The sequence below is a fragment of the Aquila chrysaetos genome, chromosome 2, assembly GCF_900496995.4.
Source record: "Aquila chrysaetos chrysaetos chromosome 2, bAquChr1.4, whole genome shotgun sequence".
In the NCBI taxonomy this organism is placed as follows: Eukaryota; Metazoa; Chordata; class Aves; order Accipitriformes; family Accipitridae; genus Aquila; species Aquila chrysaetos.
Window position 1 is genome coordinate 29,974,501 of NC_044005.1, and position 71,697 is coordinate 30,046,197.

Here is a 71,697-nt window from a genome sequence, read left to right on the forward strand (position 1 = left end):
TTCCTCAATGGCGCTGGCCACGCCCACTCCCCGGGAAGGCGGGGCTGGCGGGACCGTCGGCCACGCCCTCCGCGCGCACGTGTGGAAGCCTCCGCCGCTCGTTCCCCGAGGGCTGGCCACGCCCCGCCACAGCCCATTGGCTGCCTGGGCCGTCGCGGGCGGGAAGTGGGCGGGGCGAGCCGCGCCGCGCCGTGCCGGGCGGGCTCCACCCACGTGCGGCGGCGCCGCGCGAACGGGCGCTGGGGCGAGCACACATCCCGCACGTAGCCGGCGTATTAATCAGCGCGGGGCCATCTGCCGCCTCGGTCCATAAATCGGGCGGGGGCTGCCGGGCGCCGTTCCCTCACGGCCTCGGGGCGCGGGGGCTGGTCCCGCACGCCGCTCGGGCGGCAGCAGCAGCAGCGCGGGGCTCCGGCCGCACCGCCGCCCCCGCAGCGCCGGGCCGCGGAGCGCAGTCCAGCCCGCCGCGGCGAAAGTTTCGCCTGGCCCCGCGCCGCGGCGGAGCCCCTGCCGGGGTCGGCCTGGAGCCGGCGGCGGCCCGGCGGGCATCGCCTCTCGACGCGGGCGCCGGCAGGTCAGCGGCGCGCCCGTCCCCGCCGCGCCATGCCGCTGGGGCACATCATGAGGCTCGACCTGGAGAGAATCGCCCTGGAGTACGTCGTGCCCTGCTTGCACGACATCGGCTTCTGCTACCTGGACAACTTCCTGGGGGAGGTGGTGGGGGACTGCGTGCTAGAGCGGGTGAAGCGGATGCACCGCGACGGGGAGCTGGCCGACGGGCAGCTGGCCGGCCCCAGCCGCGGCGTCGCCAAGCGGCACCTCCGCGGCGACCAGATCAAGTGGATCGGGGGCACGGAGGAGGGCTGCGAGGCCATCAACTTCCTCCTCACGCTGATAGACCGGCTGGTGATGTACTGCGGGAGCCGGCTCGGCAAGTACTACGTGAAGGAGCGATCCAAGGTAAGGGGCCGCGGGGCACCGGCCCCGGCCCCCGGCCGGCCCGGCCCGCTTCGCAGCTGCCGGTGGCACCTGGCGGAAAGTTTCCCCCGGCTCCCCCCTCCCCCGCCGCGCCCCCTCCGTGTCGCGTCCGCGGGTGTCCGTGGCTCGGGCAGCCCCGCTCCGGCTGGCGGAGGCGCCGAGCGCTGCCCAGGGCACGCCCGCGGCGGGCAGCCGCTCTCCAGCCCTTGCCGGCGGCGGCCGGCCGCGGAGGTCTTGCTGGAAACGCGGCGGCGGCAGCGGGGCTGCCCGCTGCGGGTCCCTCGCCCCGCCGGTGCCGGCGGCGCTGCCCCACGCTGGGTCTTCGCCGGGCTCCTCGGTCGCCGGAGCCCGGCCGGGCCCTTGACTGTAGCCCCGTGTGCCACCGGGAATCTCCTGGCAGCCGTCCCGGGGGCTGCAGGCGGCACCCCGCTTCCCGGAGGTGGGGCGGGGGAGAGCGCGGACGGCCAACGCGGGGCGTACCCCGCCGACAAAGTCGAGCCTTGGCCGTGACTCTCCTTCGGAGGATTGTTTCAGGTGGAGGGAGCAGCTCCCTACCCCCGCCTTGTGCGCGTACGGGGCTCGGATCCCATTATTCGGTTGTTTGCGCCCATGTGATAGTGTTATCCAAAGTAGTTTCGATGGCCCAACTCGTGCCAGCGTCCTACAGCTGAAGAGGTTATCGTTACTGCATTGGGTATGTGGCACAAAATACGGGATGCTCAGTTTGAGCACAGCAACCTTTTTTTCTTTTAAGAGGAGAGTTGTTTTTTCTAGGCTTTCTTTCTCAGAAACGGGGAGGACACTTGTAGTTTTCTTTCCCAACGAAGTTTATTTGCACTTGCAATGTCATTACTTCAGTTCGGGATAACTTGGCTTTTCTTTCCTTGTCTGCTTTGCTGTGGCAAAGTGGACTGGCTTGAAACTAAGTTTGCTTCATTGTCCCGAATGCTGGAAACGTCCCCATTTCTTTACTTCTGAAATATACTTGAATTCTACAATACATAGAACATTTTTGAAACATCCACTTTTAGAGATATGCCAGAAATAGAAACGATGAAACTCTTAGAAAATTACAAAAGTGAAAAGTTAGGCATTTCTTTTGGTCCTAACTTGGCACTGAACTAAGGGGATGTGTGAGTGGTACTGAGATTTTTATTTTTTTTTATTTTTCTTCCCAGAAAACAAAGAAAACTGTATGGTGATGTTTACCAGTTGCTTGGGAATACCTTAAAACCTATGCAGGCACCCCCCTGCACCTTTCCACACAGTGGTAGGAATAATAAAAGGTTGAAACATTGCTCCTGTGCTTACCTCCACTGGACTACTGATCAATTCAGTTAAAGCTTGGGTAGATTTGGCTTAATGTGAGGAGACTGGATTTCACTTATTCCTGGTGGGAGCCAGGTGTTAGGAGGTATAAATAACCATTCTGCTTTGGTGTGCCTTTGAGGTCATCCTAGTTCTTTCTCTGGGTGCCTTCTGTTTGCCTGATTACTGCTGAAAGTGCATTGCTGCATTGCATTGGCTACCTGGCAGGGGAGGGGTGGAACAGGGACTTACTTTAAAGTTGGGCTGGAGTGAAAGGAGGTTGTCCAGCATTTTTACAAGGTATTTGGAGAAAGAGTCAACTGGATGTGTGAAGGCTGTTGGCACTTGCTGGGGAGAAGGGTCTTTTGGGGAGTGACCTTGGGTTGTAGAGATTTTTTTTAAAACTGAGTTGTGGTGTTCTTGCAGTCATTTTTGTACAAATAGTCATAACAGACAGGACGGAACTTGTTTTATAAGTAGATACCAAGCAACTTGCTATAAAGACAGACTTTTGGCCCTTGCGCTTTAGCATGGAAGATGTCAGACTGGAAACAGCACATGGAAGTGCTACACGACAGTCCAGGACTGAAAGGGACTCAGTATTGTTTGTAAAACTAAATGCAGAGGAATTTCCATGAGAAATTAATAGTAACCAATCCCCTTATTATAGTAAGTACCATGGATACGTATGGCCCTGGAATAGCAGCTGCCATCTGTAAGTGAGATGTGGGACGCCTTCAGCAGGAAGATTATTCTTGTGACTAACCAACTGACTACTACAGTGCATGCAGGTTCCCACGTCACCTATAGACCTTTCCTTTCCACCATTAAACGTGCCCATTTTGCTTATCTTCTGAAGTCTTGTGAATGCATACACAAAAATCCCAAATATAAATTCAGTTTATTTTTAACTGCTAGATTATACACATAAATAGATGCCCAGAAACTTGCATGGCTTAACATTTGGAGGGATGTGGGGTGTTTCTGAGCAACTGGACCAGAACTTCTTAGCTGGACGTGTGCTATTATAATTTATTGTTTTGGGATATAGGTATTAGATGGAGCTAAGGGTCCAGAGCAATTTATTTAAAGTGTAAGCCTTTGGCTACATGGTAACTCCTCTTGTCATGGAAATGAATCTATGTGGTATCAGCCTCATCATTATTTAGAGGTTTATGCTTTTAAACCAATAGTATGACTTTAATCTTCAGCCTAAGTGTTGGAAAAGGGGGAGAGGTTTGCTTAGTAAATGAACTTCCATCAGCTTACTGTCTGCTTAGTGTGATGTGCTTCATGTTGTTTTTGTAGCTACACAAACATAGGAAGACAAGAAGGACTTTTGTCCAATAAAGGAAGCTTTCCTCATACCTACATGAGAGAAATGAGTCAGTTAGGATTTTGCTGTTTCCAAATGAATTTCAACAGCATTACAAGAAAGTTAAGATTGCATCAAAGAGAATGGACAGAAGTAAAACTTTACAAGGGTGCTGGATACTTTTAAGAGCTGTTGGTTGACATTTGAGGGCTGATAATGGAATGTAACCTTTCATCTTTGCAGACCAGTGATCCAAATCTATCTTTGGAGTAAGTCACATTTTAAAATATTAGCTGACATGGTTAAATGATCAAAATAACCAGGTAACATTCTTCTAAAGGACTCTTCTGTTGACTGACCCAGTGCACCGCTTGTTGGCTTCTGCATTCTCCTCAACTAGAGTTGCCATTTTCTAGTAAAATAATACAATGGTTCCCCTTTTCTAGCAGATAAATGGCTAACAATATCACTGGGGCATCATTGACCCAAGTTCAGTCTTCTCCTCAGAGTGAGAATATTCACATCCTTATACAGAAGGACACTCTGGCCTGAGGGCAGAGGTCACTCTGATTTTGAGGACCTGTCTCCACTCTGCTGGAGCTTTGATGCTTGGTGGAGAAAAGCTGGTGGATGGTTGGGGCCAGGCAGCAAAGCTGCAGCTTGGTCTGTGAGGCCAGTCACCTGGAGTGCCCTCGGGTCAGGTGGTGCTCTGGGGATGGTGGGTGAAAAGGTGATGGGCTGTGGCTTCTGACTCCTCACGCCCTGAAGTCCCTTCCTGGGGTTAATTGGCATTTGTGGGGGCTTGAGGGGGTGCCCTGTAGAAAAATCCCTGTCTTATAAATAAATAATTAAAAGCAACAACATTAAAAAAAAAAAAAGGCAGAAAAATATTCGAGAAGAGAAGCCATTTGAGAAATTTCTGCTTCAAGACATGAGAAATTTTTTTTTTTTTTTTTTTTAAATTTGGAAGCTGCAGATGTGCCAGGTGCTGTGGAGTTTAGGATATCCATCCCTTTGGCAGCCTCAGATGCTGCAGAGCCTGGGGAGCCCTGAGCCCTGGAAGTCCCTCCTGCAGGGAGGCAGAGGAGGAGGGCTGGCAGGAACCGGGTCTGCTGGCTGGTCTGCGGAAATGTAAAAGCCGTGTTCGTGGCGGGATTGCAGGGTAGCTCATCTGCTGTTGGGAGGCTGTGGCTATTCCCCCTTTCACATTTTGTCTCTGCTGGGGAAGGGCAGCTCTCCCCATGGTCAGGCAGGATCCCAGAGTGATGCCATCAGCGCCTGCTGCCCTGGGCCACCTTGGCTGAGTCAGCGCTTGATGTGCTGCCAGCCAGCTGCATTGGTCCTCACGGGCAGGGGGTGGAAGGTACTTTGAATCGGCATGTGTGCGCTCTGTGCGGACTCTGCACGCTGGTCCTGACAGCGGTGTGTCCTGCTGTGAGTCACTAGTACCCTCTTGGGTGCCTTCATGGGTTGAAATCCATGTCAGGGCTGCCTTTGGGGACCCTGAGCTCACCTTGCGCCTGCAGTGAGCCCCACTGGTTAGAAAATAAGGCAAGAAGTCATAATCCTAAGAGCTGACCTGTGCTGAAGGAAGCCCATGACTGATGTTTTTAGCTCGGAACCCAACTGCTCCCATTCAGTGTCAAGTATATGGCCTGAAGTTAAAAAAATGTGTTTTCAATATGAGATTAGTTTATTTAGAAGTCCCTGTGGGATGTGAACCCTCTTGAAAACTTACTTCAAAATCTCTCTGTGGGCCTTTCACTTTTTTAATGGGATGTTTTCTGCATCCTCTGCTTGTAGCCACAACACCTCCCTGCTCAACCCATCCTGGTGGGCCCCCTCTGACTGTCACAGGAGAAGCAGGTCTTCTGTGGTGGCCCTTCATGGCTAACAAGTGTTTGCTGAAAACCAGAGCGGGTCCTTCTGCCTACCACATGATGGGGTGTTCTTAGCTAGGTTTTGAAACATGGTCTCTCCAGCAAGTTTCTCCCAAGATTTCTGTTCCTGAAGATTGAAGACATGCATGAAATGTCAGAGGCTTGGGTTGAGTGGTCTTCCCAAGTCTCTCATAACTCGGGTAATGAGGTGAGATATTTTTACACTTATGTATGAAGAAAGTTCTGTTCTATAGCATTCAAATTCTGTCTCTTGCAATTAAAACAGAGTGGAATGCTGCATTTTCTGATTTGAGGTGTGCATGTAAGGAGCAGGATAGCAGAAAACTGGCTATAGAGCTGAAGAGCAATACTGCCTATAGAAATATACTGTTTTTTTCTATGTTACAAAGGATTTTTGATACTTGTGTAGCAGCATGCCTTGCAATTAGTTTACAATGGGAGGTCTGATGAATACCACCATCCAGAAGAAATATGCATAATTTCTCTCTCTTCTAATCAAATGCACATGTTCTGGCATAATGGGTGAGTTCAAATCTGTTCTTCTGGCCGGCTGCCGGCAGAGTCCAGAGCCACTGGAACTGTAAATACAACAGACAAGTCGTTTTATGATATCAGACTGAGGAATTCAGCATTGGCACAGATCCTAGAGTGGTTGCTTTGGCTCGGTGTCAAAGCTGATGTTTATATCTGTGTTTGTCAAGCAAGATTAGTTAGCCTGGTTAATTATACACAGGAATGTATAATTTTTACTTGACAATCAGAGCATTAAATGAGTATAAACCTGGGCATATTAGCTCTTGTTTTTGTTCTTCATCAAATTATTCTCAATGACTTTTTGAAACTTTCAAGACACTTCTTCTCTAAAAGAGGCACTCAGAATCTTTCAGATTGCTTCTTCACTCAGCAGGGACAGGGTATTGGAGAAACGGGTCAATATTTTACGGAGAGCGATGCATGTATCTGTAAGTGGGTTCAGAAGCATGGGTGGTCTCTACGGAATGGTGTTTGAGCTCATACTTGGGTGTTGAAGTTACAAGCAGCTTGAATTTGGTACCTGTTATGTATCATGACTCTTAAGAACCTGACTGTAGTGCACTGGTAGACTTATTCCATGGTAGGCAGTGGAAAAAAGGTGCCATCTTCAGTGTGCATTACACCAGAGCCTTTGGCAGTCAGGTGGCTGCTATTGGTCCTCCTTATCCTCTCGTGCAGAAGTCTGTAACCACCCAGCAACCTTTCTTACACTGTGTTAGGAGCCTGTCCATGTGCTTTACAGTCATAGTCGCAGAGGGAGGCAGAAGGTGGCTAATCTTGTAAGAGAAGGGACGTAAGTCTGAGCTCTCAGGCAATGTAGAGAGCAGAGTGGTCTGTTTATCCTGAGTTTGTGCATGTGTTTACGGCATCAGGGCAGATTACTTGTCTTTTTTTATATTGTCTGTAGTTTTGCAGCCAAGCAGTGCTTAATGAGTCTTATTAGACTCTGGAGTTACACAATGATGGCAAAGGAGTGAAGTTTTCCACAATCTGTCCCATACTGGTAGTGCATTTTTCTCAGTACCTGCTTATCCATTGCCATGACTGCTCTGGTACCAGCTCTTCCCGGCACCACTGTGTCAGCTCTTAAAGCCAGTGGCTTGCAGTGGTAGCCCTGCTGGTGTGCCTGCCTATATCCCTATTACTTGCAAGCCCTAAGTAAATATGTGCCTCTCAGTTTGTTTTTGTGTGAGGGCTCACTGCTCATTAAATGTCAGGGTAAACCTTCCACACCTGTGTGGGGAGGGACACTGTAATACAGGTGGCATTAATGCCTCTGGGTAAGGGGAGTGTTTGTCCTTTGGACTGGGGGGGAGGGTGTGTGTATACAGCATTGCGAGGCACAGTATCCTTGGGAGAGCCGCCGGGGAAAATGGCAAGATTCAGAGTTCAGTGCCCCCTCCCGCTGAGCTTGCATTTTGGGAGGGAGAGGAGCTGGTCCTTGCTATTAATATTTGTACACAGCCTTTTCCCAAGGTAATTATTAATGAATAATTCAGTTCATTACAGCTCACTGCTAATAACAGTATATGTTTAAATGGACATGCATTGATGCTCATAACACTGATGCAGAGCAGCATGTACACGATAAAAGTGAACTTGTTTCTTTGCATTAAGGATTCCAGCTGTCTGTGTTAATCCCAGTGTCTTTATTTGATTTCAAAGTAAACTATTCTTTCTTTGACTTCCAAACTTAACTGGATGGTGGCTCAATGTAATATAGCCTTACCTTGCATGTTGCTTCCTGAGCAATTTGCTTGATCTAGTACTCGGAAGCATCTTCTCTTCTTTCTCCTATGTTGCACAGATATTTTTTTTGGATTTTTTTTTTTTTTTTTCCTGGGGTGGTGGTGGTGGGGATGTTCAACAGTATCTGTACTCCCTCAGCAATTCCTTTCCGTATGTGGAAGGGGTGGTATAGAGGGAGAAGATAAAACCACAATGACCCAGACATGAATGCATTTTTAATCGGGTGAAATCTTGATGTTTGCAGAACAGACTTGACACACTTGGAAGAGATCAATACTTTTATCAAATGTTTCACGAGGACTCATACAAAGTCAAAATACTTTTTTTTTTTTTTTGGGGGGGGGTATTAACTTTTTAAAAAGTTTTCTTCTGCTCCTGTTTCAGTTGGATTCCCTTTTCCCATTGTGTAATAGGTCAGGGGCAAGTGGTCCTTTGGCACCAGCAGGCCACACAGCGCTCATCCATCTTGCAGTGGATGGCTTGTGAGAATGAGGAGGTCAGGAAGGGAAGCCTGTGAATAAGTGTTGCTGGTTTTAGATTTATGGAGGAGGATGTGTGCTTACCAACTCAAGGGAATTTGAAGCCCTGGGCTGGATTTATCATGACTGTAATCCTTCTGTCACAAAGCTGAAGGCTGAAACAACGTTGTTAGAAAGCTGCCAGCAACACAAGACTCCCTAAGCTTCTGTGAAAAGGTTTTATTGGATTAGTAAAGGAGCTCTCGGGTAGAGGTGTTTTGGGAACTACTTCTGGTACCTGTGCCTAGGGCAGCTGATGGCCTCTGTGGTGAGCTCCAGGGTGAATAACTGATGCATTGGCACAGAACGTGGTGGGGAGGCTTGACAAAAGATTTTGATTGATGCATAACATTACATAGCAATTTGTTTTAGACCTTTTATTGCTTTGAAAAGACATGACAGGGAGTTGGTCAGAAAACCAAGAAGGTCTCTAGCTGTTCAGGCAGTGAGGTGGAGGAAGAAAACAGATGATGGAAGCTCATGCCAAGTAGACTATCTATCTCCAACTGTTTAAACTATTCACAGGCATGTCATCCCGTCAGCACACACCACTCCTGACCGTTCCTGCAAGTGATTTGGAGAGCTGTAAGCCCCATTTCCCCTCCATCACTCACTCACACATATGCATCTACTATCTCTCAGTGACAGAAAGGAGCTTTTCCCTACAGTCATTTTTCTCTTGTCATTATGTTTTGATAAGATTAGTAGACAAAGAAACTTCGTGCCACCATGCAAAGCACTTAATAGAAAGGAGTTGATTAAACAAGCTACTTGTTGCTCTGATTTTTCACAAATAAAGTAGTGCAAGAGATTTTGCTGACCATACTGATTCCATGGAGGCTTACTAAATGTTCATGCCACCAGCCACCCAATTTAAAATGAATAGTATAAATTGCAGGAGTACAGCATAGCACACCATCTGCACAGACTGGAAACTGTTTGTCCAAAGCTTTGTCAGCTGGAAATGGCAGGATAGCCATGCCTTTTGCCAAACATCAGGCAATTGCATCCTACTTTGTAGCAAAAAGATAACCATTTTGAGTCTCCTGTATATCTAGATCATATGAATCCTTTGGTCACAATAGACTCTCTTCTGTGCTTTCTTTTTGGACCTGAAAATCCAAGCAAGAAATATGTTTGCATTTTTCTTGTCTGTAAGTCATAATAATAATTAATCATTGCTTATGTCATCTTGCACTGTAATTTTTTTGTACAAATTGATAAGGCAAATGTTTTTAAAGTTTTGGCCCCAGTTCAGCAATTCACTTAAGTACTTTTTTTTTTAAAGGATCTTTCAGATCGATTGGACTGAAACACATCCTTTGGTGCTTGGCTTAGACTATGCTAGAATATGGTTAGAAAACTTTAGGAAAAGTTGCAGTGGTTCTTGTGCTGTCCCTGGTCCTTGTCTACACTTTGTCTTAGATTGGAAATATGGCCCACCCTTTATGTGGTGTCTTGGGAGGGAGCAAGGAGCCTTACTTGATGGAAGTTATAGATAGCACTTAATCTGACCTTTGCAATTGACTGTCTTGAGGGAAACCTGTCTTATACCATTAACAGTAGCAGTTATTCCAGTAATGCATACAGGGAGATAGGTGCTAGTCGGTGCAAGCTGGGGAGTGCCACCCTGAATGGGAAAAGCCTGGGGTGGGAGCCACCATTGGACAGCAGGCTCTGAGGCAGTGGATGCCGGCATGGAGGCTCCTGACTGCCCTGAGGCTCCAGGGAGTGACAAAAATCTCTTGCACACAGCCCCTCACTGGACCATGTGGGTGGGGGAAAAAAAAAGCAGAACCAGGGGAATTTGGGAGAGCAGATATTTAAAAAAAAAAAAAAAAAAAAAAAAAGAGGGAGGGGGGAAGTGTCAATTAGTCCTCAACTTTCCTGTTCCTAGGTTGTTAACAGTCTTAGGGTGTTGTGCTTGCTGCTGAAGACTATGTATAACTGCACCTTCCCCTTCTGATTTCCCATAGGGAATCTGGTAGAAGTGGTTTGAGAAGTAGAAAAAGGAGAAGCTTCACTGTAAATGCTGTAGCATGTCCTGCTGTTAAGGCATATAAACCATGGCATATGACTAGATGTGCACAAACAGAACAGAGTCCCCCGGGATGTATCGATAACTCTGTTCTTTACAGTATTCACCAATGTTTCCGCTTCCCTAAATTAACTTGTCTTCTGTCTTTCGTTGTCTGTGGAGCATGTGCGTGGTGTCTCTGAAGCAGGCCAACAGGAAGGGTCACTGCCTGGTTAACTGTTTTACAGACTTCCTTTTTACAGAGGAGCAGTGAGAGGATTTGCGAATGCCGGTCCCCATTGGCAAATTTATTATAATTCAACATTTGATGTTGGTCAAAAGCTGAAGTGTCAAAGTTGTGCATTTTACCGTTATATTTCTCAGTGCATAACTTGATGTCTAACCAGTGGCCTGAAGGCTCAGTGCCAGTCTGACACTCACAGTGATAATTTCTTGGCAAGGATGAAAATGTAGTTGACTTGTTTTCTGTTTGTTTGATACACTTAGATAAGATGTCTGCAATTGAAACAAATACAATTTTTTTTCTTTCTTGGTTTACTTTTGTCTTTTACTGGCACTTGGTTCAAAGCCTGTTTTACCGCTTGCCATCCGTAGAAGCTATTGCTGCTAATTATGAGCTGTATTAGTACAGTGTCTTGGCTGCAGTTAGGAAAGGCACCGGTTGTGCCAATGGTGACCTACTTCACCCCCACACCTAAATATGCATATATGCCCCTATAGCTCTGACTTGCCACCGCAGGTCTGCCCTGCCTTCCCCCTCTGTGTTTCCCACCACAGAGAAGCCCTTGTGCTCCACACCTCTAGCAAAGCCAGCTGCAGCCCCTCACCAAGGGGTTTCTTACCCCCACTCCTACCACAGCCTGTCACGCCTGTGCAGCCGCCATCTCAACTCCATCCCAGGGAACAGAAGAGACGGGGATGAGGGCTGCTTCCCCTGGCTGCCCAACCAGCTGGCATCCTGGGAGAGCAGCACCCGTCCAATCTCCAGCTTGGCTCACCCCCAGCCGCCCCTGCGGTGGCTCCGAGGACATGCTGCTCTGGCTGCCAGAGAGGAAAGGTTTTGGAGAGGAAGAGGAAAAAGGAGGGAACAGAGCCAGAAAGACCACTCCAGGCTTTCTGCATCCTCAGGAAACATCCTGAACCCACACCAGAGACACCACCTCCCTGCTCAACTGTTGCTGTGCTTCCTGCAAAAACTACCTTAAATGCCGAAGAACATTATTACTTTAAGGCCCAGTCCTGAACTGGGTCTCGAGAAACCTCCCAAGGGCCCTTGCTTCAGTGAGTTGCGGTGGGAATAGCTTGGTAAGGCTCCAGAGGGGACTGCAGCGAAGCGGGGCAGCAGATGCCAGCGGGGCGGAGGGGAGGCTGGGGAGGGAACCCGTCCGGCATGGCTGTGTCCCCGTGCAGGGCCACTGTCCCAGCCGGCGGGGTCGAAGCCCGTGGCAGCGGCCGCAACGCAGCCAGCCTGTAGGGTCGGTCTCTTCTGTCAGGTGGTGGCAGCAGAAATCCGTGGGAGAGGCTTGACCCGTGGGAAAAGTGGGAATTCAGCAGTTCAAATCCGCATTCAAATCTGGAGTCTGATGTTGCCCCGCAGCTGGGTTTAGGACCAGGCTTCCTTGCCTATGAGTTGAGAGCTTTTGTGAATAGCTTTAGGATGTGCAAATGTAAGGCTGCGTGAATGTAAGGCTGGAGCTCAATTCGTTGTGTGTGTGCATGTCTGCGTTCATGCATGCTTTCTTTGTTCAGAGTTGCCTAGTTTCTGTCTACACAAATCTTACTGGTGCAAGTACCAGCTGTGTAGGTGGTGGGGAGGGCAGGCACTACAACCCTTAGAAGGATTTTGGTTTTTTCAACCAATACATTTTATTGCCTAACCTTAGAACAGGTGTATATTTATATTATTACAAAATTGCCTTGAATCTCAATAGCTTGTTTCCCTTCCTCTGTGGAAAGATGCTGTGTCACTGTATACACATTCATCCCCTTTAATTGCACCCACACTAGAGAGATTGCGCTGTTGTAATGTACATGTGTAGTCAGAGCAGTACAACTTTATGTGCAGGCAAAGCCTTAGAGGTAAAGACTACACATGTTGTTTTAGCATAGAAGAAATTATTTCTCATGGTAATTTATTATAGGTAATTTTAATGAGTTTTATCCATAAATATTCATTTCCACAAAATCCTCTGCAGGAATAACCTTGCCTGTTAGCTAGGCAAGGTCCTCTGAAAAGGTGGTGGAGGAGCAAAAGACAGATGGGGGGTGAGTGAGATGGCTTCCTTCTGAAGTTAACATAGGAGATAACTGGTCTCATCAATTAGCCTTAATCTGGTGCCACTGCTGTGATAACAAACACTTGAGAACCGTTCATCTCTCTGTTTATGTAGCACAGGAATGTCTTAGCAGCCTCAGAAGCCCAGACGGCTCTGACGGTTTTGGGAGGACCCTTGAGGCATATTCGGGGTACCTGCCAAGTGTGACGGTGCTAGTCTGAACCCTGCCTTCCTCTCTGGCAGCAGAGAGGGACTTTCACTGAGCCAAAGGGGACAAAGAAAAACATCTCCCAGGTGGGGTGCTGCCTCAGGAGCGTGCGAGGCCGCCAGAGGTGTCCCGGCCGGTGGCCCCGCAGCGGGACCATGTCTGCAGCTGCGGCCTCCCCGTCCCGTCCGGCTGGGACCCCTGCTTCGAGGCGGTGGCGGGTCACCTCCTCTGCCTGCGGGCACCCAGGGCCGCTCCTGGGAGCCTCCGAAGCAAAACGCTCATGGGAAGCCTTAGGGGTGCTGTGTACCGTGGGTGAGCTGACAAAAGTCTTGTGGGCAGCATTGCTCGCTCGCCCCGGGCCCACAGGCTAAAAATAAATGAATAAAAGTAAAAAAGGGATGTTGGCCAGCTCGGGCAGCTCTGACACCAGCAAAACACAGATTGCCTGTGTTGTGCCTGTCTTCCCTGACCATTATTAACGCACCCACGAGAGCATCGAAAAACGTAGAGTTCTTTAAATGTTGCAGGAAAAAAAAAAAAGCCGTGTAATCCTCTGGGTGATTAGTAGCAGAACCGAAAAGGTCTTAAGTGCTGACAAAGAATGAAAGGCTGGAATATTTAAGGAACTATGAACTTATCTTTCTACCACACAAATGAGGATATTCCGCGGAGGATGTCTGTGCTGGTTACCGTGCCTTTACTCCCCGCTGAGAACCTGAACATACAGGGAGGGTCCTTACAGATCTCCTTAATGAGCCTGCACTTACTTATGAATTTGCTTTCCTGCGGGGGTGGCGCTTGTCACCGTGTCCCCCGGGACTCATTACAGGGGATGCTTTCTCTATCTGCATTGATTGCTTGGGATGCTTTCTCGCTAGTGCAGCTCGTCCAGGTTTGGCTCTTGGGGGAGAGGAGGGGACTGAAAGAGTTTTCTGGGTGATGAAAGAGGGCTTCAAGAACAGGCAAAAATAATCCTAAAATTTAATTAAACAGAGTATTTTTTTTGAAGTGTGGGAAATAAGCCTGTGTGTGCAGCAGGAGGGGGAGGGAGACCAGTAAGAACCAGAACAGAGAAGCGCCTTGAGCGTCTGCGTGCTGCAAGCGTGGGTTTCCCCCTCTTCCCTCCACAGCGTCTGTGAAGTGTACTCTGGAGTAAAGTTTGCGTTTGATCCCCGATCGCCTCACGCTCCGCACGTAGCCCTGTCGTTAAGCCATCATCTCACTGGCCTGAAGCCAGGGCTCAGCAGCGCAGGGGCGGGAGGTCTTTCTAAACTGAAACAGCCTTTATTGATACATTGATGCACTGCGCATGTTTACAGCTGCTAATTGGAGACTTCATCTGAATATCCTCGACTCAACTAATTTACTGGCAATAGCCTTTTAAATTTCAGGTCCTGCCGTGACGGTATGCCTGCTCTTCACAGCACGCTGATCTCTTCTGAAACTGTATTGTCTCTGTGTGCATGCAAGGCACAACGTCTGAGTCACGTTGCAGCCTAAAATGTAGCTTTAGGTCAGAGGAGGATGTAAAATAAAAATCTTACCTGATTTTACCATTGCAGAAGATGAGAGAAGCACTGGGGAACAGGAGGAAAGTGTTAATTGACATATGCGCAGAAATATGTGGATTAATTGAACGTACAAGGAAGGAGGTTAATCCTTTTAGTTATTAGAAGAGACAAAGATGCTCACTGCAAGGGCAGTTGTGATCCTATAGCAATTTTGGATTTGCTTCCTTAAATTTCAGTATTCTATTTTCTCCTGGCCATGCCCAGAGGCTGAGCACAGAATTTGGGTGGTGGTCTGAAAGCAAGAGGTGTTATTTTACTTGGCTTTTAAAAAAAAAAAAAAAAAAAAGCAATGTAGACCATATATAGAGGAAGATGAATGCCCGGGACTCTTTTGCTCAGGAAACCACAAGTCAGATTTCTCTCCTCAGAAGCCTGGAGAACTTCTCCCTTGGTCGGGTCCTTTCACAGTTTCCTGAATTGCCTCTTCACTTTAGGATCTCGGGAAGTATCCAGCGACGGGGACAGCTCAACAAAACTCACCACTGTCTCCAAAGCTTGGTTTGCAAATGCTCCCTATTCTCTTGGCAGTTGCAGACAGCCACTGCTGACATGAGGCATAGCTGTTCCATGCCTTCCCACTTCACAGCGGCACTGCCCTGGCAGCCAGCTTGAACTTGAAGGGCATCCAAATTTATCTCTAAGTGGGTGTTCTACTAAGAAAAGAAATAAAAAATAGTTGCAAGCTGAAGCTGTCCTTCACGTTAATAGGACTCTTCAGGCCATGAAGAACTAAATTTTGTTGCCAATCATTAGAAAAGCTTCCCAAGCCCCATCACAGATTCATTTAATAGGGAGCTCATTTTTAAAGCAGCATCAATCTGTGATCTAGCTTCCTTACAGACAGATTCCATAAGATTTGAAAGCTTATTAAGGGCTCCTTAAGCTACCACTGGATAACATGCCAGTCATCAACAGCTGTGAGGCATGGAGATAATCCATGACTGGAGCTTTCATGGGTAGTTCTTTGTTTCTACCCTTAGTTCTAGAAGAAATTTAATAAGCAGGAACAGTTTTCCATCTTATGGTAATTAGAATAACATCAGGTAATAATAGCCTTTTGTTGGTAAGCAAAGATAAACCAGTATATCTGCATCTTTTTCCTACAGATGAGAGCAGTAGTCTTTCCCACAATTCTCACTCAGGCTGTTCCTCAAAAAATTCTCCAAAATGTGCCCCCAAGCACCTGGAAATAATACCGAAGCTACAATGGTGCATATGAAAGACCAAAGAGAATAAAAAGGGAGAGATGAGGTTTCCAGTTCTTGGAAGATCTGAATCTGATGACCAAGGTCACATACATGCAGGGAGAAGCAAGTACCAGACCACCTGGCTAAAATGCTGTGCATGGAAACAGGATTTTTGTACAGTTATAGGTACTTGCCCAGCAGGAAAGTATTATGTAAAAAAAAAAAAAAAAAAATGGTGCTGATGGGCATCATGAAAACCGCATTGTGCTCCTGAGATGAGAAATTTTGAGAATGAATGCATTTTCACTTGTGTGGCTGCATCTCTGGCCATAGAAATGTCTTCTCCTTTCCTCTAAAATTGTCAGGGTTGCTGATAGAATACAAGAGCAAGGAGCAAAAGTAGCTGTGATCATGTCAATCCGTCCAAGATATAGTGCTCCAGAGATGAGTCACCTACTGGTACAGGGTCCTCCTATCAGTCTTTCATATCTGGTTTGCCATGGCTCGTTTGGCCCTTCAGTAGACACTTGTCACCTGCTTCCAAGGTACCTTTGTTGCGTAGGACTACTTCTGCAAGCTAATGAAGCATTCAGCAAACTGTGCTTGTAGCTGAGTTTGTGGAGTTTGATCTGATTTGTTTGATGAAAGAAGGTAAATGCCCCAGGGTTTTTCGTGTTATTTCTGTTGGCTTTTTTACCTTTTTGATGTCTTCTATATGGCTTCAGTTCAGGCCTTCATAGGAAGATGAAAGTTGGAAGTGAAAAGGTGCAGGTGTCTTGCCCTGCCAAATTCTAGCACTTTCCCCAGTGTTTCTTAATTTCTAAAAATAGGCTCCTTCCTCACATATCTTTTCCCCTCTCTTGCTTCCACCTCTGAGCAAGAAGCTGATCAAAGAGGAGGTGGCTAGGTTTAGCTTTGTAAATCCAACAGCTGTTTGACTGAAGACTGATTATCAAGTTATGGGTGAGGAAATGAGGTGCTGGTTTCTCATGCAATACTGCCACTGAAGCCCATTTCATGTTTTGCATGACTGAAGCCAGCAGGGTTTTGTCCCCCCTTGGAATTGGTGATTCCCTTTCCAACAGGCACAAAGCTGATGTCTCTGATTTTTTGTTATTTTAACATGATTTTCTTCCCTCTGTTCCCTCCCATCTCTACAGAGTATTAAATTAGACCAATTTTCCTAGTTCATGCTTCAGTATAGCAGTTGAGCGTTTTAACTTTCATAATTCAAACAAACAAATATTTAATAAGTTCATGAATATTTTATACTTAACCATTATAAGCTACACGGTAGAAAACACTTGGGTGCAATTGGGTGCAACAAGAAAGTACTTAAGAAACACCCCGTTGTGCCTGTGTGTCAGACAAGCCTCAACTGAGAATCTCTTGTCTTTGATCATGAAATGTCAGACTACTCATGTTCTCTTAATGTAGAGCATGCTGTGTGCCTTTCCCTTTCTGGCTGTACAGACTGTGTGTGTCTACAAACTAAAATCAGGTTGAGTACAATATGCACTCAGACCTAAGTCAATCAGGCGAATCCTGGTAGTCCTCATTTCCTAAAGTCTGGTCAAGTGATTTTTTTGTTTGAGCTCGAGTTCGGGACTGAGAACCACATATTGGACTGAAAGTTGGGAAACTTGGAAGTGTGCAGCCAAAGAAAAATTATTCTGAAAGTGCCAGTGTCTATAGTACCGTTAATTCTTATTAATACCTTGCTTTTCTAGACAACCATCATAGTGATATTGTAGATCAGTATTGCTCTGTGTCTATATAGTACCTTTCATCTAACAGGCTTACCAGTAATTTCTGAATTTAACTATTTGATGTACAAGCTGTATGCAGAGATGAGCTACACTAGGGATCAAAAGCAGCAGCTGTTCAATAATATACAGGACAAATCTGGTACAGAAAATGGAAAAGCATATTGTGGAGTCTTTACCGTAATCTGCAAGAGTGGTTGGTGTTGGCAGGAGAGAGTTACACAGGTCAGAATTTTCTCTGGTGGTTGCAAAGGTCATGTTAGTTCTGAGAGAAAAATATGGGATCAGTATAGGGTTACAATACCACCTATACAGTCTGCACCAGGAGTACACTGGGGCCCTGGCTTAGTGCTAGCAGGCACGGAGAGCATCTCCTTTGACCTGCTGTCATCACTCCTTCCTATTAAGCAGTGTTCATTTCTACTTACAAGTGTCTTCAAGCTGAGGTATTATCTGAAGCATTTTGTTCCAAGTATCAGTCCACTCCAGCACTGCTTATTTTATGAAATGTAGCAGAATGATGCCTCGCAGCATGGTCCTGGCTATCAGCTAAGAGAATTTGTTTTTCTCCTTGCTAGAAGCACTGGGGGACAGGGAAAAATCCTCTCTATGGAACTGTTGTTTTTTATCTGCCTCCAAACTTTGCTGGTGTATTGCAGTTTGACTTGCAGATTTATCTGGCTGACTTAAGTGTAATACTTAAACTGAATGATGAATAACTTATTTCTGCAAGCTTCTGTGCAACGGAGAGTTTACTGATGATTCCTGGCTCCTTAGTAAAGCTGGTAATTACTGCTTGTTTAACTGGTGGTTGATTTGCACCCTCTCGGGAAACCTAACATCTCTGAAAATGACAGTGCAGAAACTGCATTTTTGACGATTTCCTTTTCATTTCCAAGTTTTGTAGGCTTTAATTTATGGCTGTTGACTAGACCACCAGAGCATTGGTCTTCAAACTATGGCGTGTGTGTGTGTGTGTGTGCAACTGCAAAGGCATGCATCTGTATATCAGAGTTTTTAACTCTTCAGCTGTTGTTTAAGACAAACTCATCTATTTTAACTTAAAATAAGGAGGGAGGTGTCTTGCTGAAATTTGCTCTGAGTGCTTACGCTGGGAAGTTAAGCCAACTAACAGCCATTGTAATGGATTCTATTGCCAAAACAAAAAAAAATTTTAGGTACGTTCCTGCTTATTACTGCCTGCTATAGTTAGTTTAGGTTTGGAGTTGGTTAATGAAGGGAGATGCTTCCAAAAACAGTGTGCTTTTCTGGACACAATAGCCAAGATTATAGAAAACATTTTTTACTGACGCCTCACTTGCTTACCTGATAAATGGTTTGATTATTATGATCCAGCCTCTGGCTTTTGTAGCTAGCCTGTGCACTAAACTGGCAAATACCAGTGTTCACCAATTACTCAAATTAAGTCTGGGTCACGCATCTCATCTCCTCTTTCTTGTTTGCTTTGAATGAATCCAAAAGTAGTGCTAACAGCTGGAATCCCTGCTGTGGCCAGCTTGATCTGCTCTGGAGCTGCTCCAGCCGGTGCTCTGATAAAGCTTGATATCATTTCAACAGGCTCTAGGAGGACCAGAATGATTTCCCTTCATTGTTTGAGGTTTCATTCAAATAATCACCATGCCAGGAAAAAGGATATTTCACTTCTGCGTTTCTCCCTTCGCTGCTGCTACTAGAAAACCTTTTTTCTCTTTTCTTAAAATTAAGCTAGAGTGTGGCCAGTGCGTTTGGATTCTGTGGGAATTGTTCTACTTCTTCATCCCCAGGGACTCTGTGCCTTGTGGTTGCAAAAGGTGCACACTGTAAATAAATAAATAATGCATCAGTGTCTTGGAGTCAAAGCACATGTTCTGCTAAGAGAACATATTACGTGGGGGAGGCCAGGGAAAACTCTGGCCTTCTGCCCAGATTTCGGTAGTAAGTAAAGCACCTAAATATCTTTAAGGATCTGGCCTGCAGTTTATTATTCTTCAACAGCTTTTTGATTGTGCCATTAAAAAATAGTACTAATATTGGATTGATTTTTAGGCAGTTCAGTAATCGTGGAGTAATGTCTGCTCTCCAAAGAGAGATTTTGTGTTGTACATTGACTTAAAAACGAGGTATTATCAGTCAACAAAGTTTTATTCCCACCGTGCATCATCCCTCTGGTATGATTAGCAGAGCTGTGCTGAGCCAGGCCTCGTGCTGGCGGTGTAGACGTGCATCCTCTCGGCAGCAGCTGTGCTCCCCCGGCTCTCCTGGCACAGCCCTCCTCTGTCCTCGTCTGCTGGAATCGCTGCCCCCTCTCCTCTGCGCGCTCAGCTCCCAGGGACATGTTCCCCAGCGTACGAGGATCAGGTTTAGCAAAGGGTTACTATTTTAATGGTTCGACCTAATCCAGCTCGCTGTGTGCATGGGATGGGTGAAGGTGCACCCGCGTGAGCTGCTGTGCTAGCAGCTGGGATGGGGGGATGCACGAGGGGGGTTATCCTCGCCAGCGAGGGTACAGCTCCCTCTGACCATTTCTACATTGCAGGTACAGCTGACTTGTGATTTCCACCAGGCTTATGCCCCTAACAAACTTGTTTCCAGTGCTAAGCTATAGGCTGGTCCTTACTGCTGTTATCAGGCAGATAGCGAAATGTTAAGTTTGGCTGCGGAGCCGTTTGTAACAGCGGAATGACAGCAGAGCAGACAGGACCTACGGCAAGGCATCTAGCCAACTGCCAGGTGTGATGGAAGAGGGTTTACTACTTGGAATTAAAGGTACTCACTCTTGTGCAGCATAATCTCCTGACTGCAGGCCACCAGCCCCCAAGCAGCTGGGGCCTGCGGTGTCAGGGTGAGGAGCGGGCTCTGGTGACTTACTGCTGCCTGCTGGTACTGCTCGCTGGCGCTTGTGGGGAGGAAGGAAAGTCAATTCATATAGGACTTGAAATGCAGAGCCGTGTTTTTGCAGCTCTGTGTGTACGCCTGTCCGAACTGGGCAACTCCTGTGAGTAGGTTTCGTTCTTGGTAGCAGAGGGTCGAAGGGATCCACTGTGCTGGCTGGCAGTAACTTCTGTGCCAGTGTTTGTTGGCACAGTAAAATAACCTTTGTGATTAAAGCAGCACGTGCTATGCTCTAGCTGGTCATGTGTCCCATGAGAACATCATGGCTTTAGCATGTGCTTGGAAGCAGAAAACAAGACCTCTGGGGTTCCTAGATAAAAATTTTAATTGCTCTTACTAAAGCCTATACTGTCAGTCTTTAGTGCTATCAACTGTGCTTGGCAGATTATTTGGGGCAGGTCGTGCAAGTGGTGCACAATCACATCTTCATTCTGTGGGACAGGCGTGTATAATACTCTTGTATCCAAAGTTAGGATGTTACGACCTGGATGAATGGAAGAGTAGATGGGTAAAAAACAAATGGGTAAAATGGGTGGATGGTTGAGCTTGGAGGGTGGTGGTTAATCAGTCAGTCGTACTATACCCAGAGGCTGGTAACAAATGGAGCACCACAGGGATCTCTCACGGGACCTGAGCTGTTAACCACTGTTATCAGTAACCCGAAGCAGACGGCAGAGTGCACTCTCGTCAAGTGTGGACATGACTCCAAACTGAGGGGGACTGGTTGATGTACTTGAGGGCAGGGCTGCCACTGAAAGGGAGCCAGATGGGCTGGAGGAACAGGCCAATGGGAACATTACAGAATTCAACAAAGACAAATGCAAAGTCCTGCCCCTGGGAAGGAAAAGTCCCTTCCAGCAGTACAGGCTGGGGGCTGCCAGGCTGGGGAGCAGCTCTGCTCCCCAGGGGAGCGGGTGGTCTTGGTGGGCAGTGAGCTGAACGTGAGCCTGCAGCGTGCCCCTGCACAACGGCATCCAGGGCAATACTCACAGGAGCACAGCCAGTAGACTGGGGAGAGTGATTATTGCCATCTCCTCAGCCCTGGGGAAACCACATCCGGATACTGTGTCCAGTTTTCCAGCCAAACTTATTGCATCATCTCCCATCACTCTTGCTGCTAATACTGGCAAGCAATGAAAGGAGATGTCAGAAGAGCGGGAGCAAGACTTCTATTGCCACATCTTTGGTAAACTCCACAGAAGGTGTCCCAAGTAGTCCAAATAGTGAAGAAGTGACTCTGAGACAAAGATCTGGTAGCCTACCAGCAGTCTCACCTGCTCTTCCCTGCATCCTGCTTAGACCGCTAATGGTGTCAACTCAAGTTGAATACATTTTGGCTGTAAAAAGCCTTTTAAGACCTGTTGACTGCCATGTGGTTTGGAGTAATTCCTGTTAGGCTTATCTCATCACTCAAGGTGAAATTTAAACGAACTGTGAATTAAGTGATTGTATCAGCAAGTCCGGAGATGATCAAAGAGAGAAGTATGCTTCTGAAAGCTGTTGGGTTAGTTCTGTGGCTTAGTCCATGAAAGCAAACATGCACTGCCCTATGCAAACACAGCACAAAGGAGTTTAGATTTTTGCAGACTTTGTTCTGTGAACTTTTACCCACACCTCCTGGGGACCCTCACTTTGTGTTGGACCATAGGGGTGTGTATGACAGGGACTGGAAGATATGAATGGAGGAGGATGGTGGTCGTAAGGCATGGCATCCTGGGATTACTTTCTACTTTCGTTATGACTAGCAAATCAGTTTTGCAATGACTGTTCATCTTTAGAAACCCAAGCAAACTTTAGCTGAAAGTGCCTCAAGGTCGTGTACCTTGTATACAGAACAATAAGCTTGTACCATACATACCAGTGTTGTAGTTTAATTCATTTTTTTTCTCCTACTTTAGTGTATATATTGTGAAATATGAAGGGTATTTATTTCCAGTTTGCAATTTCACACTGGCTGACTCATCCAGTGAAAGAAGCTTGTGCAAAGATACCTTCTGGTAGTGTCTGCTGTAGGTTTTGGATTGATCATCTGAAAAGTACTGAGGCAAACTGGTAGTGGGAGGATGCTTAGCAAAGAAAAACTGAAGGTGGGCATCTTTTAGAATTTTTTTTTTTTTTTTTTTTACAATCTTTATCTTTCATTCAGGCTATGGTTGCTTGCTATCCTGGAAATGGAACTGGGTATGTTCGTCATGTGGACAATCCAAATGGTGACGGGCGCTGCATCACCTGTATTTATTACCTGAATAAGAACTGGGACTCCAAGGTGAGTAAACCATGAGGTTGAGGCAGAACATGAAGGAAAAAATAGTTCAGAAACAGAGCATTGGAGCTGTTGGTTGCTTCTGTGAACTCTGGTGAACTTTTGAACAGCTGGTCTGTTCTTCATCTCTACATTTATTTTCTTGGTGTTTATGGCAACCCTTTGGAAATAAGAATCTGAACTGTTTCCTTATTCTCTCTCCCGTCCCACACACATACTGTTTTGTTGCTCTAGAATAAAGCTTCTAAGTACTGGGCTGCTGGCTCTTGCACTTTGTTTAGAAGAAAGAGCAATGAAGCACTAGAAAGAAAAACATAATCCACTAAAGAATAAGTGCATTCTGGGAGCAGAATAAGATGACAGCCCAAATTTGGGACTTTAGTGTTCTTGATACTGTTACTTCAGCCTAACCTGCAGAAGATCTTCAGGCAGTTGCCTTTGTGGTTTTCTTACTTAATGAGTGATGGGGCTTAGTAAGAGGCATAAGCACATAGCTTGGTTTGTCCTCTCCATCTTTGACTCCACCAGTGGGTCTATTGACAGGGTGGTGCTCTTGTTTCTGCCTGTAATACTATAAGGCAGTAAAGTCAGCCTTGAATTTACCATACCTTTAAGTTAGAAACAAAATAAGAATATGTCAAATTGCAGGATGTCTCTCTACACTTCTGTTGCATAATGTGGCACAAACCATTCACATGGATTATCTATTGAAAATTGCCCAATGTTTTTTTTATCTCTCTAACCTGTCTTGGCCACTTTAGGTGGACACTCTTTAAGCACATGTAAATACTATGAACCCCCAAAAGTGAGTTCAGATTTAGAGACAATGCCACTGAAAAATGCACTGTTGGAGAAAAACGCATTCCTTTACAGAGGGTATGATAGTGAAACATCTCAATGGAATAAAATGAAGGAGGACATGTGGGAGGAAATGCAAATATCCAATTTATTTTGTGCACTGCACTCTTATTCTGATAGTGAGGAAGCACCCAAGTGGACACTAAGCAAGCTAACTGAAATCCAGTACACTGGTAGAGAGGATTATGTGGGTAATGTGATAGTAATTTTATGCAAATGTATGCTGGAGGAGATGCAATATAACTATGCTGGCCTTTGAAAGCAACCTGACCTAATAGTTTTACTGAGGTTTGCATGCTACATGGAGGTACTAAGTCAGGTCAGTGCTGGGCTGACAGCATCTTCCCTGAACCCTGTGGTGCCGTATAAAAGCCTCCAAAGAGCCCTCCAACAGCAGCAGGGAGGAGGTGGAGTTCATCTGCATCTTTTGAAGTTTCTACAGCACATGCAGATCACCAGACTTTTTCTCTGAAACTTGTGGCACATGGAAAGAGAGAAATGATGTGGGAGAGAAAGCAGGCTATGTCATAAATAGGGAAAAGACTGTCTGAGAGATATAATGCATTTATGAGAAGTTTTATTACAAATCCAACAATAGAACAGGCTTCACTCTTCCCAGGATGTAGAAGATGATCAGATGTGGGCTCTGAAATACCATAAGCAGTATCTAGCAATTGCTGGGAGGAGAGTCTGATCTCAGGCTCGTCAGGTGGAGCAGCCTTACCTGCCTTGTGGTATTCACTGGTTCTAGAGATGTGACTGGGAGCTCAGAAGTTTCCCAGTGTTTGTTAGAGGGCCAGTGTTGTCTTTATCTTGGTTCATTTACTTTAGCCAGATGTTTATGCTGAAACATTACAAACTGTTTGGGAAAATCAAGGTGGCCAAGAGATTCAGCGTACAGTTTTCCGGTGTTGTCATATATCTGTCTTGGTTATCATTAGATGTTTATTCCCCATTTGTTGTGTGCTGAGGCAGGAGAAATAAAGTCATTGTTTGCATGAATGTGTGGGTGTTTGTATGTGTAAAAAGCAACCTTTCCTTTTCTTTCAGCTGCATGGTGGAATTCTTCGGATATTCCCGGAAGGAAAGTCCTATGTAGCAGATGTTGAGCCGATTTTTGACCGATTACTTTTTTTTTGGTCAGATCGAAGGAACCCACATGAAGTCCAGCCTTCTTATGCAACCAGGTAAGTAGCATATTTGGTATTGATATTTGGCCAGGAAAAAACAAAGCATCTCTTCTACCAATATTTGTATCTAAAGTTATGGCCATCATGTGTTTGTTTAATACACGTGCAGAAAAAATAGCTAGATTTTGAGTGGGTTTTCTGGTTTCGAGTCACTTGGAATTCTCTCATCAAATGAGGAAAACCAAGCTTGAATGATAAGATTCCTTGTGTGATGGAAAAAAAGCCCTTTTACCATTGACAGGAGAAATCTTCCAAGCCAAGCATAGCTATTTAACTGGGAGATGCTGGGTTATACTTTTGCCCTCATAACACTATAGGTTTTCTTGGGGCTACCATCTGTCAACAGGCTACGAAAAGCTGATGTAACTCAGGGCAACCCCCAAGCTGTCTACAGACATCCCAGAACAGAAAAACATGCAAAGGTCTGGAAGCTACTTTTGCTCTCTGTTACCAGGGGCTGTGCACTCTTTTGTGCCTCCAAGCAGAAATTCTCACCTATATTTCTATCTTACTTGATAAAATACTAAATTTAAATTTAAAATTTAAAATGCTGTCTATATTTGTCTATAAACATGTGCCATTTGCATCCTATTTTTTTATCTACTAATCCAGTTTTGGTTTTTGCTTTCTCTGTGAGCATAAAACACCAGGGCTCTATTTTAATAGCAAAGGTTGAAACAAACACAATATTTTTTTTTTTTTTTTTTTCTTTTATAGATATGCCATGACTGTGTGGTATTTTGATGCCGAAGAAAGAGCAGAAGCCAAAAAAAAGTTCAGGAACTTAACCGGTATGACTCTTTTATAAGTGTTCACCAAAAAGAATTTAATGCATTTTGATATTTCCTAAGTTGGAGACAGACTGGGAATAACTCTGTAGCTAGATGGGTATGACACTCATTTTTAGAAAGCTTTTTCATCTTTAATCACTAGTCAGTTATTTTATGTGAAGTGGAGAAGCTGTGACAGAAGATTCAGACCTGGCCTCAGTATCCCTGATGAATGTGATGGGGGAACATGGGAGAGGCGGTTTCTGATTTCTCTCCCAAATGGCTGCTGAGATTTTGTCCCACGCCAGGTGGCTGCTCCAGTCACTGGGAGTCTCTAAGCAATTCTTTTGTTATTTGGGAAGTATATTTTGTCTCCTCCAAACTTCGTTTAGCATGAACTCACAAGACTTACACAAGCAGTTTCATAATCGTCTTCTCTAAATGTTCTGGCCGAATAGGGCCTGTCTTCTATATTAATGAAGGGCAGTTGGGGCCTGCAGTAATGCAAAAGGGATTTGTCTTTAATTTACAAGTAATTTCTGAGTTGGAATATTCATAATGACCTTGGAATTTATAGATCATGAGTTGGAAAAAAAACTAAGTTTAGAAATATATGTAAGTGCATCTTTTGGCAGGCAGTTACTAGAGTAGCTGTGATCATGGTACACTTCAAGAGATACCTACATTCAACTGGGTCTCACAGATAGCTTAAAGTCAGCCCAGAGACACTTCTGCAGAAGCCTGGAAAGAGGTGACCCTAGCTTTCCTAACGGCAGCCACACTGCCTGCTACTGTACTTATATGCTACTGGCACCTGAGTAATGGACTGACTTGTCCAGATGTGCTCCAACACCCTACCTGGGGCCATGCTCAAAGCTTTGGTGTTTGGAGCAGTTTAAGATCTGGTCTTCAGGGACTGCCTCAGGCAGTTCCTCGAAATACAGTGTGGACAGCACTCATCTTTTTTAAAATGTGTGCTATGCAGCCGGGAACCAGCAAAGTTGTAATTAGTCAAATGCGTTTCAGAACAGACTGTTGTCATCTCTGTCGCTGGTATGCAAAGCAAATACTGGCTTCACCCTTAAGAGGGATCCTGAGCAAGGGGCCAAGAGTTGGGGAGAAGAGTGTCACAGATCTGGAGTCTGAAAGTTTATCAGGCTACTTAAATACTGTATGAGTAGTCTCCAGTTTCAACAGGGCAAACATACAAAACCTTGGTCAGACTATCTCGTTAACATGCTGTGGATTCATACAGCATTTCAGTCCATGTAGTGAATTCCTATTATAAGTCTGAAATGGAAAGTGCCGTCCATTGAAAACAAACCAACTTTATTCTGTTTCTGAGTTTTTAGATGAATGCTGTCGGAACCCTCTGGCTTAACTGCCTTTCCTTTTTTCATCTATTCTATGTAGATGCAAGGAAGAGAGAAGCACCTCTTAATGAAGACTAATCAACTGTTCCTGAACTCTTTTGTGAGGAAATAAGATCCCAAAGATGACTGCCATTTCCAGCAAACAAGGGCAAATTCTTGTTATGTACAAGAATGCACTGGTTGTGTCTAGCATGTGCATCTTATATTGATGGTACTTAAGGCAGCCTCCTGTGATGCCTGCATCTGGCAGAAGGAACACTTGTTCTCTCTTTGCCTTTTGCTGGAAAAAGTAACCAGGGTTAAAAAAAAAAAAAAAGAGTATCACTAAGCCTAGTAGTAGTGGCTTAGCCACCTGGCTTTTGAACACTCTTGTAACCCAGACAATGATCATTGGAACTAGTGGTAAAAACCTGAGTCTTACTTGCACTTTATGGGGGGAAAAAAATAGTCTAGCTCAATGGGAAGGAGCTTCACAAGTTTAAGAGCTGTGGCAGACTGCTAATGGGTAAGGAGAGATACTGGAAATGTGAAATTAAACCGGATTTTTGTAGAGCGTCTTGTGGTCTGTCCCACACAGGCCTGTCAATGTACTGCTTTGCACATCACTTTGCTGCATAGAACATTGGCAGAACATTGGCTCAGCTCTTTGATAGCATGACTTTCCAAACAGATTTTTGTCTACACAGTCATCACATTTCCTGGATTTTGTTTGCTTTTCAAGAGTCAGGTTCTAGCTGTGCAGTTGTGCTGCCCTTTCTGTCCCAGGACAGAGGGGGAAGTAGTTATGCATCTGTCCACAACTTTGTAAAACCATTTCCTTTCTGTTCTGAGCGGGATGGGTTGTACATTTTCTATTTTCACAGTTTGGTAAAGCAACTGTTTTCTCCCAAAAGTTTGGTAAACTTGGAAGGCTGATGGCACAGAATGCATTGGCACTAAAGGACAATGATATGTAGAGTTAAGTGTTATTTTCGTGACTTCTCCATCTACTATGTTTTGTATGACACAGATATGAATCTGGAAGGAAAAGGTATGTCTGGCAGTCTGACAAATGTATGATAAATAATGGGTAACCTAGACTTGATTCCTATGCTGCTTATCCTTAGTTAACACACTTGTTTAACTTTGCATGTGTATGTAATCTGAATGAAACAGTGATTCTGTTTCAATTGATCTGTTATGCCAGGTAACTACTTCTGCTGTGTCCAAGCCATGACTCAAATGGCAAAGCACATATTTTTTTTTTCTCCTTTTTTTTTTTTTTTAAACTTGTTAGACTCAATGAATAAGTGGTGAGCTATCTCCAATCTGCCTAAGCTTCTACAACCAGCACTTACTATGCAGTTCAGAATAGCTCTTAATGAAGTTGGGAGCTGGTGGTGGATGTATTTATCAATCACACTAATTGTTCTCAACCTAATACACTCACTTGCATTCATTTTTGTCTCATGTTGTCAGTGTGTATGTCAGACCCTACTAAATGTTCCAAATATATGCCCTCTTCAGTGTCCCATATTTTCCCATACCACCTGGCTGCAGTGGTGAAGGTGGTCTGTCTGAACTGCTGGCTCCTGCACCAGTTCACCACGCTGTGCCAGGCTGTCATGCTAGTGATGGGTCTGCGGGCCAGCTCTGTCGCACTTGAGCTAGGGAATGAAAAGGTAGTGTGCAATGGCAAATATTAAATGTCAGTGACAGAAGGGTAACAGCTGCATAGGACAGAAAAGAAATAAATTTCATGACGTAAAAAATGGTAATAGAAGTGGAGTATTTTTTTAAGGAGTTCTGTCTCTTAAAAAAAGGGGAAGGAAAGAAAAAAAAAAAAAGCTGAGCATCCTTCAGCCTGTCCTTGAATTCTGAATGTAAATACAGTAGTGCTAAGAAACTCCTTGTTCTCTCTGGCTTCTCCCAGAGATCCAGCTATGGTCTTACGGGCTGGACTTTGTTCAGCCTGACCACTGTGCACCTTAAGAGAGGAATATGAGGGAACATGTGTGACAAATATTCTTATAACTCGAGACTAGAGAAAGACAAATAATCTGATAAATGTCCTTTAATGTTAGGAAAAACATTATTCCACTGCAGTTGCTTCTAAGTAGCACAACATAGACTTGAAGGAAACTTAACAAAAACTTGAAATTCTCATCCTGCAGTGTTCATGTGGGAGGAGAAAGAGTTAGGGCTTTTTCCTGAGAGTGAGAGGTAACCCTTTGAAAGATGGGAGGTGACGAAAAAAGGGGGGGCCACAGGATTATTATTTAAAAAGGTGGGGGGGCACCCAACCTGTTTTATTGCTATGCAAAGTTGATAATGGCATGTAAATTTGAAACTCCCACTTGATAGTAGAAGGGGCAAAGACAGCTAAAACAGAGCAGAGCAACTCTTGCTTTGCCTTTAGAAACTGTAACCTTAAAAAAATGCACTATAAAGAGATGTTAGTACACATCTCATGGGAGCCTGGAACAGTGAAAAGATGATGGGATGGGAGGGGAAAAGGCTTTGTATAAAGGTTGGAAAAGAAAGGTACTTCAGTTACCGCTATTGCTACCACCTGGCTTCAGCTGTGGTCAGCAACACATGTGTGGTGGGTGGAGCATAGAGCAGTATAGATGCATTTATTGTAAATAAAATACATATTTTCATTTTTGGCCAATATCTTCCTGATCTAGATAGAGAGAGCAATTATTCTGTGGCAGAGAGCATTGTGTTAATAAAGAAAAAGCAGCTGAGGGCACAGGATTTTGAGACCAATTCCTCAGTCCTCTGTTCCAGACCTTTACCCTGTTTTCAGGTCAGTGGGATGATCTCCTTGCAGACGCTGTAGTTTAAATGGGGGGGTGGGTGAAATTGTCTGAAGAACTGTGGGGGGAAGCAGGTTGCTGCAGTAGGGAGGGCATTTCAAGAGAGTCTTTCCTTGTGTTTTGTCTTTACGGCAAACCATTTGAAACACCTACAGCTAACAGCACTTATCACCCAGTTGTGAAAAAGAGTGTTTTCTCCAAGGCATTTAATTTTTAGTCCTCCAAAAGTTTTGTTGCATGTTTTTTTTTTTTTCCAACCTTTAGGTAATGTGCCTTCATCATTCATATCTCTGAAGATGTTACATGCCACATGTGCATGTCATGCAAGTTTTTGATGGCTCTTTAAGAAATATGGTTGCCTTTCCAAATGCAATTGTGTTGGAAAAATATGCAGAGCGACCAAGCCACAATTTCCAACAGGTGGTTTTTGTTGTGCAGGGAGGAAAAAGGCCAGGAGACAGTACTGAAAATCAAGAGACTATTTTTATTCTTAAACCTGTAACCACTGGCCTTTTGAGCAAAGTAGCCTCTAATAAATCTTATTTTCTTAAGATTACTTCTGGTTCCATGAGGAATGGCCTTTGCAAAGTAGTCTCTAAAAATATCCACTCTTTTTTTCCTTCTCTTTTTAAACAGTTTTAGTCCTTTCCTATTGCGTTTTTTAAAATGTTGGAATATAATATATGTATTTGTTGTTGTTGTTGCAAAATAGCTGGCTCTAACACCACTTGCATCTAGAAGAAAATGTATCTATTTGCAGGCAAATAACTAGTTCTACTTCGACTGTGATGTACTCCCAGCAGCTATCTGAGAGTGAGTTATGGCTACATCTTCTCTTGTCAGGTTGTATGCTGGTCAACAATGCTGGCACTTTGCATCAGATTGATATAGAAACCTCTAGTAATATTTTACCATACATCACATTTTGTATTCCTGTTACTATTAAAATAAAAAGTGGCAGGAGTCAATAAACACTGGGTCACGTTAAATGTTGTCCTGTGCAAATCTTTTCCATCTTGTGTCTTATCATGGCCAGGGTTGGGGCGGGTGGGTGAAGTGCCACGCAGCAGGATGAAGGGTGCTAGCACTGCACAGAGGTGACACCGAAATCCACGGCCGCCGCTGTCCTCCGCTGTCAGGGAGAGCTTTGTTGCCATCAGCTTGGCACGTTTCCTTCGTCACTTCCTGCTATTTTGAAGTTATTTACCTTGCTAGTGACCCTCTTCTTGAAATGCCTATTTGTTTTCACACTCCTGTTAAACCAGATAACATTCTCACGAGTCAATTGTTATCTGATAAGTTTTATTTTTAACAGTGTTCACATCCTCCCCCTGCTACTTTTCCAGCCTGAGTCCCACAGTTTTCTCCTGCAGCTGCGGGGGAGGCTTCTCCTCACTCCCACTAACATTGAAGTTGACTGAAAGCCAGGACATTTTCACTCATCTGTTAAAGTGCTGTGAACTTTTTTGATTCTTTTGCAATATTGTGAATAGTGGGAATTATCCCCCCCATGTAAAAGATGCTTTCTATTGTGGAGGGCTTGGATTTGCCTTTTTTTGGTTAAAGAGGGGAGAGAATTCTAGATAATCTGCCACTTTCTTAAGCATTTCTTTTACAATGAGAAGGGCTTAGAGTGTGTGGAGAAGACCTAAGGAAAGCAGAGGGGTTTCTCCTGTGATCATGCTCCTCTCAAAGTAAGGGTTTGTAGGGACAGCTCAAGAAGCTGCTGGCCATCGGCCATTCAGCTGCCAAGGACTTGTCTTTTTTCTGAACTCTGACTAAACTTTCTCAAAGCAAATATGCTTGCAGTAATTGTTATCTTACAGCTATTTAGGGGTCTCTTTCCTTCCCCACCTACCCAAAGGGATACGGCTAAATATACTTGCACTGACACATTCCCATGACTCTTGAAAAATGCATCTGATATCAGAGATTGCACTGAAAATTACAATGTAGTGTGATAGTGGAAGAGAGGTTAGTAAAAATTGATTCCCCTTTCCTACATAATTTGGTCTCTGTGGAGTACTTCCACTTCAGAGAGTTGGTAAGACTCCTATCCTCTTTCACAAAGCCTAGATAGAATTTTTTATTTTTTTTTACTCTGTCTTGCGCAAAGAGGGGATAATTTCATCTGCATGTCTGTGTATTATAAACAATGCTGGAGATGCTAAATAAACTATACTAGGCCAACTGCAGTCAACAACAGTTCTCTGGCAAACCCAGTCAGTGCAGGGTGCAGGTCTGCTCCTTTGCTGGACATCCACAGTGGTAAGTCTTCCTGCTAGAGGTGAGAGAGGTGGCAGTTTGTGGTCCCTGATCTTAGCCAACACCCTGGAGACTGATTTAGCAGGAGGGGAGTCAGAGTGTGGCTGCCTAGTCCCAAGGTTTTTGGGGAAGTGTTAATCTGGCTGGCTCTTAAAAGTCCACTGTATGGGTGGCTGGCGAGAAGCATGGAAAGAAAGACCCTGTAGTCCAAGCTAATAATGCTCTGAAGATCATTTGTGACCACATGCAGCTGTTCTTAGTTCCTTTAATTTTGACATGTTCTCAGCTCATACCTGCTAAAACACCTCAGAGTAGCAAAATCAGAACAGAGGTTTAAACTGGAGCACTTGGGGGGGAAGAGATCTCCAAACTGTAGAGCCAATGCATTTAAACAGAAGTGTTTCTGTGGCTAAAGATGTCCTTTTTTTCCCCCAACTGTGTCAGTCTGATTAATAAAAAATACTATCTATCTCCCCTTACAAGCCTTGCTGCTCTGATACAGCTGTTACTATTTAGTAACTTCCAGAACTGTGACTTAGAGCATTTTCCTGGTCCCTCATGCCCCATGAGCTATGAAGCATTGCTGCTGCATGATCTTTCAAATACCATAATGCTATATGCAGCACAGAAGATTTCTCAACTGAGAAATCATCATCCAATTTAGCAAAGAAGCAGCAGAAGGCACGGCACTACTCTGAAGAGGTCCCCGTTGCCCTATAGAGCTGGTGGTGCTGCTGTGGCAAGCTGGTTTTGTTATGCTTACTTATTAACAGGACATATGACAGCAATAGGTGAGATCAGGCCTGGGCTAGCACAAGAACTGACCACAGGGCACTGGTGTGGGCTCCGGAGTGTGATGGACAAGTTTGGCCAGCACCCTGGGAACAGTGGCTGCTGGCACTGAGCTGCTCTCTGCCAGCGTGTGCCGAGACCAGGCACGTCATCCTGCCGATGTGGAAGAGCCCGGGAAGCAGCTGGGTAATCTGATGCAGAAAGCTGAGTGTGGGAGCCCAAGCGTTTATGCATTTAGGGGTTACAACATGGAGCCATGACGACCCCCCGCAGGCTTTGTGTTTGTTCCTGGGGGAGGGGATTGAATTCCCAGCTCCTGCCAGGATGCTGGGCAGAGGGAGCAGAGCCATCTCCATCCAGGCTTCTCTTTCAGATCAGAGCATTATGCAGGTAGGTATGGCAGCAGTGTGAGGGATAAGCCAGCAGCACAGCAGTAAAAACCCTGCCGTGGGAAGTAATGAATCTCAGTTTTGGAGCAGCACCTGTTGAAGAACTGCAGATTGAACTGGAATTGTGCAAAAAGGGTGTGTTTTGCCCCACCTTCGGCATTAGCGGTCGCCTGGCTGAGGTGTTTGCATGCCTAGGCTGCTGGCCAATGTAGCATTCAGAAGTGCCCTGTCTCTTAGGTGTGGGTGTTAGGGAGGGAACCGCTCTGGGACCTAAGGGTGCAACCTGTGGGTGCTGCAGCACCCAGTACTGTAACGCTTGCATCTTGTGAGTACTTAAAGATTCAAATCTCTCCAGTGCATGGAAGCAGCGAAAAAAGAATTAAAAAAAAAAAAAATTATGAAGGTGGTGTATATGGGAACTGGTAGAAGCCATTTCCCCTTCCATGGCAGCCCTTGCAGCTGGAGCTGGGAAGAGCGGGATCTTGTTCCCTCTTGGCACAGGGCAGTCATTCCTGCATCTCCTGCCCCTCCCCCAGGAGAGTGCCCAAGTGCCTTGCTCAGCTGGGACCCCAGGCACATCCTGGACCCAGCTACGTGGGGTGGTGATAGCATTGCCAGTGCTGGTGAGCTTTACAGAAGACTGGGTGAGACAAAGACTCCTGGGGGTATCCTTTGGTGTAGACAGACTTGCCACCCCTCACAGGGTGAACCACACGACCACCCAGTCCCCACTGGTCACCCCTGTCTGTAGCTTATGTCCCACCTTCCTACAACAAATGGCTGGTTTTGTCCCAGTTTTATTTTTCCTTCCTTTCTGCAGAATGAGGCTGTCCTTGCAGCTCCACCGCCGCCGCCGTGGCTGCTGCCCTGCCTGGGTCAGCCATAGCGACAACCTCTGCTTTCACGGCAGAGAAAAGCTGCTTCTGAAGCCAAGCCCCAGTTATCCCCGAGGAGAGTGCCCAGCGCCGAGCACACACGCCACCATGGGAGCCTGTGCAGAGGCTGGCCGGCCCCGCTCTTCAGGCTGGATCGTCCCTTCCCCGGCAGAGGACGTCGAACTATTAAAGTTGATGAAAGATGACATTACCGTCACCATTCCCTCTCACTCGCTCCGATAGCAGTACAAGAAACCAGCTACATCTCCGCAGTGCTGTAGCAGAGACTCGGCAGCCGCTGCCTGTGGGAAGATAAAAGCATCCGAGGTTCCGCCGGTCTTGGCAGGTGTGTGTGTGTGTGTGAATGTGTGTTTGTTTCCCTGTGCAGCCAGAGGGAAGCCTGACTTCCAGGGGGAATTAATTTGAGAAAAGTGAAAGTCGCTTCTCTGCTACCAACTAATGTTGGTAATATAAACCAGTTCTTCTTCCTAAAAGGACTGCAAAATGAAACCACATAGTGCATCTTTTGAAAGTGGAATAATTTAGACAGCAGTAATTTTACCATCAAGCTTTTGTTACTGCTCAGCTAACCTCCCAGGCTCTTTCACTAGCTACTGTTACTGGAGAAAAGATATGTTGTGTTTTCCAGTGTGCAGAAGGGACTCATTCCCTTTGCCAGAACTGACATAGGAAGGGATCTGTAGTTAAAATATTTACTGTTCCTTAAAGGTGTGTCTTTGAAGTTGTCTTTTTTTTTTTTTCCCTTAAGTAAACTGAAGGAGAGGCAGTTAGAAAAACATAGAAGTATAGCATCTGCTCATGATATAACTAAAACTTACTAGCGCCTTTCTCACGAGGGAGCAGGCTTAGGCTCATCTGCAGCGCTGCAGTAAACCGCTGCAGTCCCCAGCTCTCCTGCCAGTCCTCTGCCAGCTGTTTTGCCACGTGGCGTTACTGCATGTCAGTCAGGAGCATGCAAAGTGGGAAATAAAATTGGTGGTATCGCGGTGTTGCCATCTCTGGATTTGTTTAGCTCACCACTGGCTGCTAAGCTGTTGGGGATGAGCCCCCATGCACTATCCTGATGAGGTGAATGGCCCGGGATGAGCTTCAGCAGCCTCAGGCAGTGTGCTGCATGACCGCAAGCATGCGTCCCAGCTGCTCTGAGACCTCGGGGTCTGGAGGGGCCTTCTGAGCCTATGGCCAAGGTGTTGGCCAGACCTAATGGCAGAGGTAAGAAAGGACCATTAGTGTGGAAACCTAAAAACTAAATGTAAAAACTTCTGAAATCCAGGAAAACTGCATAACACTTCATATTTAATCTGAAAGGAGAAAGAAAACGAAAAAAAGAAAAAGAAAAAATAAGAAAAAAGAGACTGACACTTCACATTTGGCCAAAAACTCAGGCTTGATCAACCTGCCAATACTGCTATTTCTAACCACACGCAAAGCACCCAAGAGGGCTTGGTATTTCCCTGTAGAAGTACCGTAAAGTCTCCTGATCACCAGTGGGAAACACCTGCCTTTCTCCTCAGTGACTGCTGATACCCCAGTAAAGCGAAGAAAGTGCTTTATTTTTTTTCCCCGAAGACAGAGAAAATAATTCACATTTTATGTTGGCAATATCTTCGTGTTTCAATATATGTTATATTCATGTGAAATAAAAGAGAAACTAATCAAGGCTTGGTTTTCTTCTTGAACTTGAATTGAAAACACTTCCAGAAAAGTAAGAAAAGAAGATTAATGGCATTTTTCTGGCAGGGAGAGAAACTGGATCCTTAAAGCAAGGAGAGAATTAGAGCTCCCATGTTGCATTTAAGCACTCTGTCTTGGTGATTAGTCCATACAGAGAGCAGGAAGTTATTATACAAAGTGATTATATGCAGTGTACAAAGGGGATAAAGTGACAATGTCATTGCTGTTTCAAACCCAGTGCAGTGGCTGCTGCTGCATTTGGTAGGACCCTTGAGTGCGTAGCTGGGACTGCACTGAGGGTGCCTGCACGTTGCAGGTGGGTGGTCTGTCTCCCGCAAAGGGAGCACCACTTAGGCAGTGCAGCCCAAATGAGCTCAGGGACTCAATCAGATGTCAGCTGCGGGGCCCTGCCGAGACATAGGCAGTGGAGGCGCTGGGAGAAGCGCAGATCAAATAAATGCCTGAAGTAAGTACTGAGAAAATAAGGGTTCTCATGGTGTTAGGTTAGGGGGCAATCGGCAGTGGGATTTCGGGATTGCCTTGTGGATCTACGTATTTTAAAAGTACCACCATTCTCTGGCACATACAGTGGAGCATAGGGGATACAGCCAAGTTCACCAATTGCCCAGCAGGCTAGTCAGAAATGTACCAGTAGGTGGAACTGGGCTGCAAAACATTCACCTTCACCCACATAAGGAAAGTTTTAAATTTCACTCATAAAAGATATCCCAGCAGGGAAAAAGAGGTCATAGACAGGGAAACTTGGATGGAAGTTGCCCACACAGGACCAAGGAGTTGGTCAGCTTCTTAAAAGGAACTGGGCATCCCCTACAGCACCCAGAGGTTGGTTGTGTCAGGGACACTGTGCCTATCCAGGTGGGCCAGGCAAGGTGGCTGTGCCTGGGAAAGGTCTGGTCAGGACATAACCTCAGAGTGATGTTGTGGCACGCAGTGACAGCAGGTTGCTTTTTATTTACTAGACACTGTACTTTGTGCCAGCCTTAGCACTTGTCCACCTTTATAGTGGTTCAGTGGATGCCCTGTGTTCATCACTGTGATGTACAGTAGCCCATCATCCCGTGCTCCAAGCAAGGGAGAAAATGCCGGTTGTTAAGAGGAACCAGGGGCTTCTCTTATAAGAAGAAAAAAAAGAAAGGAAAAAAAAAAAAAAAAAGACGTCTGAACAGACATTTAATAGGTGAAGGAAGAGGCTTAACAGACTTAAGCTTGGCTGTCTTCAGAGAGTTTTCAAAAGCTCACTGCAAACACTTCTGTTTCAAGGCTTATGCTCCTTTATCTATGAGAAGCTAAACACTGGCTAATTCTTTAATTAGTTCCCAACAAGATGTTTTTCTCTGTAGCCAAGGCTTGCAACAGGATAATTATGTCTTTAGTTTAAAAACAAGTGTCAATACAGAAAGTTGTTTTGATTTCTCTTTCTTCAAATATTTTATTTCCTCTTCTACTTAGCTCCCACTCTGTTGGTCCTCACCTGCAATATCTTTCCTTGATTTGGGAAAGGCTGATTATTTTTAGCTCCCTGTGCTGCAGTCCCAATGCATGGACATGACAGGGCTAGGGCCAAGCCAGTGCTGTGATCTGTGGTGCAATCATATGAATGCAGTTCTTGGGGTTTGAAACCCTCCCAGGGCTGGGGGGATGGAGGACTCTGAGGCACCATCAGTTGAGCAGCTCAGCTTATTAAACTGCAATAACTAATGGGCATAAATGTGGCCCTGAGTGCCCAAGTGCTACCCTGCATGCCAGAGACCTACATTTGGAGCTTTTCAACCTCCTGCCTACCACCACACCCACCTACATTTATTTTAGCCAAGTTCCCAGAGCACCAGCAGATCTCCTTCTAGTTGGTCAAGAGCTGCCTCAGTCTTGACAGCGCTGAGCAGACATGAATCTTCTGGGCCTGGGTCCCATGTGGACCATAGCAGGAGGGAGAAGAGCTGCCCCCCTGCCCTTCTCTGGTGGCCAGCTGTCAGTGCACGGAGGCAGGATGCCGAAGGTCTGATACCAGGCTTACCCAAGGAGATTCAAACTGTCTTCATTCCCCCACCAGGAGAAGATCCCGAGCATTAGGCTACACAGCGTGTCCTTGCAGTGAGGGAGTGTGACCTGACCTTTCTGGTTGACCCACTGAAGCTGTTCCATTTCTGCGGGAATAAATACATTTTCATGGATTGAAGAGGAAATTTATCTGAACTGGCATATTGTGGCTCAGCTGTCATCAAGAAAGATGTGGAGAAAAATGTTCTATCAGTCCACTGGAAAAAAATGAGTGTGATCAGAGATCTAGAAAACATGACCTGTGAGGACAAGCTAAAAGACCTGGGATAGTTTCTTCCAGGGATAAGGAGAGCGGGGACAGGAGTGAAGGAGGAAGTAAAAGCACAGTAAGTCTTAAAATGTAGGAAAGGTTACTGCAAAGAAGGAAGTAGTTTGTTCTCTATACCTGTGACAGATAACACACAAATACTGGGATAAAATTGCAGCAAGGAAGTTGCCAGTTAGCTCTAAAGAGCAGCTTTCTTATGGCTGGGACGCTGAACTACTGGAGTGACTGAAGAAGCTGTGGAGATGCTGTTACCAGAGATGTGGCTGGAGAAACGTCTGCCAAGAGCAATGTAGGTAGAAGTGACTTTTTTTTCTTGGAGCAGTGAGTAGGGAATGACCAGACTAGATGACATGTCCTGTGTCATGGTAATGTTAGCGTCATTTTGGAGCTGAAGTGGTCGAGGTGCTCCATGGAAGGGAAGAGGTTTGGGGTTGTCCTATTCCAGTGAATGGTTATAGGGACCACTAACACTCATTGGTGTGGGACTAGGCCGGGGCTGCCCTTCCCGAGGAGTGAAATTCAGCCCGACACTGCCGTGAGCGCTTGTCCTCCCCTGCCCTCTTCTTTCTGGCCTGATACACTTGCAGGTACCCATGCTGCATGCACCATGCAGCAGGTCGGGCACGGTGAGCACCTGCAGCCTGGCACTGCTCTGTGCTGAGCAACACCTCATCTTTCTGCGCAGCAAAGAGCCGAACCCGCGTTTTCCACAGCAATGTGGTATCAGTAGCTCCTTTTGTACCTGCTCCCTGTTGGATGGTTCATGCACGTTACACTTTTCCTATTGTTTGATGCCCAAACTTTTTGATCTAGAGCCTAAGGCTGTGGATTCTCCTCTTTTTCCTGTCTCAAATTCAGGAATTGCAATTCTGAGCCTGACGCCCCTTTGGATTTAGCCTCAAGGTAGAGCTGAGAACAGATTTATAGCAGGGAGCACATCCTGCTTTCCCCGCCCTACCCAGAGCAGCTGTGCAGCTGGTTGGGCTCTCTGTTTTCTGAGAAATATTGAGCTATAGGTCATCTTCAATCATTCATGACAAATGGATATAATAGTGGGGGGAAAAAAAAAGGAATTATGAAGAAATGTACAGTGGGGTATCAGAAGTTAGCCTTTGGGAGCATATGGGGTTTTGAAGGCAGGAATGTCTGCTCCTTCTCCCAGTTCATGTCCTGATTAAAGAGAACGTGCGTATGTCCGTCTGAAAGTCAGCATTTACTACCTCCGTTGAACATTTTCTCCCTTTTGCAAAGCTCTGTTAATTTCCGAGTACGTTGTAAGTAAATTCTCAGTTGAGTCATTAATTCTTTCAACACATTTGAAAGAACTTGATTTAACTAATGTGATCATAAATTCAAGCACTTGGAATATCAGTACTTGAGCCTAGATACTTTTATTATTAATATTAAATACCACGGGTAGTTCTTGCAAACTTTTCTTTCACTTTTAAAACTGGCAGTCTGTCAAAATTTTATATAAGGTTGGGACCTATAGTATTCTTGCTGCTATAAATATGTTAATATCATAAGCCAAACATTTCCCCCCTTATTGTTAGTGTATTTCCTTTGCTTAGTCTCTGCGAATGTGCCGAGGGAGCACATGAAAATTGTTGGAGTCTCAGCTTCCTTTCATTCCCCTTGTCAGCACAGAAGATGTAGATGAGGCCATTTTGGAGGAGGTGGGCCTTCTCCAGCCTCTGCAGATGGCACATCCTCTCCAAGCTGGCTCAGCACTTTGGAGGAGAGGGACCCCGCTGCCATCCCCTCTGAATAGAGCGCCCATGCCAGCACTCTGACCAGCATCACCCTGTGTAGTAGGCACAAAGGGCAAAGGAATATCCAGGAGACTTCTCCCCTGAAGCCTTAAGACTCAAACAATGTCTCCATTTGCTGTGTCAGCTGCTGACCTCAAGGACTTTGTGCTATTAAATTTGTGCTCTGCGTCCTGAGAGGTGAGGAATAGATAAATGCAGGTGCCTTTTGCATTGTCCCTGTTCTGCCTGAGGCTACGGTGGTCTGGACTGGAAAGCACTCCCGCAGGTTATTGCAGCGCGTGAATCTCACCTACGTTGTCTGTGGACTGCTTCGAAACCCAGAATCTACCAGTGGCAGTGAACAGAGACCCAGGAGCATCGTCATTTTCAGTACCAACCCTGGGCTGCGGTGTGACCGGGCTGCGTTTCCCAGAGCTATCCTGCCTGCCCCTTGATAGCCTTGGGGTGACATGTGGCAGAACAGGACACCACAAACTGCATGTATGGGCCCAATGCCAATGGGTTTGCACATCCTGCAATTTGGGAGATTATTGACATTATTGACATTACTTGTCAGGTTTAGTGGGGGGCCCAGGGTTGAGCAGGTGGGGACACTGAGTGACCTTTGCTTGAAGAATGAGTCTTGCAGATCAAACTTAAACTGTGAGAAAGAGCCATGGCACGGCTGTTGTTTGGGCACCATGCAAGACTATAGCTTGAATGCCATTCGGATGTGTACCTGCAGCCTTAAAACACACTTGCAATGGAGAGCCTTGAGTAGTTGTAGCCATCTACCCTGTCTTTCCAGAGCACCTAATGCTCTGCAAGCAGCTGGTCAACACTTTATTTCATGGGTCTGGTTGCACATTGGAAGAAATTGTTTTCTGCCAGTATTTAAGATGAGATTGCTGTACAAGGCTGCTCAGTGATGTCTCTGTGGCATGTGAAAGTTTCCTTTTAGAAATGTCTCAGGACCTAAAGCATCATGCTTTTGTAAACTATTTAGTATGAGTCCTGGACAGAAAGTAGTAGGAAAGCCATTCAAAACTTTTATTTTTATTCTCTGTCAGTAATTAATTGCACATATCAGTGCCTACACTTGTCCTTTCAAGTATCAGAAGAAAGATTAAGAGAAAGGTTCAATAAATCAAACATGGAAGTGTTGCCACCAAGTGGTACAAGCTGTGTTAGGCAATGGCTTATAATTTATAGATCACAGCGATGTATCTGAGACGCCCTGATGTATTTATAAAAAGATTCGGTTTTGTTTTGTTTAGCTATCTTTTTCTTTTTGTGATGCATTTTACTTCCTGTGGTGTTAAACGATCATACTAGCACCCATCTCCATGCAGTCATGGGGTGTATTACATGCCTTTTTTTTAGCTTCTTCTGGAGCTGCAGGCAGCAGAGAGGCAAACATGAAGGGTCTTCTGGGTGTATGGGACAGTTCAGGCTGTCTTTGACACAGTTCCGTGACTTGTTGGGATGTAGCATATCCCTCTCTCCGCAACCTCACATGTGAGCGGAGAGAGTGGCGAGCCCCCCAGACCCTACGGACTGGCTGAGGAATGTCCCAGCCTGCCCCTGTCATTTCCAGCGCAGCCGCTCCTGAGTGACTTTGACACTTTTGAAATCATCTGCAAATTTATATGGGTTTTAATGGCACTTACATGTGTGCTGAGGTGTTTTGTTTTTCAGCCAAAGTACTAAGTACGCTGTACTTTAGCCACGTGTTTTTCTTTCCTGTGCAGGAGCTGAATAATGCCCTTTGCTTCCCGGTTGTTTAGAAAGCCTAGATTTAAAAAAAAAAAAAAAAGAGAATTTTTGTGGAGACAAGACTGAGGCGCTTCTTTATTATTTATGTTGTGAGGCACACAACATTATTCTTGAGAGGTGCCTCTCCCACGGGGACAGGGCTCCCCAGAGTCACGCGGGGCACGAGGCAGCAGCAGGCAAAGTGACGGATATAGAGGCTTGGGCACACGCGCGCGCGCCCGCACACACACACGCACACACACGCACGCAGATCCCACCTCTGGGCGTGCACGTTTAAATCCCAGCACGTGCCGGGGGTGCGAAGGGTCTGCAGGTCTCATGCCCCTCTGCCTGCCATGGAGAGTGGCTGCCGGCACCAGCGAAACCACCAGCTGAATGGGCCTTGCCCTTTGGTGGGTGCAAAGGTGCGGGTGCTGCGGGAGCCCGGAGAACTGAAAGTCACGGTGGGACCTCAGGTAGCGGTGGCAGCGCAGTGGTGGGTTGGCCGCATGGGTAAGTTGAACACCTGGAATAGGAGGGCAACAGGAAAGATTTAGGTCAGAAAGACGCTTTCTCAAAGCTGACATCTTTTCTCAGGAGGCATCGATTCTTAGCTTTCTTTCAACAACCTCTCCCTTTCTCTCTGTTTTTGGGTAATTGCTTTTTGTTTCTTAGAGTGAAAGCCTGAAGTACTGCTCATTTTTTTTTCTTTTTTTTTTTTTTTTTTTTTTTAACATCGTCAGTGTTGCCACCATTATCTTCAGACCAAGCAAATGATGGCAAAAGGCAGAAGCAGTCACCAACCCCCTTTTATCCCAGGTTTAGTCTCTGTTAACTACAAATCACAGTAGAGGAGTTTTAAATTAATGCAGCTGATCTCCTGAAAGGAACCACTAGAAGGGAATTGGCAAATGTGTGTGTTAGTGAAACCTGACGGGAGAAAAGGTCTCCAAAAATCTTGCCACATAACTTCCAAAGCTCTTACAAGTGTGAGTGTGAATACATTTCAATTTTATTTTTTCACATTATAAAGAGAAAGAAAATAAATGTAAAGGGGGATATTAACCTGAGTAACACCTAGCATTGTTACCCAAGGGGAAGAGGTTATAATTAGGATATCAGATCTATTTAAAATATGTCTTGCCAGGAGCAGGGGAACTTGCCTGAAATGGCTTATATTCTACTCTATTATACAGAGTAACTTGAACATTTACGAATAGCTAATTCTTTTCCAATACGATGACTGCTCTTTAGCCATTACATTTGCATGTGATTCTTCCACTTCTTATTTTTACTAGTACTCCTTTAAAGAATAATTAACACAGATAAATCAAGCAGACAATTTGATATAATAAATTCAGTAGCAGATGAAGTAATTATTTTGGAAATTGTTATAGCAAAATTAGGTTTTCTTTATTTTTCCGGTGAGGTTTTGCAGGTGGAAGAGGCCAAATCTTTATGACACAGTTGTTTGTATATCTGCTGTATATCTGTTGCACCTACATTTATAAGCAGAATATATACTTTTTTTCTTCTCTATTAAATTCTTTCTCTTACTGAAGAGATTGAAACATAAATAGAAAATGTCATAAAACCATGTTAAAATTAAACACAGAGTCACCTGACAACTTTCTATGACTTCAACTAAAACTCTGTCCATCGACAAAGAACAGATTTAAGCAAGGTATTTGACAACTATTTAGAACTATCTTCTTATTTTTATTGAAACTTTACAAGGGCCAGGAAGCTTTCTATTTGTTTCTACTTTTGCTTATGGACTTAACAGTGCCTGCACTGAAGGTGTTAGATCTCTAGTGAATACTGTGCTATATCTCTTTGACAAAACCAGAAACAAAACAAAGACAACCTCCAAAATCTCAAGTATGTTTGGTTAAGCAGAGTGTGTACGTTTTGGTGAGCAAAATGGCAGACCAAATATTATAGGGCTATAGGGGGGTGAGAATAAATTTGGAGGCAACTGACACAAATTAAAATGACCGTGGGCAATAGGCAACCCACTAGCAGCAAAGACAAGTCCTGGTTATTTCCGAGGCGGTAGGTGACAGATGTGGCAGGCAGCGTGCCACGTGCCAGGATCGTCATCTTCAGAGACACATCCCGTTCCTGCTGGACTCTGGAAGGAGATGCACGCCATCCACTGGGGACGAGGGGGTGGAGGATTGGCTTTGCCACTGCTGACTTGCATGGTGACTGAATTAAGTAAATAGTCTTCCAGGCTAACTTCTCCAGGTGTCTGGAGATCAACACCTCCAGAGCACAACCCACGTCTTGCCTGGCTTGAATCACCTCCGGCAGCGCCAGCTGCTCCCACCCGTGAGGCTGTGCAGGCACGCAACGAGAGTGCCCACCTAGACCAGACAGACCAGCCCCGCGCTAACGCACAGCCCCAAGCCCTGTGCTATCACTGTCTGCGGTTTGCTTGTCTTACAGAACTGCAAGTAAGGATTAAACCTTGGTAATGACGTCTGAGGAGCAGCAAAGAGAAACAGTTTCTGGCGCTGAACCTTTCACTTTATTTATTTGTTTGTTTTGCAGCCATTTTTGAAGGAGGGGGAAAAACTATCATGAGGCATTAAAGGTGAAATACCTAAACTCCCCTCTTTTTTGGTATGTTAGAAAAGGCTTAAGCATTTAAATAATTAGGCTATATGGCTAATCAACTGTCAGCTCTGAACTTTAAAATTAGTTAAAAATATATTAAAGGCCTATAAAATAATTGTCATACTAGAATTACAGGGCATGAATATCAGCTCAAAGAGACGTTTCTGCACGCTACTCATGCACACTCAGTGAACACGTGTGCATTGTAGAGCCCCCTTTCCACACACCCAATTTCACCACTGTGGCACCTTCCCCTGCCACGTCCCTGGGACAGCACACAGCGGGAAAGGATGCGGGCACACAGCACTGCTGCTGGTTTTCAAAGATATCTCAAGCACTTGTATTTGGAGGAAGAAATGGCTGACATTCATAAGTTCCTGAACTTTCTGTTTTTTTCTTGCCCCATATTAATTGCTTTAGGAAATGTCCCAGCTTGAAGTCCCCTACCCAGAAATCTCTTTTTCTTACTTTCTCTGCTCTCTAAGTCGTGATCTAAGAAACATTTTCAGGGTTTGCTACTAATTAGCTGTGGTAGTGGCCTGGTTAATGGTGTCACAGGGCTGCTTCTCCAGCAATAGCTACTGGCATGAGATGACCTTGCAATTTTGCAGATGCAACATTTCCTCGTTTCATGCAGAAAAACCCCAGGAAAAAGAAGAGCCCTTGCAAAGAACAAATATAACTGCAATGCGCTGTAGCCTTTAGGTACAGAGCCGCAAAAACCTTCCTAAACCACATGTAACACGGCACTAGACCCCAAGGCCTTTCTGCTCGCAATTTGTCATTGCCACCATTGCTATCTTTTGCCCTTCCCATGCACCTCCCCGTACACCTCCTTGCTTGCCCACGCCCATGTGGCGCGGGGCTACCAGGTGCCTGGAAAGGCTAGGGCTCTCATTTAAGCACATTTCAGCGGCTCATCACAGGAAGAAGGGGCCTTGTAATGGACTCCAGGCATATCCACTGCAGTGGGGTCAAGTTTTGAAACCCTTGCGCTGTGGCACGAGGACTCGTCGGAGGAGCGCTATTGATTTCAGTGGGATTGCTCCTGGGAATAACTGCTCTGTGAGGAACAGAGGCATTTTGTCCTCCTCCAGGACAACATGGGTCAAGTCTTTTTCTCACCAAAAAGGAAAGTCTGGATGCAGACACACTTTGGTGCAATCAGGGAGCAGGGGATGGAGGTGCTAGGGCATGACCGGGTGGCACTTTTTCCTCCCTTGCCCCATCCCCAAAGAACCTCACAGTTACACAAAATCTCACTGGCTTCAACCAGGCGCTCTGGCGGAGGAGGTGGTGGAAGAATGGTGGTCATGTAATGAAGATGTTGTTTCTCCCCACTCTCTGCCCAGCCTCCAGCGCAGTGGGGGGCCGGGTGCCTGGCACCTCGTATGGTTCACATATATAACCTTTTGTTTCATCTCTGAGGGCCATTGATGGGTTTTAACCAGGACATGGCACTCGCCTGTACACAGGGACACAACACACGTGCCAGCCCAACAAGGGATGCGACGGGAGACCGGGTCTATGCATCACATGGGGAGAAAAGGACTACTGTATGGAGATAAATTAGATATAGGTAAAATGATTAAATGTAGATTACATGTAGACAAATTAGTAAATAAATTAGACAAATGTAAATAAATTAAGAGAAATGTTTCCTCTGTTTAAAGGACAAATGCGATGCAAAGATGCTGGACTGGGCAGTGGAACGGGGCCCATTTATGTTGCCTACATATATATGACTCTCTCTGTTTTTCCTCAGAATTAATTTTGACATTACAAAGACTATAAATAGAGCATCCAAAGCAGAAAAGTACAGGAAGGAAGAGGAAACCTCTAATAAATTATATATCTTGAAAGGATCCGAGTAGGGGGAGGAAAAAAATGTACCTCCAACAACAGGAAAGTTTAAAAGAATCTTGTACTGAATATTATAAAAAAGGTTTTTACTTCTCTCAGTGTGGGAAGACACAAAGGTTTTAGTACTTTATGCTTAAGTGAGGAAAAGGTTGAGACTGCTTTTGCTGTATCATGATTAAAAAATCATGCTGTTAAAATTGTATTAAATGGGACTCCTGCATTCTTGCAGCCACAGATTTCAGAGCAATTACTTCTCATTCAGCTTGTCCAAAGGTTTGTCTGCCAAGAACCTGGCACTAAACTGAACAAAAAGTGTTATTTATCTTACTTATAACAAAATACAGCAGTCTTGTCCCAACTGCCCACTGCTGTGAGTCACGGACAAATCAGGGACGCCAGGTCCGATTTTGTGGGGAGGAACCCAGGGCATGTTTTAGATACCGAAATGATTTGGCTTGCGGTGAGTTGTTGTGGCAATCCAGATTCCCCATGCGTGATAACAGAGATGGCAAACATGCCCCAAGTGAGCAAAGTTTTTGGGCTGTCACTTGCTGGGGACTGGGGGTGTCCTGCAGAGAGCTCTGCAGCGGCCCATGCTGCCCAAATAGTCCTCCCCAGGCAGCCACTGTTGGAAATGGGACCTGTTGCTACCCGATGACTTTGCACATGGGCTGCGAGAGAAAGCTGCTTGCCCGATGGTTTTGCTGGTGGACTGTGGAGAAAGGACCTGAATTTGAATGGAAGGTGCGATAGCATGAAGATGAAATTCTGTTTTCCAGCCTCCAGCCCGGAGCTTCAAAACTCTCCTGCTTCCCTTTCTAGTAAACATGATGAAAAAAAGACATGCAATATAAATTCGCATGCACACAGAGTGAAGGATCATGCAGTTTTTACAGTCAAATTTGAAGATGAATTAGTCTTTGAGATACCGTCTGTTTAAGGATTATGTTGTTAATAACCTAAATTTGACACACATTTTTTTCCTCCTTCAGTCACTACCTGCAAAGCCTCTCTGAAAATTATCTCTCATGAAGCTGTGTCATTAATGGCTTCCTGCAAGGTTTCTTTTGGAAGTGGCAGAAAGGTAAATAAAAATTAATTAATACAGCATTTTGGGTTTGTAGGCAAAATATGCAAATATCTTACTGACAAAGCCTTAGTAGCATTAAAGGCTTTCAGATCCTATCCTCAGAGGCTCTGCTTGTGGAATCAGAAGCCTTTAGGCAACCTTTAACTTAGTTTACGTGTAATACATACACACATGCACACATACTCTCTCTCTCTCTCTCTCCCCCGCCCTCCCCTCCCCAATGTCCTCTTGGACCAATTCCCTTTGGTGCAGTTTTCAGCTTCACAGTTCATGAATTTTATTTTCAATCAATAAATAAACCTATTATCAAGTTTTGTATTCTCATCATGTATCATCATTTCTCATAAACCATTTCACTGTATGGGTCAGCTTCACTGAGCAAGTGCCACTCACCTTTATGTCTCAGCAGAGGGCTGTCAGGTATACAGATGGGATGTGTATGAAGATCTAAGCAGATTTCAGTTCTAACTAATAATTATGAATAAACCTGTGGAACAATTCATTATTATTATTATTATTATTATTATTATTATTATTATTATTATTATTATTATTAAACTATGTTGAGATAGTGATCAGCATTTTGGTACTCTTTGAGCCCTGGTCTGTGACATCTTCTTATGGTTTGGAGCAGAGGATTACCTTGCAGTTCCCCAGACCCACCCATATCATCAAAGAAAATGTTATTTCTGATGTATAACACCACAGCATTTAGCAGCCATTTCAGACAACTAAAGAAAAGATTCTTGCATGCTCCTTACAAGGTTGTCTATTTCCCACTGTAGCAAATTATGAAGGGAATGATTTTAAAGAGCCAGTGACCCACCATGATGAACTACTTCTAATTGCTCATGCAGATTTCTTTAGGCAGTATTAGTCTGGGCATGGTATGAAAAGGCAGGCCATCTTAGTGGTGATCAGGTCCTTGGAAAGTTACTGATTTGCGCCTTGAACTTTATCTGTCAGCCCAGACAGAGTGTTAAATGCTGGTGTCATATACAGTTATCAAATGATAGTATTACAAGGTCAACTGACAAATAATATTCCAGAATGAAGCCTCCAAATTGCCTACTTTGCTAACCTCTGTCAGTGTGTTATCTTGTACACAAATGGAAAAATGAGTCTATCAGTGACCCAAAAGGATAAAAGCAAGCACATGGTCAAGGAAGTTGGAAGTAAACGTTCCCAGTTAAGCACACTTTCATAAGCATAGGGAAATCCAGTAGTACTTTGGACTTATCCTGATAACACCTCAACTATTTAATCTTCACTACTGTCATTACTGTGGGATAGTAGATGTGATACTACTACTACAGTACTACACCACTACTGCTAATAGTAGCAGTGTCATTACTAAACAGTGCTACTAAGTAGTATCAATACACACTTCTAGTTAATTAGAAGTGACTGTTTTCTTAGATCCATTTACTTTTCACTGTCTCCAACATTTTTTCTTCTTTTGGACTTGGCCAAAATAGCAGGGGAGAAGATATTTTGAGCTAAAACAAGAATCTCTCAGAGGAGGCATTTGGGATTTCCCACTTTTAAGGGCCTTGTGTGGACTCCAGGGAGATACTTTCCCTCTGCAGCAGTGGCTCAGTAACAGAGAGTTTGAGGAAGGAAGGTTTGTGTTCATGGTCTAAGTAAGGGTCTAGAATATTGTAGCAACTTAATTTAGTTTGGAAAAAACCTCTTGTCTCTATTGGAAGATGAATTTAAGTAATGGGAATAAATGCATAGCTAGGTGACAAAGTCTGTGTCTCATTGCAGCACTGTGAAGCCGAAGTAGCGCACGTTTGAGATGATGCACACTCTAGCACCATGCCATTAAAGCAATGGAATAGTTTTTGAGCTTTGTATTCTTTTTCTTGAGTCTGGTATTCAGCTAATGGTGAAGGTAATATTTGTGAGGTTCGGGAAAATTGTTTTCATGGTGTGAGTTCCAGTCATCTGAATTTTAATATTCTAAGCAACTCGATTTTAGTTTAGACGGCCCCAAGTGTCTTTAGAAATTCTGTGCTGTGCCCACACCCGCCCGAGTCAGTATACCCCTGACGCTGCCAGCCAGGAATAATGTATAGGAGGGAGAGCGTGCAGAGCGTGACGGCTGACAGCGAGGCAGGCCTGCGGTGGAGTCCCGTGGCCCGTGCTGCCCTGCCGCGGCTGCCGCACAGTGCTCAAGCCGTCCGGCTGGTGTGAGTCCCTGCTCGTTGTGGGGAGCCATTTCAGTTTTGATGTATGGAGATGTTCGAGCTGTGAACTAAAGAAGCAGAGAAGGCAGATGCATCCTGCAGACACTTAATGCTGAAGTTAAAGGATTATCTCCTATCTCAAATGTCGGTTCCCACCCGCTCCTCCCATGGATGCTTTCTCTGAAGTGCACTGCTGATTCCTGTAAGTACAACTCACCTGCGGCAGGAGAACATGGAGCCAACACAATAATGAAAAGACACTTTCGATCCCTCAAAAAACTTCACTGTTTGCTCACAAAAATATGCTGGAAATCATAGGCAGAAACTTATAATCAGGACAAGTAATTTTGCTGCTACTGTTATTTCACATGTTTTGTTCACTTTTTATTGTTCTTAGTTTGTCTAATCCTTAACTCCACAAATCGCGCACTTATAGAGCAGATTTCTTACTAGTGTCAGCAAGGTCACTGTTTCAATGGGGTCTTACGGTCAGAAGGGAAGGTCACCATCATCTGATCTGTCACCCATGATCAGATGTGTTCAGAAAAGTGTCTATACAATTTCTGCTTGAAGGGTACGGTATATAACTTGCTGTCTGATCGAACTTTCTAGGGTGTATGCCTATCCAATAGCTGATTCCTTAAAGATGTTTGGTCACTTAGTTTGTATGTATAACTGTATATGATGCACTTGATATTAAACCATGTTTCTTTGACTGTGGGCTCTATATAGCTGTGAGGTATCTTTATGCCAATGGCAAGGCGCTACATTTTTTAGCTGCAGATACCAGCAATGTGATAACTCTAGCAACTTGGTGTTTTGCTTTTCTGCTTTTTTATTTGCCTAAGAAATACATAATAGTTTAACTTCCTCTTTAGAACTCTTTCATCATAAAGCACATGAGCAATCTTCGCTTCCAAACAGGGAAGACATGTTCCAACTATTTCTTTATATCCTTATAACCCTTATCTTTAAGTTATGCTTCTCTGTATTGACCTACTGTTTTTGCAAGTTATTTTTCTGAGCATGTCTGTACTGGCTGTTACAGGGTCAAGGACTTGAAAGCAAGCCAAACTGATTTGGGGGGCCTCTTTCCTTTGTTTCAGTGGATATCTGCCAGAATATCTAAGTCCTGCAGCAGCACTGACTGTGCTGAACTCTCCCAGAACAACATCTCTCCCACCATATACATAGACTATCGCATTTCTGATTTGAAGGCCAAAGGGAACCATACATGTGTATTTATAGGATATAAGCCATAAGTCTCCCCAGGGTGTAGATTATAAGGCTTCCTGTGTGCACCTTGCGTGTGCTATGAGGCAGGGGGCTAAAGGTTAGTTTCCCAAGGGATGTCTTTGACCTCCTCTGGATCTTGGTGTGCTTTGTGCGTACATTGTCAAAGAAGCTCAAGACAGACCATTGGGATCAATTCAAATTTTTTTTCCCCACCCAAACTAAAGAGACATCAATTATGCTTACAACATTGAGGGAGATATTTCCATTCACAGAGGTAGAAAAGCTAGCAAAATTTACCTAATTTATACCTAAACTGCTGCCAGGATTCACTGCTGAGAGTCTCTTTCCTCTCCCTGCTTGTGTAGGCTGCCTTCTTCATACCCCAGCAAGCAAGAAAGGGGACATGGTGTGCGATTCACTCAGCTGTACCTTGCAGTCCCTGAGCCCACCTCTTGCTGTTGTTAATCTCCATGGAAAAAGTTGCTTCTCTGGCACCAGTCAGTAGTGACACGTAATCAGAACAGGCACATGCTTCAGGGGAAGCAAGATCCCAAAAGTCTTAATGGGCTGTTGGGAAAATTGTTGCAGTTGATGTAACACCCGTACTCTCCAGCACCTTGGCCAAGGCGGGAGACTCTCTTGGTATCCTGTGGCTGTACTTGTACAAAAAAGCAAATGCCCGTGCTGCCTTTTGACATGCACCTTAGGCAATGCAGATACAGCTTTTCTCAGAAGCTGTGGGGCAACATTCTGTTGAAAATGAGGTTTTTGCAATGTCTTTGTGATTTTGACTTCATCATAGATGAATAAAAGCAGAGCCCAGCTCTCTCCTCATCCTCAGTGACCACATTCACGTCTGCAGTAGAAACACGGTAGGCAAATGCAGATAAAAGCTTTTGTTTTCTCTGGAGAAGTTCTGGTTGTGACCCTGGGGAGGGGTCTGGCCACTAATAAGTTATTGGCAAGCCATCAGACCTGGTACTGTTAACTTCAGTGTATCAGCGATTCCCATCTCTCATCTCCACATGAAGCAACCTTAGGTTGCATTTATATAGCAGCCCCCTTTGAGTCTGTGTCCTGATTTAATATCAATCTAATATAGATTGGTTAGAGATAGTCAGCATGGATTTACAAAAGGGAGGTCATGCTTAACAATCTCGATTCATTTCTCTGAGGAAGTGACAATGAGAGTGGACAGGGGTGAAGAAGGAGACATAATTTACTTGGACTTGAAAAGGCTCTCAATACAGTGCCACATAACAGATTAATTTATAAGGTTAGCAAGTATGGGACTGATGGTAAAATACTCGATTGGATATAAAATTGGCTTGGTAACAAGGGCCAGGGAGTGGCAGTAATGGTTATAGATCACGCTGGAGAAGTGCTATGCACCCAGGGGTGTGTGTTTGGAGACATTGTGAAGTTAAAAAGGATGGGCAAAGCCAAAAGCAAAGGTGGTGGAAAAAAGATAAAAAATGATGCCATACAGAAAACATGAAGGCTACAGCCTCATGGGAAGCAAATGATTATGTCAACATGCAATTGGAAATTTCAGGTAACGCTCAGTGAAAAAAATTATCTAGGAACTGAAGGGGGCCAAGCCGGGCCCATCAGCTGCAGGTCTTGCAGCAGAGGCGAAAGTATACAGAGCAGCAAGGAGCTTTCCTTTTAAGTGGGGAAGAGGGCAAAAATCAGAGCTTGTTCAAAGTGCCAGTGAGCAGTAAGTGGGAGGCCTGTTTTCAGAAACTGATCTTACCCTGCAAAGTCTAAGATCCCTGGGTCCTTGCTATGGGGATGAATCACAGCATTTAGGGTGTGTTTTCAGCTTGAAGTAAATCTTTGGAGAATCCTAGTTCTTTCCACTTGTTATAATCTAAGGAGACTGGACTTTTTGAGCTGAAATCAGCTTTTGTCACTACCCTGCAGGATGCTATCTTACATGCTGCAATAAAGCAGAGAACTGGCTAGAAGAAAGAAATGAAATTTTAACTGAGGTACAGGAGAGACTGCAAAGCATGCCAAGAGGCCTCAGAGATTCACAGTACTGAACAGAAATTGGAAACTGGTTTCAGTGACTACTCACCTCCTTACAATGTGCTGAACTTTCCCATCTCTTGGATGATATTCAAAGAGGGTCTGGGAGAGCTGTACTGGTAATATTGGTGCTGCTGTCAGGTAGCAGTGCTGGTAGTTCAGAAAATACAAGCTTTGATGTCCAGCAGAGTTTCCACCTCAGAGTCCTTTGCTTTCATATTGAAGACCCAGGCAGCCAAGGCCACTCTCACAGAGCATGCGTGAGAAGGCAAAGCCTTCCTAGTCCTACCTGTGCCTCTGCCTCACTCCCCACCCGTTTTAAAGGCAGGAATCTCTGGAAGGATCAGACCCTGCAGTTTGGGAAGACTGGGAAAGACTTTTTAATTAAACAAAAAAGAGCTGCTCTCTTAGCGTGTGAGTGGTGCTGTACAGGATTAGAAAGGAAACTTGATGCCCTGTACCAATTAGCCCGACTTGTTTGTCTGCAGTCCGTGCTATAGGCTCTGCTTTGTTATTTACTTATGAGTATTGGCTCAAAACTTTGGTCCTGTTCCTGAAGCCATTAAAGTCATTAGTCAAGCTCTCATTGATTTGAGCAGGACCAAGACTTGACCCCTTGTGGCTATTCAGAGGACACAGATAAACTTTTAAATCAATCAAGGGTGTAGACTCATTCTGCTGGGGTCATACGGTTAATACATCCTGTTCCTGTCATTTCCGCTATAAATCTGTGAAAGCTTTTAAAGCAAGAGGAAAACCTGATTCCCTTCCTTTTGCAAGAAAATATTACATTTGCTTTTATTACAAACAAGACAGGGTCCTTTTTCTCAGGAAAACTTGTAATGGGAAAGGTAATCTCAATACTTTCCAAGTCTCTAGAGTCAGTGAAAGGTAATTTGAGACAAAGTACTGGGCAATAAAGTCTCCTACCTGCAAAGCAATGCAAACCTTCTCCCACTGACTTCCCATAAGCCTTTATTGGGTCCTGATGATCTTTTTGCCTGGGCATTAAGTCAGTACTCATTGTACTGTTGGTGTCTATTAAAAGATCCCTTATTTTCTGCATTACATCTAGTCTACACAACTCCTACAAGATGGGAAAGATTTTTAACTTCCTACAAATGTAATCAAACTCATAATTATTGTCTTCATTTGCATGGCTTTGGACCTGAGTCACTAAGCTCTCTGGTTTTACTTCTAGTGTGGGATACTTCTAGAAATGTGGTTATTTATATGAAAGAAAGCTGAACTACTCTGGGCTTTTGTTTTGCCAAAAGGCCCACCTCATGGTGATTATGGAAGTAAAAGCTGTTCTTCCACTCTCTCCTGCTGAATTTAGGATTCTGAACAAAACTGTGGTGGAGAATACCCATCTTGATTTGGGCCAATTAAAAGCAGAACTCTGCATCCTTGGCTTATCTCGAGTCCTGTTGCTTTCAGAAAGATCCTGTTTGATTTGGTGGAAGAAAGTGTTGATGTGATTGGGTATGTTTTATGAAAACAGCTTCCTGTACTCACTGCTTCTGATGAAAAGATGAAGGAATAGGTGGAAGAGGGGAAGAAAGGACCTTTATTATGCATATATACATAGGTACTACCCTGCCCAGTCTGAAAGCCCAACTGGCTTTCAGAGGTAGCAGATCTGTATGTCTGTGTGCATGCATGTGCATGTTTTATAAATGGTTTGATCTTACCTGAGCATCTGTGGCTCTGGTGACATCCCATTTGTTCACATTTCTGTAGGCTCCTCAGTAAACTCGCTGGATAGATGACAGTTCATTAAATTAGTTGACAATGCACATCCAGCCTTTCCACCCTCCCACCCCAGCCCTAAAATGAAAATAAAGAAATTACAATGGCAAGAAGGAAAAATACTATGCAAATAGTTCTGAAAGCACTGACACATTTAAACTAATGCAGCTCCTAGAATCAGAACAATAAATGTGCTGTCAGGGGCATCACAGTTACTCCACTGACATGACCACCTTGCAATAGGACCAGTGCAAGCTGTCACAGCTGGTTATCTAAGTAGTCCTGAAACATTTTTCTATCACTGTAACTTTTCAGAGTCATGACACTTTGAAAGAGCCCTTTTCCCCTTGCAACCCTTCAGGTGGCTTTTAGATACCTACGTATATCACCTTGCAAAACAAGTGGCTCAGAAACAGACTTTCCAGAGATGGCAGTTACTGCTATCAGTTGTTTTAGGAAATGTTCTTTGATGAAATGACTTGACAAAGTTTGCCCAACTTCCTGCATGGCAAACAGTTTTTCTTCAAATATTATAAAAATAGCAACCAGGCCAACTCCAAAGAACCCTTTTCAAAGGATTCAACCCTTTCAAGCAGTTGTTTTTGTTTCTTAAAGTTGCTACAAATAATAATTTACCAAATCCATTCCCCAAAGCTAAACTAATGAAACAGCACCACTATAAAAAAACCCCATGAAACAGCCTTTCCATCGTTTTCTTTAATGCACAAACTTTCTCATTCAACTGGGAGTCTTAGAGCAGTCTATTCATCTTGACCATCGACTCTGTGCTCTGATGCAATGTATAGGCAGTATGGTTGAGACTTAAAAAGCCTTTACAACAACTCAGAAATGCCCCCCTCAAGCCCCTTCTTGGAATTAGTGGCTTTAGTTAATATTGGTTAATACTTATTTGGAACAGGCATGTTATTCTTCCATTAGGCTTTATTCTGGTCATTCTTCCAATTTCCATTTAAACTGTTTTCCTCTCGGTTGGCAGCCGTACCCTTAGCTACCTCATAAACAAGATGCATTGCCAACTGGAACATGCGAGCAGAGCAGACAGCAGCACCACTAACCTCTGCTCCTTTCTACCCCCTGTAAGCTGGAGACATATCAAACTTAATGCTTGGAGCCTGGGAAGTGGGAATCCTGAACTGCTCGGAAACTCAAAGAGCCAGACTTTAGGCTATGAAGCTACTGGGCTGGCTCACTGAGCTATAGCTGTGCGTACATTTTTTGTGGGTTTTTTTTGTTGTTGTTTTATCAGCCCAGCAAGCGACATTCACGTGCTCTTCAGCTGAGTTCATCTTTTGCTGTAAAGAGATGTGCTGAGAACTGTGCAACTGATTAGACAGTTTTACTTAGCATTAATAAGGCAACCAAAATCTGATACAGAATGACTAGCCCAGTAGTTTTAATTTCTAAGTAAGTGGACATACAGAGGAGAAAAGATTTGGGCACTCAAAATTGCTTACAGCTTTTGGCAGCACTATCTTGACTTTACATGCCCCAAATTTGCGTTCTTAGAGATTGCATACTCAGCAATAACAAAAGAAAGTATGGAATCTGGAAATCTTTGTCACAGGCTGGGGAGGTACTGTAAAGAAAGCCAATGAGTGAAGGAGAAACGCAGAGACCGTGTGAGCCGTGGGTGAGACGGGTCCCGCTCCCCTCCCCTGCCACGAGCCAGCCCCTCCTCGCACGTGCCGCAGCCACCGCCAGAGTCAGCCCGCAGCGATGGGCACCTGGGGCGGCATCTGCCGTAGCATAGCTTCTCCTTGCTTTTCACAGCAGAGACCAAACACGCTCGCTCTGGGCCTTTTTTCAGAATTTATGCAGGTGTAATCGCCAATGGCTGTTCCCTTTTTAGGGTCAACCACAGTGTGTGGATGTCTGCATAATCAAAACTGTATTTGACTTTTTTTTTCCCTTCAGTTGTGAGGTCAAGGCTTTTTGCCTTGTCTTTTCTACACTGGTAAATGTTTCTGTCCTCAGTCTGTAAAGGCAGAAAGTCTAGCCACACGACACCAACAACTTACATGTTGCCAGTCTGGGGAAAGAAAGTACACGTTTAAAAGAATCAGCAGCCTAGGTAGGATATAATGTGACTGAAGAGTTTCATAGTAACATTGTAGAGTACAAAAATGAAAATATAAAGTGCATTTTAAATGATTAATGTACAAAAGCTGACTTCTTCCAGTGTGCATTAATCAAGAAAAAATGCACACTTTCTATAGTGGTTAATGTTGCAGGTCCATTATTCAGCTTTGATAATGTGCATAAAAATGCTCAATATGACAATGAGTTGGGGTAGCTGAGAATTTAGGATGGTGGCAAGTTTGTTGTAGTATTTGGATTAGCATTCTTAACCTACATCTTGGCAGCTTCTTTTCTTCATTTCGCAAGTGTTAATAAAATCTAGCTTTATCCTCTTTGATTTTTGGTTATTTTTTTCTTGGTTTTTTTTTTTTTTTTTTTTTTTTTTTTTAAACAAAACAATTAAAAAATACCTGCTCAAACAAATACTACCAGCATTCATTAGTCAGGATGGTTATATGTAAAAGAAATGATGCCAGATAGTAACAAATCCAAGAGAAGTTTATTATGAAAATGGCACCTGCGGGATGAAAAAAAATTAAGTTACATAAAGACAACCATGTATGACATGTATGAGAATCTACAAAAGTATAAAAAGAACCCTGTTGTAAATGAAGTATGTACATTTCTGATTTGCAGCATTATCAATGATCAATGAAAAAAATGTTTCAAATAAGCCAGGCACTCAAGAAGTTAGATTCGGTTAGCTTAACACAAAATAAATGTACCATAGCTGTCACTTTTTAACATTTTAATTTTTTTTATATTGTAGAGTTGGTAACACTGCTAAGATTTATACGAACAGAATCCCTTTCCCCATTATTCAGCTACTTGGCACCAGTCTCCTCATAAAAGATTTCATATATTTGTACAAGAAATAGTTAAAAACACAGACACAGTCTTCACAGGTAATGAAGTTTTTTTTTCATTTTGTAATTTTAAACACTATGGATTTAGACAGCAGCTGTGATTATCTGTTAGTTTAAATCACCAGAAATCATTTTGACACAACACAGAAACATTTATAAAAAAAAAACCAAAACAACAACAGCTGTCTAGCTGTTCTTTGTAGCTGATAGGTGCACTCCTTTGATTGTTCCAAAGCTAGAGCAGAGCTTCCAAAATTAAACTTTGAATTTCCCAGTCAGCTTTCTCGCCTTTTTTAGACCTACTTAAATCCTTCCAATGGAACCTTTAAAAACAAGCTCATTAATTAATTTTGTGGCATCCAATTCCTTTTTTGCTATTACTCCACTGTGGCTTGGACCTACTTCTCAAATTCAAAGCTACCTCAGGAATTGACTCAATGCAGTGAGTGATCAAAAATTCAAAGGACAGCTGAGTTAATATATTAGCATTGCACACATAAGCAAATATATATGACAATTCTAAGCTCAGTTTCCTTTTTAAACAATGCTGGTCAACCTTTGAGAGCATTTCCTATCTCACTGTAATTGCTCTACGTATTACTCCGCCAGCCTACCTGGGAGAAAACCAAAGAAATGCACCCTCTGCTTACAGTTCGAGCACAAGGGACTCTGGGAATGTTAACAACTGAGGCTATATGGCGTCAATTTGCTTAATATCTCTGAGCATTACTCTGTAGTGCATTGTGGGGTACACTGGAAGAGTAAGTCATACCCAGAATTCCTCTGTGGGAAAAATGGCTCCATTAACCTTGAGCTAGTTAAGAGTCTTTTATCTCTGAGAGTGAAGAAGAGAGAACGAGAGAGCGAGAGAAAGAGAGAGGGGAAAAGTGTGGAGGGGAGCGGAGAGAGGAAGGGGGAGAGAGAGGTTTGAGAATACACAACAGCAAAGCAACAGCAGAAATTAAAAGGTATACAGACAGTGGAAGCAGCATAAGGTGACATTACAGAGGAAGGCCACCACACAAAAATCACTAACCCCCAAGAATCACTGGTTCACTAGGACTGCAGGAATGGGACTTTACCACTCCGGACTAGAGATAAAGCACAGAGAAGACAAAGGACAAAACAACTACATTAGCTTAGTATATACTGCATATAGTAACACACATTGAAACTGCAATGGGACTGACAGCCAAGGACACTTACACATTGTACACATTACAGTTCTCACATCTGTTATTAGATGCCTTAACAAACAGCTGCCAAAGATGGAGTGGAAGAAGAATTTATATTTGACAGTCATTTGGAGTGTTTGACACTACACTGTGATTTCTGGCAACAAAGACAAAATAGGAGATTTCTTTTCTTTTACTTAATGTGCAGTTTTCAGTTGTAGTTATCTATTTCAAGCTTATTAACCCATTCTTTAGTTTTAAAACATATTGGTTTCAACACTAGAAATAAGGAAAAAACAACAAAAAATATCCAAATCAAAGAAAAAAAAGAAATTTACAACCTTCCCTCTATAATATTAAATGAAAAACAAACAAAACATGTTAAATAGTTCTTCTGTTTTTTTTTTTTTACTCTGAAGTGTTATTTGATGTTGTAAAATTAGCCTCAGTTACACTGAGAAAAAAATAAAGCAAAACAATATGCACCTAAGAAACTGCTCCTCGCGTCAATTAAATTGAGTTTTTTGTTTTTAAGCACTTTTTGAAAAAGGCTTCCTGACCCATTTAAATTTGATGTGAGGCTATGCTTGTTAGTTTGGAGGTAAAAAATTTTAAGTCCTGCAGCAAATGTTAATGAGGGCTTTTGTCTTAACTAACCAAGGAGACTGCAGCACCCGACTATAAACCGGTACGGAACACATTCTTTCCAAAAAACCCAGCCCACAAGCTGCATATTGTATGAAGACATTACAGATTAATAAATGATAGCACCATGGTTTTAGAAATTAAGTTAAAGTTTCAGTAATTAACATTTAGTCCAACTTTTTAACATTCTAGTCACAGGCCAGAAATTAACTTTTTAAGAACCCAAATTATTTTATGTGCAAGTAAGAAAATCTTAACCATAAAAAGAGAATTAAACTCTGCATAAAATTCTAAAATACTATCCCCTATTTTTAAAGGAATTAGGAACAAAACCCCCTTTTCATTTGACTTAGTCAAACAGGGCACATTGTTTATGCTTGTCTCTTTTAATCTTGATCATATCAAGATCATTTTGAAGTAAAACCAATGGTTGTCACTTTAAAATCTCTTTACCACAACACTGAGTATTCTATGGCAGAGGCATACACATATTAAAGGCATCTTAATAAAGATGCAAAGGAAAAAACACACATCTTAGAAGAAGACAAAATGGCAGGCAACTGGTACTTTGACTCTCTGAAGGCAAAAATAAAAAAATATCTTTACATTAAAGAATAAGTCAAGTTAAAGAGAAAGGGAATGAAATGGGGACCATCATATTGAGAGAATAAGCTGACCTGCTCAAATTCAAAGTGCTAGAATTAAAGGTCTAAATTAAAACATAGTCTATGCCTCAGAGTATAACACTGAACACAGTATGTGGTCATATTTCAATCCTCTTTCCGTTCCAGAGTCTGTGTAGTGTGAATGCCATTGCTGTACACAGGAAATGGAAGAGTGGAAAAAAGTCCTTCGGCAGTTGTGAACACATTCCCTGCAGGCATTTGGGTCAGACTGGCCCCGCTCACAGCACTTCCAAACGGTCCCGACATATTGAGTCGGTGAACGTGGTGGTAGAGCATTTCCATCGGTGTTTTAGGATCCAGCCCAAAGCTGGGGCTGTTAACATCAACAAAGTTAACAGCATGGGTGTTGGGGAGGAGGTTGCCCTGCATGGCTAAAGTAACTTCAGCTGGAGCATAGCGAATAGTGCCAGTGGTGTAGACCCTCTGAGCAGCAGTGCTGGTCGCAGCAAGGGTTCCTGTTACCCTGTGAACCAAAGGAAGCACCACATTGCCTGCTTGTAACCTCTGAAGGGCTTCCAGATCCCCAGTGTACAACAAAGAGTTGGAAGTTGTGGGACCTCCTGGATGTTTGTCCCGTGGAGATGCTGAAAGTGGGGGTGACAAAGGGTCAGAGGACACAGGAGCCAAGGCCGAGTTGGATGAGGTGCTGAACTGAGTTTTACGGCTGGCAGTATTTTCAGTCCCCGGCGGGGTGAGAACGGAGTCTGGAATGGAGACATGTAAACTACTGCTGGCTTGGGGGGAAGGGAAGTGCTCGGAGCTGGGGGGCTTGGTCATACTGTAGGGTGATTCATTCCTTGAGATTTCCCTGTTGGGTGGGTAATTCCAAATACTGCTATCATTATCAAAATTGATAGGTTCTGAGATTTCTGTTTTAATTTTGAGCACTGAGGCACTGTTTGGTGACGAGAGCAGCTGGGGCTGGTCCACCAAAGATGAGTCAAGTCCATTTGGACTTGAGGTGCTTGACAGCCTTCTCCGGATCATGCTGCCTCCCTTTTGCTTTTTTCTCCTCTTCTTCCTCTTTTGATGTTTGCTGGAAGACTGGGCATTTACTTCCCCTGCACTGTCTGAGTCCTTGGCACTGTCCGAGGTCAGTGATTCACAGTTCTGCAACCGCAAGTCTGACTCACTCTCAACATAGCGCTCCACCTTGATCTGCATAGAGCCAAGAGTGCCAAAACTGTCCTCAGGGGCCTTTTGATTCTCGAAGTCAGAGTTTTCAAAGCTGTCATCACTGTCCCTGCTGTCCTGGTTGCTGGAACTGTTCCCATCATCATTACAGTTCATTTCATTATCCGACTGATTTCCTGACTTTTTCCTGTCGGATTCAGGGTCTTCACTGTTTTCTGACTGGTTTCCTTTCTCATCTGACTTTGAGTTCTCATTGTCCTCTGGAGCAAAAGGAAAGTGAAACAAACCATTAGCAACAGGAACATAATATTGTAACCCAAGTCCAGATTTCCACCTACCAATGACGTTTGATTGCAGTAAACTTTTTGGCAAAAGGCTTTCTCTTCTGTAGAGCCACAATTTTTCGCAACATTGTGTTGGGAGAGTTTTGATCACCATGAATCTCTCTGTGTTAAGGCACTAAAAGCCTACGCTACATGGCCTGCACCTTCATTGAGGGGGGCCTTTTCATCTGGTCGCTGGACAAGAATCATTTTGACAACTGTGAGCACAACAGCTGTGTCATCCAAAGTGAAGTCAGTGAACAATCCCATTTTGACCGTTATGTTCTGGTGACTGTTCTTTCACATCCATGTTCTCCTACAGTGGGCAGGCATCCAGGTGTAGCACTATTTACTAATGAAGACTCCAGTCCTCTCATCTCACCATTGCCACTTTCAAAATGGCATAGTGTCTCTGACTTCAGTGGAATTACTGCTGATCTCCTCCCGTGTGAGAGGAGAAGCAGGCCATACGTGTATAAATCTGAATGAATAAACCAGTTAAAACAATTTTGTTACATTGCTAGACTGTCTTCTCATATTCCCCTGAAGGGCAAGAAATAATAATAAAAAAAAACACCCAGAAGAAAATTCAGGCAGCGAATTAAATTCTTGATTGATCCAAATCATCTAAGGGCCATTGAAAATAGCCCAGCTACAGCACTGAGAAACTGTCACTCTTCTTGCCTGAATTAATTTAGTTGTGTTTTAGATTTTTACCTAATTCTAATACGGATGAAATAAACACTCTAGCCCACTGGACTCAGACAGCCAAAGCAGCTTTGAGACTGAATACGCTCCATTATCACACTATGTTTGAAAGGATCATGAAAGGCTTCAGGAGACCTCGTCTTTTACAGACCAGCCAGAAATCTTTTGTTGGGAAACAAAAGATGTTTTTTCACTCATCAGAGCCAAGTACTACCCTTTTCAGTATGCTTGTTTTAGGGGGAGGGGGGAAGGGCCAGTTTTCCTCTAAAAATTGGTTACTCCTGGAGCCATGTCAATACCAAACAGTTTCCCAGAAGTGCTGGAGAAGGTGGGCTTGACAGGGAAGCTGCCTGAGGATTCAGGGCAATGGGCTTCACAAGTCACTTAGTGGAACTTTTGCTTGAGTCACCAGCAGCAGAAAGACCCTCCCTTTTGAAAAATAAACCCACAGAGCAAAGTAACAGCCACAACCCCCTAATTCTCATCCAGCTTTTTGTTCCACCTAGGGCTGAATTTCTCCTACAATTTTTTTTCTTTTTTTGAAAATGCTTTCTTTGAGGGCCATGGTTTCTAGCTGGTCAGGAGTGGGCTTAGGGTGAGGTAGTCCAAAGCTGCACAAAGTTTGCCTGGAATTTTATCAGAGCTTGAACTGAACTTGTTAATTTCATCCAAGGTGCTGTTCTGATTTCAGGTCCTTTGGCATTTCTATTAATTGTTTTGTAGGAAGCAACCCCCTGCCTCTGCTGTCTTCCAAGACTCCCAGAAATCTCTTTCTGAGAGGTATACATCTGTGCACCTTTGCAGAATGCTCTCTTGTTCTGCATCAGCCTTAGGAGCCATGAATGCACATGCACTTCTCACCTGGAGAAACTTACAATGCACATGGGAAATGCAAACTGTTCTCCACATGTGTGTTATTTGGCTATTTAGGAACAAGACAGCATAAAGGAAGCACTGGGAATGGATGAAGAGATTTGCAGCAATGGTGGGCAACAAGCCTGTATGTGTGCCTAGTGTTGACTTAAACCATCAAACCAAGCTGTCAAAGGAGAACCAATAAAGTCAAAAGATGAAAGAGAACAGCCATATCATATAATGTAACATTAAGGCCTGATCCTCCCCTTGCTTTTGCTTGATTTATGTCACTGCGATCCATTTTCTCAAGTTTTTTTTTGGTTGTTATCATAGACACGAGAGAAAAATCAGATATATGTATCACATACTATAGCAGAGTAACATGCTTAGTTTTTGGGCCACAGGAAACCATGCTCCTTTCAAAGCCAGATGATCTGTACCTGTGCCTAGGTAACCACTTTTAAAACTAATGGCAAATGTGTGAACCATCTGTGCATTGGACCATCTGCAGGACTAATTTACACACTGAGTTTGACAAGTACATTTAGCTTTTAAAAAACAGCTGAAGTTCCAGACTTAAAGAGCTTAGAAACAAGTGCTTGAACCCATACTTTCTAATAAAATATAATTCTTTTAACCCAAGAAAACCCTCAAATTTTGCAATCTTCACTGCCCCCTAGCGAGACTCTTCAAAAATGTATTTACACAGGAAAAAGGGTCGTAAAGATTGACAGTAGAGATTTATCTTCAGAACGTATACCTACTCTGGAAAGACAAGAACTAGAATTATATTCAACAGTTACAACCCCAGGTCCTCTACACAAGGCACAACACCTGTTCATGAAGCTTAGCTGGGAAACCAAATATTCAGTTCAGTGCAATGTAGGCAAGGATGCATGCACAGAGTGAAGAAAAATACTGAGGAAATGGAGATACTGTGGAACTGCTGAGGTCATTAAAAGATTTTGCTAGTGTTTTTCAATTTAATTTTACAGGAAATTTTTGTTTGTTTGTTTTGTTGTAATGGAACAATCCTTGAGAAGCAAAAGCAACTGGAAAGCCAACCATGTGGCTGTCATATGAACCTTTTGTGGGTGTAAAGGCACACCATGTGTGTTACCTGAGTTGTCCTTTGAGTCCGATTCAGAGTCAGAGGTCTCTGAGGATTCTGAGGTTTTCTCTGGCAGATGAGGAAGTTGTGCAATATCCATTGGAGTGTCCTTGTATTCTGGGTTACTGAAGAGGAGACAGCAAATATAAACACAATTGGATGATTTGCAGTTTCATGTTTTTTTCCCTCTTTTCATATCAAAGTTCAGGAACAAAGAACATAAATAGGAAGAATAGCAGAGCAAACACAGAAACGTACATTTTTGGCTCCTCAGAGCTTCCCAGCAGGGATTTTATGAAGGTTTATTTTAATACTGCTGTCAAATACTTATATTGACCAGGTACTAAAACTTGTTTGATTCTAGTGAAGTTTTAGAGCTATCAAAGCATTCTTACTGAACTGGGACACCAGGGCTTGTGTGAAATCTAACAGTAAAGCTACACTGTGTAATCATCCAACAACAAAATATCTCAATTTCGATCCCATTACTGTGCCTGGAAGGACAGAGAGGGTGTTTTAACTTTTCCAATCTGTTTCTTTCCCACCGGCAATGTCTATTAGAGTTATCTCTGTAACAATGTTCTCAATCAACCTTGCCAGAGCCCTTTCAATACCTGTTTCTCTCAACATTCTTGTTTTCCACACTTTAATCAAGCAGACCATACATAAAGTTAGTAAGAAGGTGCTCAGTTAGGGGTACAGATAATGACCACTGCTCAAAAGAATTTGGCCAAAAAATAGAGAAAAAGGGTTATATATTTTTTAAACACTGCACACATGCATCCACATCACCAAGAAACCAAAAGCAACCACTCTAACTATATGACAGATGCACATGTGCATGTTAAGATGCATATGTTAGGGATAAAGAACTGTCAACACACCCATTATAATCATATCTTCATCTGCTCATGTGGTGCTCACCTGTGACTTGTTAGCAATGAACATGACTGCAATGTAAAAAAGCTACACTACCAGAGAAAGTGAAAAAAAAAAACCCAAACCCCAACCCTATGCTTTTTCTCCACTTGTACCTTTTAAAATGTGTTCCTTTCCCAAATCCATGCAAAGGCAGGGGAACAGACACAGCTAGACATACGTGGCATAGGAATGTTGAAAACAAACAAAGTCTTTAAACATTTTTGAATAGGTGAGCATTTCTATGCAGTTCAAATTCCAGCACGGTGATAGAGCAGAAAATCCGCAGTCCTGCGTAGAACAATATGAGGCAGCACTGGGGGTGACTGACACACTATCACAATGACAGTGTGCCCATATTCAGCCTATTACACTGTACTGTGAAAATTCAGAGTTCACACAGTTCACATTGAAATGCCATTCTTACGATTATCATTTTTATGGTTTTGTCCTGACAAAGTGACTTTATTCTGTTGCATCCCAGGGCAGTCCCCAAATTTGCCCCCTCCAAGCACGAGATGTCCGAGGGCTTTCACACTGTGAATAACAAGTTGCTAGAACAAGAACAGCATTAATCCTCCCTGTCACTATAATTAGTCTATCCTTTTAGAGACAGCTGAATCATACTTTCTAATGCATGGAAATGTATACAGACCAGTACTCCTGCTAAGAGTAGACCTAATTATGCCTTGATCTGTCATTAAAATATTATTTAGATATTTGGATCTTTCATGGATTCCAGTAGTAGGAGAAATCTAAATTAAAAATACAAATTCAGTGGAGAAGTTAATCTTTCTCTAATAGACCAGTGAGGGGAATGCAGCAGAAAAATCAAGTTCTGGGAGGAGACTTGGAGAAGACCACACTGCTTTTCCTTTTTTGTTAGGTATTTTCTGTTGGTAGAGAAAATAATTTTGTGAGACGTTTGTGGGCTAGGTTCACCTGTTGTCTGGAAAGCAGCAAAGGGGACAGTGGCAACTGTTCATAATTCCTATGGACCACTTTTCCAGCTAGAATACGAGCACATTTCTGGTCATTTTGAAGCCCTGTTAGGACTGAGGCAGTGAAGCTGTACTTCCAGTTCAGAATTGGCAGGCTTAAGCTGACCACTTGAAATGCTGCATTCTGCCTCACTCTTGCAAAAAGAGACAAAAAAGCAGCAGGATAAGGATATATTCAGAAATGCCCGTGCTCAATCACAGCAGGACAGAAACATGCAAACCCCAACGAACACTCCACTGCTGGGGAAGGTTTCCCACAGTATCCCTCAATGCTCTCCTGCCAGGGGTTGCTTCCTCCTCTTCCCCAAAAGGGGAATCAAAAGTATTTCAACATGTGAATTCAGGCAGGCACAGACTCTTCAGGGCTTTCTGGACTTGGCATAGTAAGTCACAATCTAACCCCTAGATATCACTTTGAACTCTCATGGCATCAAAGGAATGTAACAAACCATGACAAGCAACTTAAAAGGAGAACAGGCCAGAAAACGACAATTGCATTTCACGACAATCTCAAGGTTTCAAATTTTATTTGTCTGTTTGTTCTGCTCTGGAGTGAAACAGAAAATCCCCCAATCTTACTGAACATTTTCACAAAACAGAATGTGTTGAAAGGTATTTTCAGATGAGAAAGGTCAGGTTTATATTTCACTGTCTCTCAGTGACTGTTGGTTTTCCCTTGAGCTCAGAAACCAGTCCTTTAAAAATACCTGGGCTTTGGTAAAACACAATTTCTCAGGGAGGAGTCTTTCATTCAAGATATTACTACTATTTCTGTTTAAAATAGTTTAAAATGGTTTTAATTGACACTTTTATTTTTAAATCCTATTTTGCATTTTTCAGTGTGAATACCAATGGTTACAGGAGCAACATATTAGTTCTAGGCTTTTCCTCTGAGAAAATTCCTCTCTCTGGAGTGAACTGGCAAATACCTTTCAGAAAGACCTTTTTGTAGCACTCCAGAAGTTTGCTTCCATGCATTTTCAATAACCAAATAAACCAGTGCCCAGCACTTCACACCAGATTTTATAACACAACTAGTGAAAGTTGGTGTGGATCATTTTTAACTTTGAGCTCAGGTTGAGTAGATTTCAGGGCAGTGGAGGCATGCAGTAAGGTGGTGGAAGGTTTATCTGAAGACTAAGGCAGCGTAATAATTCAAGAATATTCCAGTGTACTGAGACATGACAGATGTCTGAATAAATATAACCAAATGGCACTGTTTCTGAGGTGGATCATCTGAAAAGTTCTTCTCCTTCACTTTCTCCAGTAGGTAACTTTTTTCCCTAAAACTCTCACCAACAGAGACAAGCAACAGAGACAGCAGTTCAAGTGAGAGAAGTGACTGGAAGACCTACCTAAGAAGGTAATTGACCCAGATGATATTCTTCTCACTCGCATTCTTGGCATTGACAGCTATGGTTGCACTAGACTGTATCCAGATATAACCTCCATTCTTCTGCATCCAGCGGTAATACTTTGTTACACATTGACCCTTATTCAGCACTGGCAAAAAAATACAAACAAAACAGAAGCAAGATATAGTGCATGTTAGAACTGTGGTAAAATGATCTTCATTGTACAACATGCCACAAGTATAAGCAGAAGATCCTTGGCTTCCTTTAGGTTTAATGCAGCACGCCAGTGAGATGACAAACAGGATCTGAAGTTCAGTATAACTAGCTGCATGTTTTAGAAGTTTTCAAAGTATAATTTTAATCTGTTTTTGGAAACTCTAGTGGAAGAAGAAAAGTAAAAAGAACTACAAATCTCTTTGGTTCACAGAATACTTATTGCTGTGTGGACATTTTCAATGCACTCAATGTCAAACTGCAAAAAAAGAAAAGGAAAAAAAGAGGCAAATTTATATGTGATTTATTCATAGCTCCTAGGTAGACCTCTTTGAGATTCTGGATATTTGAAAGGTTTGGGAAGATACTCTACCCCTGCTGCTTTGATCATTTCTCCTTATTGCAGGCGATATCAACCATTGAACTTACACATCTGTTTCTTTGATCTTGTCAAACAGAATTTACAGTTCTCAGATGAACCAAATCTCCACTGGTCAGTGGGGGGAAAGTCTTGGGAGAATTTACTTTCTACCAGAGCAAAGTAAATCCACCAACAGTCTGTGAAAGAGGCCTAAGGGAGGCACAGAATGGCTTGGTTAGAGCCAAAGAGTGACAGCTCTCTCCGCTGTTTGAAATACGCTAGGAAACAGAGAAACAAGTAAAAGCAATCAGTAATGTGAAACGGTGCTATTAAATGCTCACAGCAAGAAGGCTTAAAAATACAGATGTTTAAAGTATTACTTCAGCCAAAATATTGCAAAGTTGAAATGGATTTGGTTTGTATCTGATGCTTCAGTGACAGGAGAAGGGGATGAAATGCAAATCTTTCAGTGGAAGGGAGCAGCATGGTTTTAAAGAAAACCTAAACTATACAAAATCTGGGTACTATTGTTACTGGAGCACTTACTCTCCTCTGCATTCTGCACTAATCCATTAAGCTTTGTGCACTAGAGGGCAGTGTGCATTCATATACACCTTCTGCTTTTGTCATGTCCTTGTCTCCGTCTGCTAAAATGAAAAACCTCTAACTGCTGTAATAAATTTGGCTAAATTAGCTGCTAAATGGTTATCTCAAGTAATATGTATTTGCATTAATCATCTTGCTCTAAACCAGAACAAGCCAGAGTCCTAAAGACGTAGTAAATTCATATTGTCCATTTAATTACGGCTAATAAGTGCTTCATATACAATAGTTTCATGAAGTACATTTTCATTTTTTTTTTGTAGAGGGAAAAGAAAAAAGTCACTTTGGAAAAGAATAAGTATTTAAGGCAGTTAAAGTTCCTACCATAAATGTGACAAATGACACTTTGGAGCTTTCAAGTTAACCAAATGTCTATATCCCTAATTATACATATGAATGTATCTATAGCTAAATCCGTGTACAACAGGTATCTACAGAAAAAGATATTTACAAAGGCAGCGATACAAACACAGATGCTTTCTTACCTTGGAGGGATCCCCCAATCCCCACTCCAATTTTTCAACTACTGAATAAAAAAATGCATGTAAAAAAGTGCAATGTAAAGTGAATGTAAAGTGCAAGTTAGGTTCAGCTGTAATATGAACAAATATTTGTGATCCGGGTCCTGTTGTTTTTCAGCAACCTCTAGTTAATTAGGTGTGTTTCTAGCAGAGATCCATAAGTTTTCCTACATTTTTACTTTTGTATTCCAAGCTCTAAATATTCTGCTATGATAATTCATTGGCTTCAAAACCTCAGTACACAGCAGAATAAAGATAAAATATAAACAACTGACTAGCCAGCATTTCTGTCAAGCCAATGTTGTATGCCACTTTAGAAAACATTCTCACATAAATTAGCTCAACTTTATCAGTTATGAAGAATAAGGGAAGAAAAGTACTGTTGTAAGTTTTGATTACAGTAGACTTTTCCATTTCAGTAAAATTGGATATTCAAAATACTCTGCTTACAGCTGACAGTAAAACTGATATGTCTGGAAGTCTGGAGTGATATCACCTCCTTTCTGGAAACCTGAACACCCACAGGTGTGTGCAGAAACTAGTAAAATCTATCTGCACTTGTATCTACTAATTATACTGTTGTATTCTCTATAACAGTTTTTATCTGAGGAGTTTACCATGCTATACAAATACCAAAGGATGAATCCTCACAGTTGCCCACATGCACATTTGAAAGTCAAGGTACCAGGTGAGTCACTAGCCAGTGACTGAAGAGCACACGGCAATTCTGCATAGTGATAGCTATCAGGACCCAGATCCTCCAGCTCTTTCAGTCCATTTCATCCTAGGTAAGTCCTTCCTCCTTCAGTACCTTTTATATTGATTGTTGCACCACTGGAAAAGTCTATGTCATGAGCTATACAGAGCATACATTTCAGAACTATGGAAAAAAGGGGGAAATTAAAACCTTATAAGTTATTTCTGAAGGAAAAGGTGATTGCTTTTTCAAGAAAGAGAATTCAGAGCATCAGAGTTGCATATAAACCATCTACAGTCAGAGTTCAGGCTCCCAAATTACTATACATCCACAGAATATCTGAAATACTGTCTTGAAAATGAGCTTTCCATAAAGTTAATCTACCTGCAAATTCCCACTCTCTGTTTGGCCACCTCAGACATATTACCACATACACAGGATTTTCCTTCCTGCATCTGTCTAAAGCACATTGCATATGAGATATTCGTGGACCACGCTCTGAAGGAAGTCCCACGATTCAATATAAAAATTCTCTCTGTAAAGAGATTCTCTGGCAGGCCAGCTGTGCTGTGCTGCTAAATCTGGTTCTTACATCCTTTGAGAGTGCACCAGGCACCCCCAAGCCAGTTCTGAAAGCTCATACTATAGCTTGGGAAGAAATTTCTCAATGTGATGAAAGAGAAAGAATGAAAAAAAAATTGAAATGTTTCCTAATTCACAGTATTTTTAAACTGTTGGCATTGCCAAGCTGAAACTTAGAAATTAGATGAGAATTTTGAGAAAACAAGCAACTAGAAGGACATGTCAGGAAGGGAAATCTATCTGGTTTACTGATAACCTAGTGTTACTGAGTAAAGCCCAGTTTCATTTTGAGGATCTTCAATTTGCAGGTACAGGGAGTCCATTAATAAAGTTACTGATTTGGAGAAGAAATGAAAGTAAAGAATTAGTCTACCCTAAGCTCTGCTTGTGAAGTTGTGTTTTGTTACTAGCAGCAGACCATGCATTTCAGCTTAGCATAAACTTCTGAAAAAGTAATGCCATGTGGGCTACATCCTGTACTTATTCAGACTGTACTTAAGACAAATCCCTTACTGAGAATCAGGGTTCAGCTCTGTATTTTTGTACACTGAGAAATGTAAAGAGTTTTAAATTTCTATTTGTATTACACATGGAGTACCCAGTCTGGCAGACAATGCAGTGTAGGGGAAGGTGAGACTTGTGACCACATCGGTGGGATGGCTCGTGTGACTGAAGTTACACGGGATTATGCAGGATTGGGTTATATAATTATATATATACACATATATATCTAAACCCTTTAATCAAAGGGAATAACTGAGGGTTAATGTTTTAAAACTAGTGACCTTTATGTTAGCTGCACAGATACATTCCCTAAAATGGTGGATGCTAAACTCGACTAAAATTTGCTGAAACTAGTTACTCGATTTGAATTCAGTGGTTAGCATGCAAGAAATGCACAGTATGTCATGCTAAGAACTAAAAAAAACCCCCTCACTTATTTCTCAAAGTATGAATATATTGCTATGTACACAGTTCCCAACAGAGGGATTTCAGTTTTCCTTGGTAGCTTTGCGCACAGCAATATTCTTGTAGCAGTGGAGTGAAGGAGGGGGGAGAAGAAGAAACAGTCAGTGTTCTTTGCAGGAACCTATTTCTGTTAGAAAATCAAAATAAATCAGTACAAGTTTGTCTTCAGAAATATGGTTACAAAAAGAAAAAGAACATAGTTTCTTCCTGTAAGGCTGTTCTGAGAAATCAAAGCCAAAGCTTCTAAATAGTGAGTTGTGTTTTAAAAGAAGGAAGTAGCTTAATTCAGTTTGAAGAGGAGATGAAGAAATTGTGTATCAAAAGCAGTCTTTTAGCAAAGTCTCTTACAAAAGGACATTTTACTCATGTGCATATGCATTTAAAAGCTACACTATATTGCGTATTCAGGTAAGTATTGAGTAAATAGGAAATGATGAGATCATCTTACATATTCACACAGCTTCACAAAGAGGCTCTTTATAACTGGTGAAAATATTGAGGTTACATCTGCTGTGCTATTCACCCTTCTCCTTGAAATACCTTTATCAATGACTGGATGGTATTGATACTGAATTCCCCTTGTGATAAACTTATAAGAATATTTTTAATTTACTGCATGAGGATGAAAATGTCATACTTAATACCATAGTCAGATACTTAGCTGCAGCCACAAGTACTCTTTCTACATTCACAAAACTGGCAGACGAAACATGAAAAGGA

General features: G+C 43.5%; 2 protein-coding genes across 6 annotated transcripts in view; one reads left to right on the forward strand and one right to left on the reverse strand.

Moving 5' to 3' along the window:
- Positions 1 to 233: 233 nt before the first annotated feature.
- Positions 234 to 30,485, forward strand: EGLN3 (egl-9 family hypoxia inducible factor 3). The gene is made up of 5 exons (XM_029999460.2): positions 234 to 960; positions 22,388 to 22,507; positions 24,413 to 24,549; positions 25,270 to 25,343; positions 26,736 to 30,485. The coding sequence occupies exons 1-5, from the start codon at positions 604 to 606 to the stop codon at positions 26,771 to 26,773; spliced, it is 726 nt and encodes a 241-aa protein (XP_029855320.1). The 5' UTR covers positions 234 to 603; the 3' UTR covers positions 26,774 to 30,485.
- A 26,249-nt stretch (positions 30,486 to 56,734) lies between these two features.
- NPAS3 (neuronal PAS domain protein 3) overlaps positions 56,735 to 71,697 on the reverse strand; it is a 629,276-nt gene continuing 614,313 nt past the window's right edge. For all 5 annotated transcript variants that reach the window (XM_030000462.1, XM_030000432.1, XM_030000440.1 and 2 more), the window contains 3 exons: positions 67,032 to 67,179; positions 63,767 to 63,882; positions 56,735 to 61,020 (listed from right to left, as the gene is read on the reverse strand). In XM_030000462.1, the coding sequence (XP_029856322.1) occupies positions 59,711 to 61,020; positions 63,767 to 63,882; positions 67,032 to 67,179 (1,574 nt within the window). In that variant the 3' untranslated portion in view covers positions 56,735 to 59,710. The remainder of the gene's footprint in view (positions 61,021 to 63,766; positions 63,883 to 67,031; positions 67,180 to 71,697) is intronic.

Excerpts from the sequence above, each read along its gene's own strand:
- EGLN3 (XM_029999460.2), top strand. The coding sequence starts at position 604 with ATGCCGCTGGGGCACATCATGAGGCTCGACCTGGAGAGAATCGCCCTG. Across the intron at positions 961-22,387 it reads ACGTGAAGGAGCGATCCAAG|GCTATGGTTGCTTGCTATCC; the intron begins GTAAGGGGCCGC and ends TCTTTCATTCAG. Across the intron at positions 25,344-26,735 it reads AAAGTTCAGGAACTTAACCG|ATGCAAGGAAGAGAGAAGCA; the intron begins GTATGACTCTTT and ends TATTCTATGTAG.